This window comes from Pocillopora verrucosa, chromosome 13 (assembly GCF_036669915.1).
Source record: "Pocillopora verrucosa isolate sample1 chromosome 13, ASM3666991v2, whole genome shotgun sequence".
NCBI lineage: Eukaryota > Metazoa > Cnidaria > Anthozoa > Scleractinia > Pocilloporidae > Pocillopora > Pocillopora verrucosa.
This window is the reverse complement of record NC_089324.1, coordinates 4,777,714-4,849,316: the sequence shown is the minus strand read 5'-3', so window position 1 is coordinate 4,849,316 and position 71,603 is coordinate 4,777,714. Positions and strand designations below refer to the sequence as shown.

General features: G+C 38.0%; 4 protein-coding genes across 13 annotated transcripts in view; 1 reads left to right on the top strand and 3 right to left on the bottom strand.

Moving 5' to 3' along the window:
- Positions 1-11,110: 11,110 nt before the first annotated feature.
- LOC131776464 (catenin beta) lies at positions 11,111-22,963 on the bottom strand. Of its 2 annotated transcripts, none has more exons than XM_059092643.2 (13): positions 22,812-22,963; positions 21,578-21,623; positions 21,043-21,110; positions 18,745-18,994; positions 18,216-18,372; positions 18,026-18,091; positions 17,656-17,834; positions 17,313-17,533; positions 16,457-16,638; positions 15,177-15,491; positions 14,455-14,853; positions 13,337-13,606; positions 11,111-12,634 (listed from the first exon to the last, which is right to left on the bottom strand). In XM_059092643.2, exons 4-13 carry the CDS (start codon positions 18,984-18,986, stop codon positions 12,419-12,421), a joined length of 2,247 nt encoding a protein of 748 aa, XP_058948626.1. In that variant the 5' UTR covers positions 18,987-18,994; positions 21,043-21,110; positions 21,578-21,623; positions 22,812-22,963; the 3' UTR covers positions 11,111-12,418. The 2 variants fall into 2 exon arrangements, with proteins under 2 accessions (XP_058948626.1, XP_058948633.1); XM_059092650.2 differs by having other exon boundaries at positions 21,578-21,638; positions 22,812-22,911.
- A 2,971-nt stretch (positions 22,964-25,934) lies between these two features.
- Positions 25,935-44,955, bottom strand: LOC131776823 (N-acetylneuraminate 9-O-acetyltransferase). The gene is made up of 23 exons (XM_066160448.1): positions 44,720-44,955; positions 42,322-42,415; positions 40,893-41,016; positions 40,222-40,266; positions 39,316-39,378; positions 38,723-38,767; positions 38,369-38,414; positions 38,162-38,287; positions 37,995-38,085; positions 37,014-37,125; positions 36,636-36,760; positions 35,718-35,785; positions 34,983-35,115; positions 33,977-34,085; positions 33,618-33,707; positions 32,665-32,784; positions 32,028-32,184; positions 31,179-31,258; positions 30,600-30,704; positions 29,947-30,087; positions 29,049-29,126; positions 27,727-27,819; positions 25,935-26,776 (listed from the first exon to the last, which is right to left on the bottom strand). The coding sequence occupies exons 1-23, from the start codon at positions 44,919-44,921 to the stop codon at positions 26,504-26,506; spliced, it is 2,520 nt and encodes an 839-aa protein (XP_066016545.1). The 5' UTR covers positions 44,922-44,955; the 3' UTR covers positions 25,935-26,503.
- A 3,016-nt stretch (positions 44,956-47,971) lies between these two features.
- On the bottom strand, positions 47,972-66,331 carry LOC131776940 (uncharacterized). 8 transcript variants are annotated; one of them, XM_066160386.1, is made up of 10 exons: positions 66,289-66,331; positions 66,141-66,181; positions 62,960-64,139; positions 58,781-59,323; positions 54,448-54,744; positions 52,608-53,267; positions 51,885-52,097; positions 50,782-51,130; positions 50,457-50,563; positions 47,972-49,343 (listed from the first exon to the last, which is right to left on the bottom strand). In XM_066160386.1, exons 4-10 carry the CDS (start codon positions 59,097-59,099, stop codon positions 48,823-48,825), a joined length of 2,466 nt encoding a protein of 821 aa, XP_066016483.1. In that variant the 5' UTR covers positions 59,100-59,323; positions 62,960-64,139; positions 66,141-66,181; positions 66,289-66,331; the 3' UTR covers positions 47,972-48,822. The 8 variants fall into 8 exon arrangements, with proteins under 8 accessions (XP_066016483.1, XP_066016485.1, XP_066016484.1 ...); XM_066160388.1 differs by having other exon boundaries at positions 66,141-66,176; positions 66,289-66,315; XM_066160387.1 differs by having other exon boundaries at positions 62,960-63,130; positions 63,532-64,139; positions 66,141-66,311.
- A 3,580-nt stretch (positions 66,332-69,911) lies between these two features.
- The window catches only part of LOC131776930 (uncharacterized), a 5,500-nt gene continuing 3,808 nt past the window's right edge, over positions 69,912-71,603 (top strand). The window contains exons 1-3 of one of the 2 annotated variants that reach the window (XM_059093129.2): positions 69,912-70,033; positions 70,159-70,249; positions 71,600-71,603. The exon at positions 71,600-71,603 is cut by the window's right edge and continues 306 nt beyond it. In XM_059093129.2, the coding sequence (XP_058949112.2) occupies positions 70,226-70,249; positions 71,600-71,603 (28 nt within the window). In that variant the 5' untranslated portion in view covers positions 69,912-70,033; positions 70,159-70,225. The remainder of the gene's footprint in view (positions 70,034-70,158; positions 70,250-71,599) is intronic. The other variant, XM_066160399.1, reaches the window with a different exon arrangement.

The window sequence follows — 71,603 nt, the reverse complement described above, 5'->3', positions numbered from 1 at the left end:
ACCTAATCTAATGCGAGCGATTCATGAAATTGCACGGGAACTAACAATTCTCAATTCAATCGGTTACAAAACAAATTACTTACTTCTGTGGCGATATCCAATCAAACGTATTTCAATAACAGGTCAGCAAAACGGGTCAGCAGATCGAACAGTAATACTCTACAGGTTAGCGACGTTCAAAGTAAAGTCCGTAAGGTAGAAAACGCTTTGCATTACTTGAACGTGTCCTAACTGAACGATCAAGTTATTTAGCTATTACGCCATCGACTGTTAATCACGCGGCTAATCAGACAATCAAATGTCAATAAACGGATTAAATATCAATTAGCGAAACAATTATCTCGCACAGGAGGGTAATATACAAAGGGATTAAAAACAAAAACTGAGCGGCAGAAAAATTCCATTTGTTTAGCTTTTCTCTCATTTACCAAGCAATTGGTTTAATATCTCAGTCTCTTGCACGAGGTACTCTTTAATTAATTTTTTGAATTTGACAGGTAGCTTAATTAAAATTTTTTTCGGAGAAAGTTGCCGGGAAACTGCAAATTTGAAATTTTCCACTCTAATGACATGCCCCATTTAAACATTAGCCGTGCATTTAATAACTGGATCGGAAGCTTATTTTCCTCTTCGAGTTCTACAATTCGAGTACTGTAATTTTGTCCGAGAGAATTAGCTTATTTTCCTCTTCGATTACTGTAATTCGCACTTTTACAACTTCGATCGTTAATTTGTTAGTAATCATTTGACTGTCCTTATATTTTTCAATTTTTTCCATGAGGACTATTGTTTGGATTTTAGCTGTAATAATACTTGCCGATTACCTTATAATAAAACACCACCTGGACTCTAATTCGAGGAGACGTGCGTGCGGGATCATGTGAGTTGTCAGATATCAAACGTAAATGCAACAAGTTACTGACTGCAGCACATTTTTCATAATAACATCCAACTTATTCAGACGAGCTATCTGCATCAACAGTTTGGAACCTCGTGCGTGTTCCATCTCTGCTTGGGAAAATATGCTACAGCCAAACATGATTGTGATTCAAGACATTTTCAGCCTACTCTGTGTCATCGTACCGTTGATGACCATCTACTTCCTCATGAGCAGACCTGCGATGCAAAGGGAACCCGTGGAGAATGATGAACGTGCTGTGTTAGCCAACAGAACGATAACAAATGGGCAGAGGAGATGGGCAAGCGAGAATATAAGTCACAGTATCCATCCAAGCTATCCAAGCCGAAACTTTCCCACGGAACACGATGAACGGTACGACTAAGTAATGACGCCTTAAGCTACTGACTAGGAAGCTTTAAGTTACTTAAATTGATGATAGTGTAATATTTTAGCTAAAGCTTACTCTAGTACCGCCAATCTAGCTATTCTCTGTTAAATTATCTGTAAACACGTAAATTAGGCAAGAGTGGAAAGAATAAGAAATAAGGATGTTATTCATATTTTCAAGAGCACTGGCCTTAAGTTCTCTGTAGCTTAGAGTTGAGAATAGACATAGAATTTTTTCTTTCCCTCACGATTGCGACTTGTCGAAGAAGATCTTTCTTTACGTGTTAACTAAGAATTAGGTTTTTCTGGGCCTGTTTACAAGGTGAGGTAACCCGATTAGTTGGAGAAACCCGCCTGTCTGAATAATCTCTCATTTTATGTTTGCAAGACTGAGTTGGCTACTCCATAAATTTGCAATCAACCCTCATACGTATCCCCAAACCTTGATCTGCAAAATTGGCAAGCACTAATAATCAGACCTAGTTCTCAGATAAGTCGTGTGGTATTTGTGGAAATTCATTAGATTTTTCTTCCCGTTTGTTTCCTGTAGGTCTTGAAGAGTGGAAGGAATCGAGTTAATTATTGAGGGTTTTCTTACGCCGGGGAACGCGAAGCAGAACTGTGTTTTAAAGCTTAGTGCTAATTGTATGATCATAGGAATATGAAAACAAGCAATAACATATATTTAGTGAAGCATGTTTCGGTTACTATTCTCAGCTTAAGACGAAACGCGTTAAAGAAAACTCTGCACTTCTTGAAAGTCTTCTGATATATCAGTATAACGAGTTATTCATTTGGCAGTTCCTGCATGGTTTTGGCTCGCGTTTCTGAAGATTGTACAAGTTTCGAATCGGATCCAATCGTTATGCTTCATAAAGATATGGAATTTTATGTTTATTTTATGTCACGACTCGAGACATCAAAATCATATAATGAATAATTTTTAGCATAAGGAAAAATTCGGATCCAATCGTTTTGCATCATTAAGATATGTAATTTTATGTTTATTTTATGTCACGACTCGAGACATAAAAATCGTATAATGAGTAATTTTTAGCATAAGGAAAAATATAGTAGGGCAGAGCTTTTAGAACACACTGATTGTTCTTTCTCGTGACGAACAAGGTGAACAAAATATGTCAATTGTCATGCTAATTAGGGTTCGGTCAACATGCTAATGAGAAACTTTTTTTAAAAAAAATTGTTTCAATTCTTTTATGTTTGAGTTTTGAAGGCTTAAGCTATTCAAACCTTATGAAAATTTCAGAAAAACAAAATACAAAATTTTATTAAATTTAATCGGCGATCTGCAAGCAGTCGTTCCTTTTCGCCGAAGTTTGTGGCGCAGGTCGCAAAAAATTAGTGAAGAAAATCTTCATGTTAATGCCTCACTCTAAGAGCTTCTGGTCGCGTGCCAACAACTTGTTTTCTATTTTAAGCACCGATTTGTTTTTGACTCGCGCGACTTCCGCAGACAGTGTCACAAAAATTGGGTTGCAAGAAAATCCCATTTTTTTAGCTTTCCTCTTATGTACCAAGCAATTGGTTTAACATTTTCATTTTTTGCACGAGATACTCTCTGATTGACTTTTGACGAGAGATTTGAAAGGAAGCTTTATTAAAACTTTGTCGGAGAAAGTTGCCAGGGGAAACTCTAGGCAAATTTTTCCATACGTAAAGATAAAGTTTATTGACAATGCCTGAAATTTCAAGCGTCTTCTATCTCTCATTTTTATCAATATCGTTATCAAATTCAGTGCGCCCAAAATTCTTTTTCACGTAATGTTATAAGAATCACAATCAGAGCTACGTGCCAAAAACGTAACGAACTCAACGACAACTATGTTGTCGCTCTGAACTTTCTAAAATCTGTTAAGTTGTTTTAGTGCAATCCATTCGTGCCAAAATTCAGGATGCCAATTCTGAACTTTTTAACCATTTGCACCAAATTAATGCCCAAAAACTCGGCCAACTTATCGGTCCTCAAATTATTAGCGACTCATCGCCTGAAAACTTCAAAACTGTGGTTACCATTCCAGAAAATTTACTACTTTCCGATTCAGAAAAATCAGTTCTCGATAAGGGCTTAAATTTTGTTCCCATATCCTAAAAAACCGACGAATTTTTAATTAAGTGAGACTTTGAAACTTATTTCGCCGCGTTCAGTTGAAAGCCTTTTTTCATGAAAAAGGGGATGATTCTAACACCCCGAACAAAGATACTTTCGAAACACTTCAGTCTAAATGGACTCCGGTAACTGCAGAACACCTGCCACTTTGGTTCAGTCATTTACACGTGTCGGGAGGCTTTGAAGATCGAGACATAACACAATAGGCGCTATTTTTATTCAATGCGCTTTTCATTCAACTTATTTATCTTGTTTTCTCGTCACCATATTCCCACTTTCTGCATAAAAACCCACACACAACCCACAATTCTTCCAATCGCTCTGACGAAGGGCTAACGCTCGAAAAGTCAGCCTTTTTACTCTTTGCGGTGGCTAATTTACGTTTTCAACTCAGTTGTTAATACTAAATTACAGCTTTACTTTGTAATGTCAGACGAGTACAAGTCCTGAAGCGTTTCAGATACCATTCAAAGGAGCCTGAACGAATCGTGAATAAATCCATGAGATGATTGCGGTCGATGATTAATTTTAATGAACTTTTGATGAAACTTTTCTTTGAAATTTTACAAAAGTATAAATTTATGTTTAACCTAAATTGTTGAGTGGCCAGTGGAAAGAACCTGAACGAATTCAGGATCAAACAAGATTAATGTTTTCATAAACTCCTTGTTGGTAAAATGAATACCCTGGTTTGCTTTAATTATGAGTTTGAAGGGTTCTGATTTATCAGTCAAGCTAAAACAAGCAATTGATTGATCTCAGTTCTCACCTGGAATTCAGTAGCAATAATATTATATAGTACCATTTCTCCAATTTTAAATCATTCTAACTATCGTTTAATAAATCTGTATTAATCTTTTAGGCGACAAAACAGTGTGCTAGTGTAGTATTGGTTGATATTTTCGAGAAAAAAAGCCAAAAAAAGTCAAAGAACTAGTTTGTTTTGCAAGCTTCTGTTCGCACCGGAGAATGCCTTAAATATAATGATCCTAATGCGTGATGAAAGTAAATACTTTGAATAACGGTAGAAAATGTCCTTGAGCGACGTTAGTCGGGAATGCAAAGGTTCAAACTAAGAAAACATGCAATTTTTAAATTTACCTTGGTGGATAACTTTCAGTTCGTAAATCTTTTAAACCATTACCCGGAGCGGAAAGCGTAATTTGTTCTTTACAAGAAACACGTTTCTATGTATATACTAACAGTGGCACGAACTGTGTGGTATTACGAGAAATTGGCCATCAGACGTTTCAAGCATTAGGCCTTTTTCATTCGCTCCAATCTATTCTATGGTCAAATTCGTCCCTTTCGAAGATCTTTGGCAGTACCGATGTTTTTTTATTATTATTATTGTTATTATTATCATCATCATCATCATCATCATCATCATCATCATCATCATCATCATCATCATTATCATTGTTCATTTGATTTAAATTTCTTTCGTGCCTTAGTCTGAGCCGCTCTCCCTCTTTCTTATTGTATCTTTATATTTCAAGAATGAACAAATAAAGATTATTGTCGTAGTTGCACCAATAAACCAGATAATATTCAAAGATTTGTTTTCAGATTCCAAACTTCTACATATATCTCCAAATAGTTTATTCAAGACGAGACCTTTTTCTTGTAGTTTCTTTTCGGGATAAAGTAAGAAACTTTCACAGCAAGGAAAGCTGGTTGAAAAGTACAGGAAAAAATAATTGTTTTTATAAGGACCTGGAGGCAAATCTCATCTCCGAATATCGTGCGTCATGACTGAAAGTTTTAACTACATCCCCAGACCAAATTGTGAACTACAGTATGGTGATCACTAGACCCAAGCGAATACTTCTTAACCCTTTACACCCTAACATCAGTAGGCATATTCTCCATACTGTTCACCATACATGTACCATGGTTCTTACGAGAAGAATTTGGTTAACAATCAAGAGCTGCTTTGGTTGGTGATCATTTCCTTACTCTCGTGACCCTCAAGTGTGATTCAGGGGTGATTAGGGGTTCAGGGGTTAATTCAGTTTAAGCCACAAGACTCCATACGCTGACCATTAGTAAAAAAACCTTTCTGAGAGTTGAAAATGGATTCTTTGAACAATTTGACAAATATAAATTTTCGCAGAATGTTGTTCTGAATTTGGTATTATCCTCAACAGCTATAACACATCAAAAAGGATATATTTTTACCGTCAACCGTCAAAAAGGTAAATCCGGTAATATTATTCGTCAAAGGATTTAAAGAACTTCTCTATTTTAGCCGCTTTTTAACAACAATTTCAGACCTGGAAGAATCTTTTGAACGGTAGTCTCTAGCTTTAGATTTCCAAAAATCGGCCATTTTGTCATCATTTCTACTAGTTTTCGCACATAAAAATATTACGATATTCACCTTTACACTTTAATGTTGAAAAATTGCCCACTTCATTGATAACTTGCTCTTTACACGCCACTAAGAACTTATTCTAAAACTGCGCGAGATGATAACGTAGCAGTCGAATGAAGGAGAATTCTAAAAGTGCGCGAGATACTAACGAGGCTATCGAATGAAAGAAGCCCCAAAACTTGCGCGAAACACCAACATAACAATGCACTGAGATACTAACACAAAAATGCAATAAAATAGAATTCTAAAAGTGCGCGAGATACTAACGAGGCTATCGAATGAAAGAAGCCCCAAAACTTGCGCGAAACACCAACATAGCAATGCACTGAGATACTAACACAAAAATGCAATAAAATAGAATTCTAAAAGTGTGCGAGATGCTAACCGGCTTAACAATCGAATGAAAAGGAATTCTAAAGTGCGCGAGATGCTAACGTAACAGTCAAATGAAAAAGAATTCTAAAGAGCGAGAGATGCTGGCGTAAAAATCAAATGAAAAAGAATTCTAAAGAGCGCGATATACTAAAGTACCAATCAAATGAAAAAGAACTCTAAAGAGCCCGAGATGCTAACGTACCAATCAAATGAAAAATAATTCTAAAGTGCCCGAGATACTAGCGTAACAACAAAATGAAAAACAATTCTTAAGTGCACGAGATGCCAACTTAACAATCAAATGAAAAAGAATTCTAAAGTGTGCGAGATGCTAGCGTAACAATCAAATGAAAAAGAATTCTAAAGTGCGCCAAACGCTAACGTACCAATAAAATGCAAAAAGAATTCTAAAGTGCGCGATATGCAAACGTATCAATCAAATGAAAAATAATTCTAAAGAGCGCGAGATGCTAACGTACCAATCGAATGAAAAAGAATTCTAAAGTGCGCGATATGCGAACGTATCGATCAAATGAAAAAGAATTCTAAAGAGCGAGAGATGCTGGCGTAACAATCAAATGAAAAAGAATTCTAAAGTGCGTGATATGCGAACGTATCAATCAAATGAAAAAGAATTCTAAAGAGCGCGATATGCGAACGTATCAATCAAATGAAAAAGAATTCTAATGAGCGAGAGATGCTGGCGTAAAAATCAAATGAAAAAGAATTCTAAGGAGCGCGAGATGCTAGCGTAACAATCAAATGCAAAAAGAATTCTAAAGTGCGCGATATGCAAACGTATCAATCAAATGAAAAAGAATTCTAAAAAGTGCGCGAGATGCTAACATAACAATCAAATGAAAAAGAATTCTAAAGTACGCCTAACGCTAACGTACCAATCAAATGAAAAGGAATTCTAAATTGCACGATATGCTAGCGTATCGATCAAATGAAAAAGAATTCTAAAGTGCGCGATATGCGAACGTATCAATCAAATGAAAAAGAATTCTAAAGAGCGAGAGATGCTGGCGTAACAATCAAATGAAAAAGAATTCTAAAGTGCGCGATATGCGAACGTATCAATTATATGAAAAAGAATTCTAAAGTGGGCGAGATGCTAACGTAACAATCAAACGAAAAAGAATTCTAAAGTGTGCGAGATGCTAGCTTAACAACAAAATGAAAAAGAATTCTTAAGTGCACGAGATGCCAACTTAACAATCAAATGAAAAAGAATTCTAAAGTGTGCGAGATGCTAACTTAACAATCAAATGAAAAATGATTCTTAAGTGTACGAGATGCTAACTTAACAATCAAATGAAAAAGAATTATAAAAGTGTGCGAGATGCTAACATAACAATCAAATGAAAAATAATTCTAAAAGTGCGGGAGATGCTAACGAGACAATCAAATGAAAAATAATTCTAAAAGTGCGCGAGATGCTAGCGTGACAATCAAATGCAAAAATAATTCTTAAAAGTGCGCGAGATGCTAACGTAACAATCAAACAAAAAATAATTCTAAAAGTGCGCGAGATGCTAACATAACAATCAAATGAAAAAGAGTTCTAAAAAGTGCGCGAGATGCTAACATAACAATCAAATGAAAAAGAATTCTAAAGTACGCCAAACGCTAACGTACCAATCAAATGAAAAAGAATTCTAAAGTGCGCGATATGCGAACGTATCAATCAAATGAAAAAGAATTCTGAAGAGCGAGTGATGCTAACGTACCAATAAAATGAAAAAGAATTCTAAAAAGTGCGCGAGATGCTAACATAACAATCAAATGAAGAAGAATTCTAAAGTGCACGAGACGCTAGCGTACCAATCAAATGAAAATGAATTCTAAAGTGCGCGAGATACAAACGTAAAAATCCAATTAAAGAGAATTTCAAAGTGTGCAAGATTGTAACATAGCAGTCCAATGAGAGAAAATCCTAATATGCTCGAGATACTAACGTAACAATCCAATGAGGGAGAATCCCGGAGGTCGCGAGATACTAACATAGCAAACAAATGATAAAGAATCTTTAAAGTGCGCAAGATGATAACGTAACAACCCGGTTAAAAAGTATCTTAAAAAAAGTAAAGAATTATAACATAACAACTGAAAGTAAGACAATCCTAACAATGCACAAGATACTTACGTAAAAATCCAACTAAACACGAGAGAATTAAGTCTAAAGCGCGTGAGAAAGTAGTGTAACAATTAAATGAAAGAGATTCCTAAAGGTGCGCAAGATACTAACGTAACAATCCAATAAAAGTGATTCCTAAACGTGAGCTAGATACCAAAGTGGCAGTAGCATGAAAGAGAATCCCAAAAGTGCGCAAGATCGTGACATAACGATCACATGTACGTCAATCCTAAAATGCACGAGATACTAACATAACAATCCAGAGAAAGAGAATCTTAAAAGTGCACGAGATACCAACGTAACACTAGCTAGAAGAGAAAACTTAAGTGCGCAAGATAATAATGTAACAATCGAATTTCAGTCAATCTTGAAATGCACAAGATATTAACAAGACAATCCAATGAAAGAGAATCCTATCAGGGCACCAGATACCAACATAACAATCGAATGAAAGACAATCCTAACAATGCACGAGACACTGGCGTAACAGTCGAATTAAAGAGAATTCTAATGTGCGAGATCCGAGCGTAACAATCCAATGAAAGAGAATTCTAAAGGTGGTGCGCAAGATACTGACGTAACAATCCAATAAGGGATCTCTAAAAGTGCGCGAGATACTCGAGAGACGAAAGGATGAAAGAGAATCCTAACTGCGAGCGAGATACTGACGCAACAATCCAATGAAAGAGGATTCTAAAACTGCGCAAAACGCTGACGTAAAAATCGAATGTGAGTCAATCCTGAAATGCACGAGATACTGATGTAACTTTCGAATGAAGGAGTATCCTAAAAGTGCCCAAGATATTCGCGTAACAGTCAAATGAAAGAAAATCCTAACTGTGCGAGATACTAGCGTAACAATCTGATGAAAGAGAATCCTAAAAGTGCACGAGGTACTAAAGTAAAAATTATTTTTAATGTCTTCGTTAGTAAATACATAAGGGGAGCAGGGATGGTGTGATCCAGTTAGTATAGAAAATAAAGATATATAAATGATTGAAAAAAGAGATTGATACTCCATCAATACAATGAGAATCACTCGCTGTTGCCCTAAAAGTCACGTGCTTCCATAAAAACTGTCATGGCGACTGCTTTTTGTGATTCTTTTAACATTGTTTTGAGTAATATTCCTTTGCGCACTGAACTCTGCCATTTGACTTTGCTACGGGAACAACGGGAAACAACGGGAAACTCTGAATTTCTATCAAAAATAGCAATATTCAGGCTATTTACCTTACGAAAAGACGTGACAGTTTGTCATCCATTAATCCTTGACGTCGAATTTGAACTTCACGGTTAAGCAGCTTCGAAGAAACAGACACAGGCTGCTGCACGGAAGATGCCATATCCAAAGCAATTTGGCTTGAAGCAAAGTGTATACTGACATGGAGTGTCTGGCGAAGACGCTAAAGTTTCTCGCACTTCGTGAGCTCTTTCCACGTGCAAGAGTTAGAGTATAAATGAATATTAATGTTGAAATAAATATTTGAAATTCAAATGAATTTTCCAACTTTCAAAAGGGGAACGAAAACCACTTCGGTCATTTTCTCTCAATTGCAAAACGAAATGGGTTGACACTGATTTTCAACTTGTTCAAGTTCAAAAGTTCAATATAAATAAGGAGCAAATATTGTTGTACTGTTTGAAAATACAAACTCAAACTCAGGTGAGCTCAGACTATACGATGGTTTTTTTTTCTTTGTTTCCCTCTGACATTTGAAGCGAGCGGGGTTTTACTGCACTGAAATCTGTACCCGTGCAGGAGCAAGGGGCTCTAAACCCGTTTCGATGTACGGAAGGTGCAGACGAAAGAACGGCACGGCAGTGTTCGGACACTTTCCGACCGGATAACGGAAAGTGTTTTTTCTGACATCGATAGGAATTACCCCTAAGGCCTTATGAGTTGTTTTATGAAATATGTACGAAAGACTTTTCTCAACCTTTCTTCCTCTTACATCGTTCCCGGGGCCGTTTCCTGTTCCAGAGGCGGAAGAGAGAGATAATCTGGGGCCTGGGATGAGCCATTCTTAGACGAAGGAAAAACCGCCATCAACAACAACACTTAGAGGTGAACTGGGGCACGTTTACATTGAACCATGTCAGGTTGAGCATACATATTCTCTATACTATCCTCTTTACATTTCTTAAGGAACTGACAAGGAGAATTTGTCTTACAATCATGAGCTTCTCTAGTCAGTGATCATTTCCTTTATTATCGTGACCTAAATGTGTCATTCAGGGGTGATATTATGTGGAGAAATTAGATGCTAGTCTCTCTTAGAGGGTTAAAGGGATAAACGCAAGGTTGAGCCATCCAACGAGCCAGATGACTCACCCTGCCCAAGCTCACTGAGGTTTCAGTTGCATGAGCTACAAGTAAAAATTACAACTACCTTATGGACAGGAGGTGAGTAGGGGGTTATAACCCTTCCCTCCCCTCACTCCATCGTCATCCACTCCTCTCCTGGGTGGAGAGAGTCACTGTGGAGGTGTCTTCGTCAGCAACACACGGTGACACGGTTACGACTTCACTTTTTCCAGCATATTCTCTAAAATTTTCTCCATTTCCTAATGCGCTGACGAAAAGATCGTTTGTAAATCAAGAGCCACTTTAGTTGATGATCATTTCTTCTATTCTCGTGGCTGTAATGTGTGATTCAGGGGTGATATTGTAAGAAGAAATTGGATGACTGTCTTTCTCAAGGGTGTAAGGGTTAACCTGGTCATTTTCATCCGCTTTCCAGCGTACTGGACAGAAGATTCCTTCAAACCCCCTCATAAAACACATCAATACAAACAAGATTTGTACATGATTAGAAAATTTAATTGCACATAGCAGATCAATCACTGTTCATTTCCTCTCATATCAATCATCTTAATACCGATCTAGGCAAGACTGCCTAGTGAGACTAAAAATGGCTAAAATTAATTCACTGCAACAGCCCTCAGCCACATAACAATCTATACAAATACAATATTTCAAAGCGCAAGAAAAAAAAAAACCTAGTTTTTATTGTACATTTGTGTGAGGAAAGTGGAGAATATAATGAAAGCAAAGTGAGAGTCAGCTTTTCTGATCAAAATATAAATAAATTCATGAATAGAAATAGAAAGAACAAAAGACAGATAATATTTCAATTTCAGAAACCAGCCAAGACATATTATATGTTTTGTCAGCAAAACAATCATTGATTTATCAGAGTAATTGTTAATCAGGATTCATTATTTTTACTTAATGACGGCAACCCCGAGTTGCTCTACTCAATTTTCTGTATACACAAGCGACGTATCACTAAAGGAATCAGGTTGAAATCGAAAAAAAGGTTATGATGACAAAGAATTGTCATTCCCATCAAATAGCTGTAAGAAATAAAATACGACAGGTGAAGCAGGATAGGTGCCCCTTTAATTAATCTGTGTGAACTGAATCTCCAGTTCTCAGAACAGCTAGAGTGGTGTTTCTTTATCTGAAGCCCTCAGCTTGAAAGAAAAACTAACAAAGTGTCAAATCCTTTGCACTTTGTAGGTTCAAAAAGAAGTTTAATAAAAGACAAGTAAGAAGAAAAAAATTCCCATTTTGTGCAAACAAGCTTAACATTAGAAACTGTGCATAAAAACAATACATCTTGAAAATGTATTTGGTTAGCAAACGAAAGTAAACTACACAAAATACTTGTCAGCCACGACTTTCTAAATGCTGCTGTTTAGACTAGAAATTCAAGTGAAAAATGCTCTAGTAAACACTTCAACCAAGGGGATCGTGTTGTTGTTGTTGCTATTGTTTTCTTTTAAAGCATCACTCAAAAAGTTTTCCAACCTTACGTTAGTTAGCAAAGAACAAAAAAGTAAAACTGAAATGGCTCTACTATAAACAGCAAGCTTACATGACTATAACTAACACAATGCACGACACTATAAGTGGTAGCTGATTGTTGCCTTTGGACAACAGTTGCGTTGGACTTTGTTGTACCCAAACTATAATATGAGCTGCCCTACAAATGGGCAGCAGGGTTGCGTCCAAAGAAAAAGCATGGGAACCACAGCTGTCTAAGATAAAAAGTTCACAACCTATTGCACAAGGTTGAAATTCAAGTCATCAAACCAGTCTTCTTACAAGTCAGTGTCATACCATGTGCCGCCTCGAGGAGGTGGCCCTCCTGGGTGAGCAAGAGGTTGCATAGATGGATCACCATGGTGGAAATCGTAACCAGAACCAGGTTCGTGAGAATAGTCCATGGGCTGGTTGTAATCAAACCCATCATGGGGGTAACCATACCCTCCTGGTGGCATGTTGTAGTTTGGGTCTGGGAAGTCTCCATCCATTGGCTGGGGAAAAAAAAACACAGAAAGAGTGGTCAGCAATGGTTATCAAAAAACTCAGGGCTAGAAACTTTCTCAAACTGTAACATTTTACAGGTGAGCTCTATATATAGAGGGCTATCCCTGGTTGTTCAAAGAGTAGGTAACGCTATACACTAGAGAAATCCATTCCCAGTGGATAACGCAGTGCGTTCTACAAACATCACTTGACTGAATAGTGATTTATTTGCTGGATAGCATTATCCACGCTATGAACAACTGGGCCTTGATGGACAGAAAAACTTGCTGGTTACCCTGCAGAGTTTTGCTGTTAACTTTGATAATGAGATCAAAGTGGGAAAAACAGTGAAACCACAGGAAAACATGACACCCACTGAGTGGCATGAAACATTTCTGGGAGTTTTCTTCAGCAGGTTAGCAGTTTTTCTGTTTTACTCTGTATCTCAAAGTTACCAAATACTTCAGCATTTATTTTAAAAAAATCTTAACCATTTTCCTTCCATGCCTCACAATTCTTGTAATGTTAGTTCAGAGAATTTCGTATCAGATCAAGTAATAATCCCCTAACTGATATTTTTCTTTATTCTCATCACTTGTCTGTATGATATTGTTTTGATGGTGTAGGGAGAAATTCTGTCTTGGTCATTCATGGGGGGGTAAAAAAAATATTTAGAAAACATATACAGTACAATGAGAGTGGCTTCTCACCTCAGGCCAGGGAGCATCATCCCGGAAAAGAGAACTAGTCAGTTCAACTGATAATCTCTTCTTGTAATCTTGCGACTTATCCTCAGACATGCGGAAGAGTACAGCAGCGGCATAAGCGGCAATGCCCTCATTTCTGGAGTGTAACAGGTCAGTTAAGGGTGCTGTTGCATTTTCAGCCTCAATAGCCTCAGCACCTTCCTTGTCTTGTGCAAGTTCACAGAGTACTCCAGCTGCAACGCGCTGAATGTTCTCAATTGGGCAATAGAGGAGCTGAAGGGAAAAGATGAAGATGTTGTGATGGAACTGTCACAAAATCAAGAACTTTTTTGGACTAAGTACAAAATGTGTTTGTGTAATGTAGCTATGATTATAAATGAATGTATAATTGTTTGTTTCCAGATTAAGAATTAAGTGTCAATTGTAAAAGTCTAGCTCTATCAAAACATATAACTTCTTCCTGAAAACATCTATACATTATCTGGCAAACAGGTAACCAGAATACTCAAACTTATCACATACAAGAAGCTTTTTCCTTGATCTAATGCTAATTTCTCATAAATAATTTCAAAGGAAATGTGTAGCAGCTAGAGTGGAGGATTAACAGTAAGATCTAAAGAGGTAAAAAGGGTTAAGACTTTCTCCAGTAACTAAGGTGGCCTGTAAATGTCATTCCACCTAGATTAATGGCGTGAAGTGTTGCCTTATGATTCTGAGTGGAAAATATGAGGTTTAATAACTTGCAGGGCAGATGAAGAAAATGAGGTGAGTATGATATTTGTATATCACTGGGTTCAAATAGAGGGGGCAGTTCTAAATCAAACCTTCAACTCCCAAGATCTGATTATTGATTCTCCCCTCTAGCTGCTACATATATCCTTGTAAATTATTTATGAGAATTTGGCACAAGATCAAGACAAAAACTTCTATCTGATAAGTTTAAATATTCTCATGACCTGTTTGCTTGAGAGTGTCAGGATATAACAGGGAGAAGTTTCATGTTGATCACTTCTAGGCGTTTAAGGGTATTAAAAAAAAATTCCTAGAGAATTGACCAATCATAGTGCAAGTACTAACTGAGAGATTTATCAGGAAATAAGTATCATTGTTATTGGTGGTACCTGCACAAAAAGAGGAATGCAGTTGAGACTTCTTATGACAGCTCTGTTGTGTGCCTCCCTAGCCAAAATATGCAGGGCACCAACACAGCCATCAACAATGTCCTCCATTCTTACTCCGTCAATTACCACACTCTGTCCTGGTCTCCTCTGCATATCCTGATGGGCTCTCATCATCAGTTGAACGAGCTGAGGCAGACCTCCATGCTCACGGATTGGTGTGTGATTAAGGGGGCATAATGCCAGATTACGCATGAGACCAACAATTGCTTTGATGAGTGGCCAGCGAGAGGGTGGATACAGAAGTTTCACCAAGACTGGCAAGCCAAAGTGAACTCGCACTGCATTTTGGGCTTTCTCAGCATCTTCATGTCGACTCGTCAAGTGGCGCAAGGCACAGCACTGTAAAAGAATAAGTAAGGTTTAGGAAATTGCAATGGATGATTGAGTTGCTTACAAAAAGCTAAATCAATACATCAAAGTTACTTAGTCAAAAAATGTTTTAGGGCTGTGGTTTCCAATATTTGTAAATTATCAGTTTGATGACATCACCCTTGAATCACACATTAAGGTCATGAGAATAAAGGAACTGATCACCAATGAAAAACATCTTGATTGTTAAACAAATTCCCCTTATCAGCACCTTAGGAAATGTGGAGAGAACAGTATGGAGAATATGCATACTGATGTTAGGATGGAAAGGGTTAAGAAGCCAGACATCTTACCGCTGGCTCAGTGATCTCCTCCCTGTCTCCAGCCTGCATACATGTCCTCACCAGTGCCTCTATGCCACCAAACCTGTAAACAAGTTGTTTGTTGTTGGGGTTGTTACATGTCAGGTTTGACAAGACACCTGCCGCACATGTCACAACTTGAATATCATTGGATGACAGCAGCTGCACCAACATCTGCAGCAAGTTGTCAAGACCATCCTCCTTGGTTGCAGCATCTGACAGATTGCGCAGAGTCCAGAGGCAGTTCTGAACAAGTCTGTTGCTCTGGTGACCAAGATGCATAGCCAGTGCTTGCATACCTCCAGCCTATGAAAAAATTAGCAAGCTTAGTTTACAGATGGTTCACAAAATCTTAAGACATAGGATTCCCAATCAGTTCTCCCTTCAAACTGTCATATATTTCTTATAATTTTAGCTACAAGAATTGAATGTAAAATCTAAAAATACTCTGTCACTTGCAATCTGCTTTAATCTCCTTAATTCTTTGCTACCAATTTTACTCTTTGATTTAATTTTTGATTCTTTGGTGGTTTTGTTGAAATGATATTTTGTAATCTAGCTCAAATTGATGTAGCTCTCATTTCCCCAAAAAAAAGACTCTCAACACCACAACTATGCCAGCAGTTTCCATAATTTTTTCCAAAAGCAGTTTCTGACGGTGTACCATGCTACTCTGCCAGGAAAGGGGCAGTGGGGTGAAATTCAACCATAAGAGTCTGGGTACAAGCTAAACAGCTATACCCTTTTTCAGAAACAAATTTCAATGACTTTTTCAGGACCCAGATTGATTTTTTCCAGGGCTCCAAATTTCACCTTGAACACTGTCATTCTTAAGATTTCTAAATCAATTCTTGTTGCAGTCAACATACAATTCTTACAAGATAAATTCTGAAAACTTTAATACTTTAGTTAAACAGATTTCCAAGACTTTCTAGGACCCGCAGTCTTTTACTGGTGTTTTCTAGTCCTCAAAAATCTAAAAATAAAATTCCAGGACCCATATGAACCCTAGTTATGAGTAGTGCTAGACTTCCAGTAACCAGCTCTTAAAGAAACCTGTGACTAAACTCTTTTCAACCCTCCACAAACATCAATTCTCTGGTATGATCTTTCACATATTTTTGTGGAATTTGAGCTCTGAGTTTTGAGTAAAATAATGAAAAAAAGATTCCCCTTTGGTGCTTTCCCTTAGTCACTTCATTTTTCAGTTTGATCATTTACTCCAAGGAGTGAAAAGATTAACAGCATTGACAAGCAGTATTAACACTCACCTCCACAATCGCTTGCTTGTTGTCAGTGTCCACAGAGAGAACCTTCAGCACACGGCTTGTGGTAAAGAGAAGCTTCTCATATGTATAACTTCTCATGATGCGCACCAGCTCAGCAGGGCCTCCTGATGCTAGGATGATCAACTTGCTCTCTTTGTTACCATAAGCCAGCACATGAAGGCAATCTGCGACAACAATGAACATGGTGCAATATTTTGGTAAGAGACACAAAAAAGCCAGAAATGCTTACTCTCCACACCTTTGCTAAACAATTCAAAAACTCAGCATAAGAAGTTGTGGACTACCATTTAAAATGTAGAAGATAATTAAGAGATTCCTTAAAAATCCACCTTTCAAATAAGAATTTTCTAACTTATTGGAAGGTTGAAGATTTAGTTTCTATTGGCAACACTACATTCTTTTTCTCCAAATATGACTGTCATAAATAACATCTTCTTTTACTTAAATCACCAGGCTTAAAAATGGTGATTTTAATTCACCATCTTCATTCACATCATCATCGCACAGAAGCATCACATGTTGACATTCCTATCCTGGCACCCTGGATGTTGCTAAACAGCCTAGCTCACCCCAAGTCTCCTGTTGCTTAGAAGAAGAGCTTCTGAATTACTAATCTCAAGGTCATAGGTTTGACTTCTACTGGAAGCACCTGGAGTTCTTTTTTCCAAGAATGCTGTGTCATTTTCCGAACATACAAAATTTTGTCAAAATAATTTTGAAGAAGCATTGCTATTACTAATTTTGATTGATTTTGGTGTTTTCTCTCTTACCAAACAATACTTGGTTGTTTCCCCTCAAATTGTCAATAATTTCCTAGTCTGAAAATTCAAATTTATACCTGTAACAATCGCCAGGAACTTGACATTGGAACGCCCTAGGAGGGCCACCATCTTCTGCAGACCTCCTGCCAGTCTAACAGCCATCTTGGCACCTTCTTGGTGGAGCAGAAGATTGTGCAGGGTAGTGATGGCATAGAAAACTACTGCTTCCACAGGGGACCCAAGCAACCTGACTAGAGCTGGGATGCCACCAGATTTAAAGATGGAGAGCAAGCCTTGTCTGTAGCAACATAAAAAAATTATTAAAATAATAATCACTACAGATAAAGACATCTTGAAGATGGATGGTAAAATAGGCAAATATAGCATTCATATCTAACTTTTATTTTGTATATTACTCACCTGTGATGAGACAAATTGTGCAAAGTTCCTGCTGCACATCGGATGGTTTCTGGGTCATTAGAGCTGTTTAGAGCTTTCACAAGAGATGCCACCATTTGTGGTGAGTTCATAATGGCATGGCGACTTGCATCCTTCTTGGAAAGTTGATGCACCATCATTGATGCTTGTCGGATTACCACCTTAAAGATTGTTGATAATTGTGGATAAATGAAAAAGTACTTCTTACAGGCTTAGGTTGCAAATCTGTACTGTACGTTACAGACAAAGTATTTTATATGCTTTTGATCTTTGACAAACTCCTTCCAGAACTTAGTGATTCTTTTTAGAACCAAGGTTTGGCATGTTTCTCATTTTCTTTGTAAATACACACCTGATCTTCGTCATTCAACAGCTTGTTCAACTCAGGGATGGCACGTGTGGCCAGATCAGCATCGTCCTACAAGGTGGAAATAAAAAATAATCAGTAACAAGCCTTGGAACAAAATACCAAACCATAGAAGTATGATCTGACACCCTTCCCACAACAAATTTGCCACTGTATTGAAAGTGCACTGTTTTACCTGGTAGTTGATTAGATTGACAACAGCTTGCTTTAGCATAAGCGATGGTTCAGCCAAGCGCTGGACAGCTGTGTTAGCTGCTGAATCAAACTGTGTGGAAGGGATATGAGCACCTTCTTCCAGGGTCTCAGGAAACATGGCTTGACGGATGCGTTGACTGTGTAATGGTAAACACAAATTAGACTACTAATGCATTACACATGAAATGAAATCGGAAAGCTATTCAAGATCATGCTCAATTGATCAATACAACATAACGATACAGTGATACTAGTTTAGATATTTCAATTTACATGTTGTCTATTCGTGTGCCAAAATATCACAATAATTAATTCACATTCAGTTTGTACTTAGTTAATGACTTTTTTCATAAGCCCTCTTTGAGCTTTGCCCTATGATTTTGCCATACATGTATTAGCACAGGATAAAAAGACCATGCTGTGAGATCTGATTGGCAGCTGTAGGCCACTGCTTACTAGCTTTTATTGTAAAACCCAAACATTACCCCTCTCCTGATGATTCCACTCACCTCCTAGTTGAGACAAATTGCTGATTCATAGCGTGCATCTCCTGCTCGGAAAATCCGGGCTGCTCCCACTCAAATGCCATGTGTGTTTTCATGTAGTCATCATCATCATCACCCTTGATTGAATGTGCTGTAGTTGTAGCGCCTGACATAATACCAGAATCATGATACTGGTGATGCCACATTGCAGTCTGCTCATCTTTGCTCATTTCACCGTGGGGTAATCCAATTCTACTCGTCTCCATGGTGAAAACTATATCAAGAAGGTTAATGCACATGGTTAATACCAGTAATTCATTAAATTTATGGCCTGCAAAACCACCTAAAGTCAGTTGGAATTCTTGAAAATCCAACAATAGATTGCTCTACTGCTCTGAAAATTCATTTCACCCATCTTGCCTAAAATAGAGAAGGGCATGGCATGTCTAAGAGAATAAACAACCCAAATAACAAATTAGAATATGACAGAGGCAATTCCCTGAGCAGCTCTTTCTCAAAATCAGAGCCACAGGTTAGTTTTAGTGAAGGGAAGTAAACCTGAACCAGAAAGAACAACAACAAAAAATTAGAACAAGAAACAGAAACTTAAACCACAGTTGATGCCAAGTTCACGAATTTGAGCATTAGCCCTTTATCATTTACTCTAACAAAGGGCTAACTCTCAAGACGTCTGCTTTAGAAACTATTTACAAAGTAGTCAATTTTCATTATTAAAGTACCTAGTTGATGAAAGCAATTTATCTGTTAATAGCTCCCTCTGATGCAACATTGTGGTTTCTCAGAAATTATCCTCTATTCATTTGACAATATTGTGTTACCTTCACTAAAACACAAGACTGACAACTAAACAAATCTTGACACCAATAGATCACTACAGAGCTTCAAGTTTCATCATACAAAGAACTTCAGTCTTGATACATGACGAGAAAACTCAATTTTCTTTCCTGAATAAAGGTAACTAATCCCTTGCAACAATGCCCTCTTAAGTGAAATAAGGAAACTGAAGCACTGTAAAAACTAATCTACAAGAACATTGTAGAACAATTAACCATCTAATGGGTGATACTTACTAAAGAGCATATGCATGAAAACTACTCTTAAATACTTATTTTACGCAAAGACTTAACCTTCACTTAAATATGAAACAAACCAGTAATAACAATATCATTCTAGACGAACTTTGTTCCATGTAAAGCAAGCTTCAAGTTATAGAATTTGGTTTGAATCAACTGAGTTAATAACGTAAACAAGCCATTGCAAAGAGTTTTTCTAGAGATGAAATTTCGAGTGTTAGCCCTTCAATAGAAAACGAACACTTCCTTAACTGTTTTAAGCAGTGCCTTATACAAAATCCCTAGATATTAACTGTATGCGCCACTGAAGAGCTAAGAAACAACCTGGTTTTACCTGCAACTCTAAGGGAACGCGAAATGTTTCAAGCTACTTTGAGGATTCTATCAAATTATTTTCATACAAAATCATCCATGCCAGAACTTAAAATGTTTGGAGCAACTTCCTCAGCACACAACAAAATATTACGAAACACAACTCCACATCTTACAGTATTATAATAAGCAAAAAAAAAAGACAATGGTTAACAGGAATTTCCTTTGATATTCTGTGTGTTTCTTAAGAGGATTTGATATTTCTTTGGTAACCAAGGTTCAATTAGAGGAAACAATGCATTCGAATTTTCTAGACTGATTGGATATGAAAAAAAAAAAAACTCCTTAGATTGATGTTGCATCCAACAAAAGGTATAATACATATATGTTGTGCAAAATGTTACATTGTAAAGTAAACACTGTATCAAATTTTCTAATTGAAAAGAAGAAAGTGAAAAATTGTTTGATACAAGTTTCTGTTGATATGTTATCATAAGTGACCTTGGGCCAAAGTCTGTTAAGCACAATATATGACAAAGAGGAGTGTTGCGTCTGAAACTATATTTGATGTCTCCTAAACGTTTCAAGTGTTTATTTGCATATTGAATCCCAGAAAAATCACTTGTAATGCTAAAGGAATTTTAACTCATTGCTAATATCATCTGATTGAATTTCAAATCAAACACAAACTTGTCTTAGTCTCAAAACGGTTTTTGTACACCTACAAGTACCCATTTAGCACAAATAATAGCTATAAAAGAGATTTAGTACAACGGGCCTTGTGAAAACCGGCTAAATAGTTTCGTATGCGACTCTTTCAAAGAAAATCCTGTTTCACAGCATAACCACCCACGTTTATTATATAGTACGTTCATTATCACGGTAAACGCTCAATAAACGAGTACAAAATGCTTACCTCTACACCGCTTTGAGCCCAGCTACGCTGTATCAAACAAACTTCGTAATGTTACAATTTCTTAGTAGCTGCAAAGGAAAAGAAACACAATATTTACAAAAGCCAGACGGAACAGATCTTTACTTCAGTTTTTCTATTTTTAATAAGAGCAATATTACATGGTTTTTACGTTTCTTGCACACAGAACGTGACTTCCGACGGAAAGAAGAGCCCATACAGAATCAAAGACACTATTGTTAGCTAAGTAAACAACTAGAAGCTTACGGATATAAAGAAATTCATTCCCTCGCTCAAAAAAGCGTGACAAATTTTTCTGGTTCTCTGTGTGGAAATATGCCGCTCAATCTTAAGCAAGCGGAAATCTCTGAATTAAGAAGAAGAAAATACAATTACGAACCGAAAATAATATGGTGTGAAAACCGTTCTTCAGTTGGATCTATGTAACTCAACACGCATTGCAGCTTTTTTTTTTTACCGCCAAATAATATATTGTTTATATACAGTCTTGTTTAAAACTTTTCATTTGCACTCTTACCAATCTTTCGCTGGTTAGGGCATCGACTGAGGTGGAATTCGTACACCTGTAAAAGACAAAACTGATGAAAATGTGTTGTAAAAGCTATTTTGTAAGCGTACAGGATGAACGTAATCGCTCAACTAAAATATCTGCTGAAGAACGAGCGAACATCATATCGAGGAAGGCTAGAAAATCGTTGGCTTACAGAAACATTGATACAGAGGCAGCCTTGTTTAACTCAATTCCAATAAGGAAACTTCGGAAATTGCAGGGGAAAGGAAAACCACATTTCCTGACCGCCGCCGAATAAAGCTCGCAACTACGAATTCTAAGCGCCTCGCTAAGTATAAGCCGTGCTACTGACTGTCTACTTCGCTTTGACATAAACCTCAACCGTTAGTTTTCAGAGGTGCAAACTCTCCCAAAATGTAAAGTTCAAATAAAAATCCACACAATCGTGAAATAAGATATATTCCTAACGTTTAAGAGATTGCAGCAGTAAATTATAGAGCAGAAAAGCAGCTTTAGTGACCGCCTAACCCAGCAAGGTTGCTGTCAAACAAGGCAACTGGTCCAGATCGGCCCGAATATAAAGCTATACACGTTTTCAACCAAATGAAAATCACTATGGACTTTTAATTCATTCGAGTCAAGCATAAAGTACGGTGTCATCGCCCCATACTAGGTCCATTAATATCTTAGCAAATTCTTCGGTGAGGAATTTTAAGTAGAGCGCAGCGAAGGCAAACCAGCTTAAGATTTAATTTTTCAAGAAACAGAAATCATGGAAGATTTCCAGAGTTTCAGGTTTCTAAGGGACATTAAATAAATACAACAGCATCTAACGAGCAAAGAAAACTTTTGATTCAATGATAGTCCGCAAAGATAAATGCTTTTAACACGAGGGGCCATTCGAATTGAACGCAGAGCGACTTGCGGCCTAAATGCGACCTATTGTTCATCGAGAAATCCGACTTGTTCCCAAAATGATGACATTTAATCGAAAAACGAAATCACAAAATCTTCAACAATAGAACAAAGCTAAACTTTAACCGAAATTTAGCCGTCTGGCAGGTAGTTTCTCACTCAAAAAGACCGAATAACCCCCAAATCTCCCTGCTGGTAAACAACTATTACAACAATAGCAGATTTCAATATTACTACCAACTACGCGCGCTTCTATTCGGTTGCGAACACTTTTTTAAGTGACATATCAATCTCGAACACGTTTGCTCCGAACTCTAATGCTTACCGGTTGAAGTAGCCGCGTAGAAGAGTAACTAGTTTCAGCTACAGAAGTCCTTTATCGATGGAACGCTCGATCAAAAACTGAGCTGGCATTCAAAACAGTCCATCGAGGGTTTGGCAGTAAACCGAGCTAGCGTGGGCACCATTCGTTGCCTAAATTACCTGTCAATCATTCGCACAAAAATATGCAATCAACAGCAGAACGCATTTTTATCGGGATAAATGGATCTTGTGGTTTCAGCGAAGCGAAATTCAATTTTGGATAAATAAAAACAAAACAGATCATGTAAGTTTTCTGAAAAAGAATAAAAAAGTTATCATTTTCCTTACATCCTGGAGCGTTACGCTACATGGAAAAGCAAAGAAAATGCGACAAACTGCTCAGCGATCGAGTGTTCTAATAAGAGAAGAATTTGACAAGCATGCAATTTAAAACTCCCTAGGGACCCTTGAGGGCTCCTCCCAAATACTTAAACAATTCAGGAGGAACAAAGGAGCAAAATGAACGCATTTTCTGTCTGCTGAGTTGGCTGAGCAGAATGGAAAATACTTTTGTTTCCATTCTCGATTTTTTTCTCTGGTAATAAACGAACCTTTCCATTTCGATCGTTAGTAGTAAGTTATTATCATAAGACGTGGGAAGGTTCGATGAAGTAAAACGAGGAGGCATGGTGGGTGCCCGAGAATTTTCATGATGAGTTATCCGGTGGAGGAATAATGAGAAAAACCTTGCAAAAATAGGATACAATTCTGCGTTCTAGTCTTGCTTCTAAATAGCACATTCACTCTCATTAACTTAATTACCTGGTCCTCACAATCCACAGAAGACTACAAAATATCACAGCTGGTGGCTGAACACGTAACGACCTGCCTCCCCCTGCCACACAAATGAAGTTTAAGCTTTTAGAACGATATTGTGTCTACTGTCAGTCTCGCATCAAAATGCAATGAAAGCTTTTTACCTCTAAAAAACAAAATAACTTATACAAATTGGTTCTGCGATATTTTCGTCGAAGGTTTTTTTTGATTTGCTTGATTACACATCATCAAAATTAAAAGATCGAAAATAACTGTAACCCCCAATTAAAGGTATTTTTAAATAAAAGGTCGCTGGCCCGTCACACTCTTTCAGACATGTGCGTGAATTAAAAACACCTTTGAATTGTGGCAACACGAAAAATCGATGGAGTGTTATAAAACTTAGCTGTTACTTCCTAAAACCACAAAAATAAATCAGTACTTCAAAGCAGTAAAATTAAACATGACTAGTTTCGGAACGAGAACGATTAATCAGAAGGAAAAGGTAAAAAAAATTCCCTTCTCGATGTGCTTACAACGGCAAACATCAAATATTCACATGGAACTTTTCATATTTTCAAATGACAAGTTATTAGTTGACGATAGCTAATATTTTCAAAGCTTAGGAACAGCAAAAATCCGAGACGACGAATTAAAGAAAAAGGCTGAAGTATTGCTATTTATTCACGTGTATAATTATTTCATTTATTCTACCATTATCTAATCGATATATTTGTTTATTTTAATATTACCAGTTATCAAAACAGAAAAATACTTAGAGGCCCAGGTGTTGCGCTCGCGTCATTTCGAACTTTTTCTGAATTAACATAAAGCAAAAAAAAGACAAAAAAAATTGCCTGAAATATGCGCTGACGTCTTGTATATTTCAAGTTGTTCATGCATGAAGAATTTGCGTTTTATTATCGTGCCATATTACTCGCGACAAGCAAAAAAGCCCATATTAGCATAATTCTCTTCCCAGTCCTGTTTTGCCGTGCTCTTCCAGGACGATCGCTTCGCCTAGCTAACTTCAGTAACAGCGCGAGCTGGGCAGGATTGAGGATTTATTGCAATTGATAATTGAAAGAGACATAGTTTACAACTGCGAATAAAAAATGTTCAAAGACAATTGATTCTAGTCTCGTGCGTGATGAACAAAAGGAAAAGAGTAGGTTTTCCGTCCTTCAAGTACCTTCCGCCCCTTTTAAGTATCTCTAACTTTTCAGGTTCTGATGGAAAAAGAGGTTTTTTCAACAGAGCTTCAAAAGAACTTGGACTAATTTTTTTAATTAAATAAACGCCTGTGCGCATTGCCACTGTCTGAAAACTATGCGCTCTTCAATTTCATTTAATTGGAAGTTCGATCCAATGTATTAAAGAGTCTTGTGAGCCGCGTCTTCTGCATGACTTTATGGGTAAAATAACACTATGTTTCGCAGTTTTCTTAGCCGCATTAAGTGGACCTCCAACCTCTAGATCTAAGACTGCTTATCGCAACGATGGATGGAATGCCTGCAACAAGCAACCCCAGAACACACAAGGATCTACATCCAGCGTAAAACCGTTCAATATCGTTCCTTATTCATTCCCTGACCAGCCTTTTCCTTTAAAGAAAGATTACGGAGGATTTAAGAAGGTCGACAATCGAAGACCGGTACCAAGTAGATTTCAGCCAGTTGAAGAAGCGGAAGTGACGAAACCGGAAGTCGCCCAAGAATAGCGTCTGGTTAGCAGGGTATAAAACACGTATCGGAAACCCCATCCTGAGTTTGTGCACTGATAAAAAGTATTTTTAAGTTTGCTTTATGAAACCGGAAAATTCACCTCCCGAAACAAAAAGGACAATAAGAGCTAGTCTGTCTCGACCGGAATATCAGTTAGGAAATTGTAGTGGGTAATTTTCTTTACACTGTCGAATTAAAAAGTAAAATTTCGCTTGAAATGTTCCTCGTTTTTAGGTTCCGCACAAGTATCGTTATTTCAGTGAGGCTTCAAACGAATATCAATGTGCTCATCAACGATTTTTCACAAGTTGTCTTCGATTTTTTTTTCCTGTTCACCTCGATTTTAATTTGTAGAACATATAGTTCTGATTTTTTCAAACTAAGATTAATTGAGAATTACATATCGACATTTGGAAATTAAAAAAAAAAAGTTTCATATAATCGTAATTTCAATAACTTCTTTACTTGTCCCCAGGCTCTTATCTATTCCTGAAATCCCTTGAAAAAGAGGTTGACCAAAACCCGCCTTCTCTACTTCAAGATTAAAATTTTTAAGTAACTCAAATGAATTACTCTACAATTCAAAGTATAATATAAGTGAGACCTTGCACTATACACGTTTTTATTTTACATAATTTTGTTAATAATCGCAGTCCTTTCTATGGCTTTCTCCCGATTTCTGCTCCTGCAATTTTCTACCGCACACATGGAGCTACACGCATTGCAAGCGCGTTTCATTCCCACGCATTACGTGCACTTTGACGCGCATGTAGATGCTGTAGCACACTTGAACGATACTGAGTGTGGGCTTGAAAAATTGAATCAATATTACCTTGTAAACTTTTCGCGCAAAATAAATAATACAAGGAAAGGTTCGTTTCGTGGTTTGATTGTTCTGAATGGCTTTTCTTTTCTTTAATCAGACCATGCAGGAAACTTTTAAAGACGAATTTGTGGTTCCACAAGATTTTCCTGCAAAGTGTTTACCAGAATGCCTCGATTTCTGGAACCAAAGCCAGTCCAGGTCAGATTGCTTCGGCTTGGCCGACAACACAATCGGAGGTCTTCGGGTTCGAGAATCTTCGGAAGCGTCGTCGGACAGCGTCGTCGTCATTTCACCCATCAATGGATGCAATTATCGTGGCCAGTTCGCTACACTCGAGTATTCAGAGTATCACGTTAACACTGGCTTCGGGTCATGGTGAGTCTTATGCCACCAGATTATAATCAACATGAAGATGAAAAACAGCACTCTTCTTAACATTGTTTTGATGTCTTTGGTGATCAGAGCATTTGCCAACACACCGGAAACTTTATGAATTTCGTGGCTTATACAGACGAACACGTAGGTGGTGAGAATGACATTGAGTAAAGGCTGATCCGGAATAAGCACTAATACTCCTTTTGTGTCATGCGCCAGCCAAATGTGGTACTGTGCTATAAACAACTGAAACATCAACAGAAAGTCCATTGTAAGCTAGGTTGATCATAATCTCTCTGGCAATACCATACGAACTGGGGACTGGCACTAATAATGAGAGCCATTCTTTATCAGTACCAAACCCCTTGCAAACCTATCGCACACTTATTTTTTAAAGGAGTTTGGTTCCCTGCCCAGATGCAACACAGAGAGTTTTCGGCGAACAAAGAACAGCAAAATGTTTCAACGTAAGTTCTAGCCGTCTGCTTTCAGCAATCTGTACCCCAAAGCGAAAACGTTCACATTAACCCTTTAACTGCCAAGATCTAATTGTTAATTCTCCCTAGCTGCTTAACATTTCCTTGTAAATTAGTTATAACAACTTGGTGCTCGATCAAGATAGCAACTTGTACCTGACAAATTTGAACATTCTCATTACCAAAAGAAAGATGTTATTCGTCTTGTTACAAGCGTGAGATAAAGAAAAAATTCTGATTCCCCATGAGGAAACGAACCTAAGACCTTCGGATTCCACGCTCCGATGCTCTACCACTGAGCCACAGAGATTCCACGGTGAGCGAGGTCTATTACGAAGTTCATATGACACGCGTCCTGCATACTGCTAGGACCAGCAATGTCGATAGCGTCATGTTCGCAAATAGAATAAGAGAGATAGGAATTTTTTAGCTCAGTAAAGAAACAGAGAAAGAAGTTTTTCGCCTCGTCACGAGCGTGGGACAAAGGAAAAAAATTCTGAGTCCCCACAAGGACTGTTTTACTTGTGAGAAGTTTCATGTTAATCACTTCTGGCGGGTAAAGGGTTAACTATCAATTTTTTATTTTTCAACAGAGTTAAAACTGCCTAGGGATGGATCATAAAAATAAAAAAAAAAATTAAGAAATTCACTAGGACCAAATATGAATTCTACTATCGCAATTTAACAAAAAAAAAACGTGTGCGAACTACAGGCACTAACCTCGAGAGAAATATTTCCAACCCAGGAGAAAAATTTACTGAATTTTGACCGGAACGGACCGGGAACATTCCTAAGGAACACGAAGGCTATAATCTACAATAAAAAAAACCAAGGGAAAGAATGGAAGAGAATATTATTACATAAAAAGATTACTAACATTGAGTCCCTTATAAATACTTAACATACCTCGTTTTCTGCGTCCTTATTGTAAGTTACAGAACCTCGGTCCGTAATACGTACTTATTGAAGGAGAGGGCCGGACCGTAAAGTGTATGGCTCGAGGTCATGATGTACAGACCGAGCACAGCGAGGTTCGTACGTCATGAACGAGAGACAAATGTTTTCTTGTCCGGCCAGAATTAACCCAGTCAATAAGCATTTTATCAAATGACCACTGACTAAGTTTTGAAAAATTTAAAAAGTTTGTTTTAACTCAAATAGGACGCAATAGACTGGCGCGCGGGGGAAAACCACGTAAAATATTCTCCAACAAAAACTTTTCCTTTCTTTCTTTCGTTCTTTTTTTTTTCCGCAACAAAGGTGAACAAGTACACTAAGGCCGGACGGCTCTCTCCGAACCGGATCACGTAAACCGTTTGGCCCTTCACATGTCAGCTTTCAATATGGTTTTCTATGGGATTGGGCGAGCGGAGCCGGACGGGCCATATGGTAACTTACAGTAGGAACCTCGAACTCGGTTCGTGAGAGGCACTTATGTGAGATGAAGTAATGAACAGTCCACCGCTACAGATTCTCCCTTGCATATTAAAAGTTAAAAGCTGTGTGTAAGAAGGTGATAGGGCTAAGGAAAAAAGTAGTGGATGGTATTCAGAAAAATTTCAAGGGTGCAGGAGGCTGATGAAGCAAGGGATTCATAGATGAGGCGGGGACAAAAATAATTGAACAACGGGGGGGAGGAGAAGGGTTGAATATGCAGTGATCGTCTCCCTAAAATCAATCGAGAATAATCTGCGACTGCATTGACATTCCTAAACTACGCCCTGTGATTGGTCTAGAAAACTCGCGTCACCAACTTAACCAATCATATAAAAAACTAAAACCAAGCGCGACTTGGCCATTCGCATTTTCCCGCGCTTTCGGCAGATTGCTTGTTTTAACATTAAATTCTAATTGGCTTACTTGGTAGTGATTTTTTCTCTTTATTATGATTGGCCGATGTGCGTTTGGTTTTTCCTTTAAGACAATACTACTCGTTTCATTTTTCTTGTATAGAAACGCTTGCTGCGCCGGTTGAGGCACGGCTGGGATCAAACGGATGGAAAATTAAGAAGAATTAAAAGGAAACAATTACTTGTACTCACAGGTATAAATGACATTGTCGAATGAGTCTGATTGCAAGAAACTTTAGAAGGGCACGTTAATGCCTGAGTAGTATAAATCTGCAACCAAAAAAGTTGGTTAGTTACTTCATGTTCAAATCTTAAAAAGTTTCACGCATCACAAGTTACTTAAGGGATTTGAGAAAAAAAAAAACCTCGCTGTGCAAACGAGCATTTCATAGCTAGGAATAACCTATTGTTCGTAACCCTTCGCCAAGCCCGAGCGACGGTATTCCCGTTTCCTACAGGAGTCTATGAGTGTCTGGCCCCTAAAGGTGAAGTGTCTCAAGAGACGTGCTCCTTTTCTGGATGGCCAAAGATCCCTCGCAAGTAAGTGCGCTTGGGCAGGGGTTATAATCATGTTTTCTATAAGCGGCTGCCGATGATATAAAAGGTGGCTAAGACCGGAAAAGGGACCGTAATGCGGAATAAAACACGAGAGCTTACTCGCAAGCTAAACAGACCGCGATATGAGGTTTTACAGGCGGAGGTAACAGGCCTTCATTCAATCCCCTACATGATGGAGTAGCATTTAGATAGAATCTCTCGGCTCTGAATAGAAGTTACCGTTTCCCGCGCTTGGCCGGTGTTGCAATTCTTCCCGCGTTCGGGACGGATTACACTTTTCCCGCGCTGGGAAGCGACTGCGATTGTTCCCGCGCTTTGTGCTTTTTTCCGCCTTTTTGGTTGATCATACTTAACCTTGAGCTTCGCATCAGTTTCGATTTTTTCTCTCGCTTTGGGCGAATGGCACATTTTAGGCCGCCGAGTTGCACACAATCTATTTTCAGAATTTGTGCGGCCTTTTCTGCCCTTTCAGCGGATGCTTTCGGTTAGTTGCTGTGACTGGAAACACCAAACGGTTACATTTTATTCTTACCATTATCGCCACAACAGCAAATACTAGACACACAAAGCCTACAGGTCTGGAGAAGAGAGTTCTCTTGTTGTTATCGTCGAACATTTTAAGATATTTTCCAGAGCAGTAAAGAAATGCTACAACCATTCCAAAAAGTGTACCCTGAAAGAAAAGGGTGGAAAGGATTAAATCTAGTGCTATCACCCTCACCTAAACCAGTGTACTTTCACAACTCCAGTCAACCTATTCTTATTATTAACATAATTTTCTCGGATATTGAATTCTTTTGACTGGAAGCTTATTTATCAAAGCCTCTTACCACACGTAAAGCCACGTTTTAATTCGTTTTATGGGCCATCGAAGATCTAACGTGAAAGCTCCGACTTCCTCTTGCTAAAACTGTATTTGCCCGCGCTCATTATATCCCCGAAGTCAGAGAAACAATATGAATCAGTAGACAGTCTCGAAAACTCGCGGGAGAAGCTTCCGCTAATTTTTCATGTCGAACTGAGATCTGCCTATCCGTGCTCATAGTCTACTCGGAGGAAAAAGACTTCTATTCCGGCTACGACCGGTTCAGAAAGAGAGAATCACCCCGAAGAAGCTTCCGTTCATCCTTCGAGGAATTCTCGTAAACTACATAGAATCCGATCGACAGAGAGTTTGTTACTTACATATCTATCCAGCCATGACCGAAACCACCACTCGCGAACACTATCATTCTCATCGATGAATAATTCTTTAATGGCCCACTGGGAAAATATCCATTGGCATAACGTCTGGGAGGTACAAAGAGAGGTCATTCACATGCATGATAATAATAATAACTAACAATAATAATATTAGTAATAATAATAATATTAGTAATAATAATGACATTAACAAAATTAATATTTATACAGAGGGCGATCTCACAGTAAGTGGCTTCTAGGACTGCCCTGAAGAGAATATTATGATGTTAAACACGCGTTGAAATGATTTAACGACAACCGTACGGTCGATACTCTGACAACAAAGCGTGCCACTATTAGTTTCACTCTACTTCCGATTGCCTCGTGCGTCTCAAAAATGAGCCCGCGCTCCTTCCCCCGAAGAAAAGCTCCTTCTAGTTAGAATCGATGAGAACAAGAGAACAAATGTATACAAGCTGCATTCATCAAAGCTTCCTCAGTTCTTATACTCTCATGGCCTTAAGGCGTGCTAAAATGATAAGGAAGAAGTCTGTGTAGATGTACCACATTCAGTTAACTTACTGGTGAGCTCCAGATCGTGGAAATAACGCCAAACAGGAACAGGAACTTCACCAATACAACAACATAATGCTTCTGGTTATCTACCAAGAAAATTACCGGCGTTTAATATAAACGTAACCGTCAGAACTAGAAAATATCTCAAAATCAAGAAATCACCAAGAGCAATAACCGATCTGAAACATGAAACTCCATCTTGATGGCAAACTTTTACTGACTAATTGATTAACCCTTTACAACCAGAGATCAACATTTATCTTCTTTATTCTATTCTCCACATATTCTCAATGGCACTGACAAGGAGAATTTGTTTGACAATCAAGAGCTTCTTTGGTCGATGATCATTTCCTATATTCTTATAACCATGTTTGATAATGTAAGGAGATGTTAGATGTTAGTGACTCCTTGAGTTATGAGAGCAGATTTTGGAGCAGACCAGTGCCACGATGAAAACATTAATTAAGGGACATAGCCTGATAAAACCCTTTATTCTCAGAACTATCTCTCTACGAACTGTGCGGCAAACAGAACTGAACGAGAATTAAGGTTGAGATGTGGCAGAGAAAGAGTAGCCTGCAATGCAAGTGTCTTTTTAGGGCGAGTTAACGTTACAAGCTCGCAATCGTTTATTTAACCAGCCATGTTTGCCTCCCCTAACCCTAACCGTCACTCATCCCCTTGGTAGAAATTTCTTTCTTTCTCCAGCCTTCCGCTGCTGTTGGAATCAAAGATGGTAGCTAAATTTTCACCAAGAAAATACCTGCTCTGCAGGGCAGGGAAAGCGTTGATGCCAATTTAAAGAAGAAAGGAGAATTATTACAGGGAGAACCTGATCAGAAAAATCATACTCACCTTTAACACGAGCAGCAGTGACTCTGGGCCATAATGCCATCACAGCATAAACCACTACAAACCAGAAGGTTACTAAGGGAACAAAGTAGTAGAACTGATAGGGGCGACCCATGATTAAACAAAGAACAGCCACGAGAATATTCATGCGAGTAATAACCTGAAACGAGATCAAACAAGCCATTACAGTGCGTATTGCAAATTTCTGAAGCACTAAACCGCGAGCGATCGAGATATGTTTGGACGTGAGGTAAGAAACCTGGGTCGATTTCACCGATTCTAGGCTAGCTGGCGAACTTGACGTAAAAATGAATTAAATTCAGGAAATACCGTCTATTTCGAAAAAACTGTGGAATTCACCTAACGCCATTGCACGACTAGATTTATATATTTTTAAAAGAAAAAACGAGAGAAGATATTTTTCAATGTTTCCATTAGCTGTTTGCTTGATATTGTATTAATGTTCTAAATAGACAGTACGTCTTGGTTATTGCTAGATGCGAAAGGGTTAAATAACCCCACACGTGTTGCCTGTAGCTCAGTTGGTAAAGCACCCGAGAGCGAAATCGATAGCTGGTGTTCAACTTTTCACGGGGGATTCAGTATTTCTTCTTTGTTACAACGTAACTTAAGTTATTACCTGACAAAACCTGTAGAGGCCAAAATCTCCCTTATTCCAAAAGTACGAGAAATGCCCATACCCAGAGAGGAAAAGATATGAAGCTACGAGGAGTCTTATAAACACGTAAATTGGAAGCACCTGTAGTTAGAATGAAGGAAAATTAGAGAGGAGTAGAACTTGTATGGTAATTCGCTACAATACTGACACTGACTTCACAATGAACTCAGCTTGGATTTTTCGAGTGTTTGTTTGCAATCAGTGTCAATCTTCTCCATCCACACCAATATTTGTTTGTGTTGGCTTCACTCTTGTCATTTTGTTGTTTTCCTAGCTTACCAAATTGATATTTTATGGTTTCGCTCGCGTTAAGCGTGATTTTTTGCGCGTGGCAGAAGACAACTCCTATTTTTATGATATGACGCCTTTTAAAACGTGAAGCGAGGATTAACCTGTTTATCCGCATCCCGCATTCCGCATCTACAACCTCGACCCTTTCCAAGAGGGTTTAACAAGGAAGTCAGTTCAATCACTAGTTAAGTGGAACTAGAATGCATACGCCAGGAGAGACAGACATGAAGAGAGGTACGTCACTTTGCACCTTATAGAAGATCGTGAGACACACATGCAGTCGCAATAGAAACACATGCTAACACGAGAGACACGTGGCGAAAAGAACGTCACCTCACACTTTATCCATTGTGGTGGATTGCGAGATACACATGCATGTGTACGCGCACCTCGTAGTAGAGCAGGAGACAAGCATGTGTGCGCAAGAGACGCGTGGCGAAAGGCGCATATCACCGCGCACTTTAATGTAAAACGGAAGACATGCATAAATGCACGAGAGACTCGTGGTAAACTAGCCACAGGCACGTCATTTCGCACCCTATTGTGGAGAGTGTCCTTCGTTCATTTCAGAAAAAATAGTGTGTGAATCCATCGACTGAATCAGAACCGATCACTATCATTACCTTGCTTGCCCCAATGTAATGATACAAAAGTATAACTAATTGCATCCAGCCTCTCCACTCATTCGTCTGATCTCTGTTTAAAAACACGGTCTGAAAAAACAAATTTGGCAAAGCAAATTACTTAGCACTTATGATCAAATATAGCCTGAAAATTTTGTAAACATTCCCCGTTGACTCTTAAACTTCCAAGATAAAATTCATAATTCTCCCTTGACGCTGGTATCCATTTTCTTGTCAATTGGTCATTGATAATTCGGTCTAACATCGAGTCAACATCTTCCAACTGATCTGTATCTCTGTTCTCTATGTCTACTCGCTGGGTAATGTATGGAATTGAAAGAAGAACAGGCAAAACAAACCTGTTGAGCTGGTGACCAAGTCCAGGCTCCCAAGGCCAAGAAAACAAACAGCACCAAGATAAACACCAGATGACTATACTGCTTTTGTTCCTTGAAAAAAAAGTTTGTCCTGTAGATTCAACAGAAAAAAAAGGCAATTTTCAAACGAACAGCATGGAATTTTATCTGCATTAAAAAATTGAACTGAGCACTGGATGAGACAAGTAATTAGTAATAATAAATATAACGACGGAGTTCAGTCTATGGCGCCATATTAATAAGCTCATTACGATTTACAAGACTTTGCGGGGGACTTTGGCCAGACTGCATTGAGCAGTTAAAAATTTTTTGCAAGAAATTTTTGCAGATGCCCCTAATTTTGGAATCAAGGCCAGGCCACAACACCGTAAGCTGCGTTCCCGAGAAGTGCGTGGGTTCTTTAACGTCTCCTGCCAACCAGTAAAGAGAAGATGGATGAGACAGTGCCTATGCTTTATCGTTCATATCCGAGAAGTCTAGACCGTCTAACCTTTTTTGCAGATGTGATGACAAAAGTAGCACATTCTCCTCTGTTACTTTTTAAGACCCTGTGCGTTGGTCCGGTCTGGCCATTACATCAAAAACGATTAAGCCCTTTTGAACAGACTGTCGTGAGACCGAAAAAGGGAGCAGTCACTACGGCCAAGGAAGAAAAATCATCATGAGCCCGACGGAACTCAGAGAGATGGCACACACTCATATTGACAACAAGTTGACTTTTTTTTTCCATCGTGGGGGACTTGGCCCGAACGTAGTTGAGTTTTGACTGACACTGCACGTGAATGCCGTCATGCATGTCGCTTTTGAGAGGGTGTTTTTTCCTTAGAAAAGATGGGTGTAATTTAAAAAAAAAACCCGTGATTGTGACTTCCGGATACTAAACTTCTTTTGCCACGAAGGCCTTCCCGAAACCACTTATACCGGCAAAAGCCTGTTCTTACAGTTTGGCCAGACCTTATCCTGAATGAAAGCGCCCCATGACACTAACCTGTCACAGAGGTAGAAGTAAAACATTATGAGGCCCATTTTGAATAAACTCTTCATAACAGGATACATTCTGTCAGAGTAGACCCAGCGTAAGGAGAAACTTGCACGGCCCCCAGGTGTGGTTGGCTCAGCACCTGTGAGTGATAGATTACAAAGTAATTCAATCATTGAGTTCTACCAGAGCGTAGATCGATTGCGGGTCATGAAACAAAAACGAAAACAAATATGGAAGCGATTTTCGCAGTTATGGCAGCTATTTAAGAAGTGGTGAAAATAAGGCCTGAAAAAAATTTTGGCCCATACGAGACCTTTGCAATACCGGTGCAGTGCTCTACCAACTGAGCTAACAAGCCAACTAGGAGTTGGTCTTTACGTTAAATACGAATAAACCCTCGAAGTGGTGAATAAATGACTGTAAATATATGAAAATTATATATGTGAACTGCGGTTGAAGAAACGAATATGGAAGCGATCCTCGCAGTTATGAACACTTCATAAGTAGTAGTGAAAATAAGGCGTGAAAAAAATTCAGGCCCGTACGGGATTTGTACCCATGACTTCTGCGATACCGGTGTAGCGCCCAACAAACTGAGCTAACACGCCATGGAAGCGATCCTCGAAATTATGAACACTACTTAGATAGTAGAGAAAATAAGGCCTGAAAAATATTCAGGCCCGCACGGGCCTAAATTTTTTTCAGAGATGTGATTATGCAAGTACTTGATGTGACTCTTACCACCAGATCCCTTCGGTTCCGCAGGCCACAGATGCTGACAAACGAACATGATCAGAAACAGTACAATGCTGTAAATATAAGCATCCCGATGCACGAGTAAGAAACATGGTAGCGAGGGAGGAAAAAAAAAAAACGAAATTCCCCAAAGGAATCGAAACTAAGACCTTCGGATTCGGTGCTCCGATGCTCTGCCACTGAGCCTCAGATAATTCGTTTAGTTAACCCTTCAACTCCTAAAAGTGACTAGCATTTAATTTCTCTTTACAATATCAGCTCTGAATCAAACATTAAGGTCATGAGAATAAAGGAAATGATCACCAACGTAAGATATTCTTGATTGTTGAACAAATTCTCCTTGTCAGCACCTTAGGAAATGTATAGAGAACAGTATGGAGAATATGCAAACTGATGTTAGGGTGCAAAGGGATAAGGCAGGCCATTACAAGGTCTAGACGTTATCTTTATTTTTCAATATCTTCTTCAATAATTCTACTCAAAGGTACAGCCCCCCTGCACAGTTTAGTTAACAAAATTCAAGATTTATTTTTACTTTTTCCAAAACCACACAACACTAATTTCCCAGACTCAAAGTTGTAAATGTATTTATATAACCTTAGCGGAATAGCGGTTGTCAGACGTTTAAATTAAAAAAAATACTTAATGATCACGATGCTAAAAGGTTTTGTCTACGATCATTCATGTGAATTCAGCCGGCCAATTTCGCAAAATTTTACAGAGCAATGAAGCACTGGTTACTGCTTCAAAAAACCTCCAGATGCCTTTTCAAGTTGACTTGAAAAGATGCCTTTTCAAGTTGACTTGAAAAGATGCCTTTTCAAGTTGACTTGAAAGGATGCCTTTGACTTTCACGCTAGCGCAAAAAGCTTACTGATCGTTTATGAGAAATTATATTCTTACCATGTGATAAAAACAGCAAACGTATTTCGTTGCAAATGAGTCAGTCTTGGCGCTGGTAAGCAACAAGTAGCATCAGGAACTTGAAGATATTGATTGCAATAATAGTTTAAAATCAGATTCAGCTCCTGAAAAACAAGAAACCATAAATTCATGAGTCAATGCGCAGATAACAAGAACGAATGAAAACAATTCTGTAGTTAAGTACTTGAAACAACAAGGGAAGTAAGATTTTCATTATATCTGCGTTCCAATTGAGGGGGGAGATTTCAATTCAGAGAGACTTTTGAATTTAGCGGGGCGTTAAGTGAAATACGGCCCGCTAAATTGACCAGTCGTAGCGAAAGTTCTAACTGACACGTAACAAATAACATTATGTACCAGTGTTGTTATTGGCTGTCCATAATGAAGACCATCTGTTGATGACTCCGGTTTCCTCTTGGCGGCGTGAAATGACGACCACATTACAGTCACAGATGAATTTTCTTTCTGACTGCGGCAAAAGATAGAGTTAGATTTTGTAAAATAACTGTTGCAAAGACCATACTGAAATTTAGATTCAGAAAATTTCTAAAAGCGGAAGCGTTGTTAGAAACAAGCCGACAAAATTCAAGGGGGTGTTACCCACACTGACAAGTGGTTAAAATAAAGAGATTAAGAGCTTCCTAAATTTTATGATAACTTAACGTGGCCCCAAACAGGGCCACCAAACTCGTTTTGGGTTACAGCTCTTTAAAGAGAAATTCAACGGTGTTTCCACTCATTTTCACACAAGAGTATATCAGCTAGGAAGGTAAACTACAAGCCAAATCCTGAATTTTCAGTGTCTGAAGGCTGAATGAATCAAATTCGGATAGTTTTGGAGTGGTTTAGTTGGCGGAGTCATTTTATCATCAACACTGTTTACTTCTCATAGTTCCTTCGAAACGAAACTTCTATTGCATGTATTCCGGAAACGGGACGTTATCAAATCGTTTAAATAAGCTACTTAAACATTATCTTCTGTATATGTAAATATAAGCATCCCATAAAGGTTGTTTTAACCTTCAGGAATACAAATGCCTCGTACTTCACCAAGATAATTGGGTTCAATCAATTGAGTAGATAATGTAAATTGGCCACCATAAAGAGTTTCTAAAAATGACTTTCGAGCGTTACCCCTTCTTCATTCCCCCTGATGAAGGGCTAACGCTCAAAAAACCTCAGCTCTATAAACTCTTTACGTTGGCCGATTTAAATTATCAATCCAGTTGATAAAACCAAATTACCTTTCCCCACCAACGCAGCACCACAGTTTTTTTCGAAACTTACCCCTCTCATGTATTTAATATAGTCAGATATTAAACAAAAAAATCAACTTACAACATCTCTCCCACGATTGAATTAAAAAGTTCAATCTTCTCATTTGTGATCATTTTGCGCGCCTCATGAAGCTTCGCTTCCACAGCTGGTTCTGTAAACAGCAATAAAAAGTTGTCTGTAGTAACCTGAAACTATGATGTGAACACATCTCCACAACATCCTATTACCTTGTTGAACCCAGATAATAGCAGGAGAAGGTGGAAATGGACTCCATTTCTTGAGCAATGGCTGGCTTTCATTTCTTTTTTTTGCTATTAACGTCTCCATTGAACTTTTAACCTTTGTCAAATTAGCTGTAAAAAAATGTAACAATTAGATCAGTCCTCTAATCCAAAAAAAATATTCTCCAACAAATCTAAAAAAAGCAAACTTACACCCATAATTCATTGCGGCACCTAGTCCTTTGTATCTAATAGTCCACTGAAATTAAGAAATAACAAAAATTAAAATTAAATTGACTAATCAATTCTTTTTCCTTAATTATTTATCATTCATTTATTATGGAACTAATATCCCTATATATCATTAATGTTTGTGTGTGGCTCATCACATTTGATACCTACAACAAGCACAGGCCATATGGTACGTAATGTGACCAGTGAATAGTGAAAACTAAATAAGCGCAATTAAATTTTTGGACTGTTACTGACAACACTTGGGGTCTGCCGAGCAAACTGCACAAACAAGTCATGCTACACCATTGTATTTTACATTTCTTGTAAACTTACAGTTCCACTGCCTGTGATAATAAGATGAGGACTTTTTTGTGGATTCTGTGGGAAAATAAATGGAAGAAAAACATTACTTTTCACTCTCTGATTAGAGTAAAAGAAAAATTTATCATTTGACCAGCACTGCCCTATGCACACGCACACACACACACCAAACAACATTGTAAAAACTATTGCATGAGAGCTGTATGATTATTTACCACAAACAAAAGAAACTACAGGTACAAAAGCTTAATAATAAAGTAAATCTATTGAATACAACTGTCCAGTTACAAACAAGAAATCTTCACTACCCTAACAGACATATGATTATGTATCAATTTTGTTACAGTTTTCATTAAAACTTCAATGACATATTGTTTCATTAACCATTTAACTCCCAAGATCTGATTGTTACTTCTCCCCTCTAGCTGCTACACATTTCCTTGTAAATCAGTTAAGAGAATTTAGTGTTAGATCAAGATAACAACTTCTACCTGATAAGTTGGAGTTTTTTCACTATCTGTTTGCAGGATAATGTATGAATATTGTAGGGAGAATTTCTATGTTAATCACTTTGGGGAGCCAAAGGGTTAAACAAAATACTTTACCTTGATCCACCCATCATACAGTGCCTTCATAGACAAGTTAACTTCAGGTTGCCAGTGAAAGAACTACAAAATCAAATTGTTGCCCTTGTCAGAGTGGGCTTTAACACTTAAACTCCCAAGATCTGATTGTTAATTCTCCCCTCTAGCTGCTACATATTTCCTTGTAAATTAGCTGTGAGAATTTGTTGTTACATCAAAACAACATTTTCTACCTGATAACTTTGAGTATTCCCATTATCTGTTTGATGCATTTACTGATTTAATGAAGAATCCATTGACAGTTTTAATAACAACTTGATTTAACAAGCTTCTACAGTAAAAGGAAAACTAGGAGACAGTGGTTTGGAGAGTGAAAAATTCTTAAATAATATGAATAATTTTAAACCTAGAGATGTAACCATTTGCAGGGCTGCAAATAATTATATTGCTTGACAGGTCACTCTCTACCTCTGACCAAGTTTCTACTTTTGTCTGGCAAAACAGAAATATGGTCTGTTACCTTGGTTATTTATAAATTAAAGTGATTGAACTGAGCAGAGTGCAATTTGGTCTGAAATCATACATGTGATTTCAAAATTGAACAATTGGTTGGTCTATTAGTTACTTCAAAAGAAGCCCTGAAATCAGATAGGATGTTGTGTTTTACTAATCAAAAGCTTTCTCGTTGGCTGGAAAAAAGAAGCAATCTGGGACAAAAAATGGTGCAATTCCTGTATAATTCACACTGATGAGAGCCAATCAGATTGCAAGGATCATCAATGATTTCGACATGAATGTAACAAAGGAAAATCCCAACATTTTTCTCCTCTATCTTCATATAATTTGCATAACAAAGATGTGCTTGACTATAAAAAAATAATTAAAGTTTATTGAATCATAGAAAACACCTTGTTTATGAAAACATACCACACTTGTATTGCTCATCTTGTCAACGTAAGACAGATTACTATGCTGTCAAAATAAAATCACACAACAAAATTGTGTTATTGCATAATTGTATCATTAAACAACAGTTATGGAAAATGCACAAAGCTATGTACAACCCTTATCAAGTTTTATTTAGCCCTTTGGCTCCCATGAGTGACTGCAGTAGAATTTCTCCTTACAATATCAATACAATATCAAGCAGACAAGTGGTGAGAATGAAGAAAATATCAATAAGAGAACTATAAGTTGATCCAATACCAAATTCTCTGAACTTTATCATGAAAATTGTATGGCAGACAGTAAGGAGAATTACTAATGAGATCTTGGGAGATACTGCTGGACTCTGGGTCAAGAGGTCTTGGTTTGGTACAGAGCATGGTCATTGCGTTGTGTTCCTGGGAAACGCTCACAACAACTCTCTCCACTCACAATAATATAAATGGCTACTGGCAAACCTTCTGGGAAATGAGACAAAATGCTGGCAGGTAAAGGTAGTTAATTCTGTAGTAAATTTGCATTGCACACCCTTACTGTGCATAATTTTAGCCACCCACTCAGTTCAGATTATACATGTACATCTATTACACTTTCTAGTGACAATCCTGGTTTATTCATCACTGATTTTAAAACTCCATGTAAAAATGTCTTACCGCTTTTCCTGGATCTGTGACTGCATTTAACCTGACCATCTCCACCAGTTCATAGTACAAGCCTCTTGTTCTTGAATCTCCAATGAAAGCCACTGGGTGATTCTGTAAACAAGTCCTCACTTCACTTCAAGAATAAAAATATTGAATAAATACTGTTAGTATCATCTTGGAAGGTGTTATAAAGTAGAGACATGGTTTTACCATCAAAGACTTAAGGTTTAAATAACCTGATTCCTAAATAAACAGGAGCAAGAGTGATATACAAAAATGAAAAAAGAGGCTATATAAATAAATAAACACAAAAAAGGAAACAAAACTATTTAAACTAAAATCATGCAGATTCCAAGTTCACAGCATTTTACGAAATAGAGTTCTTTGCATGAAGTATTTTAATCACACTGAGTATTTTAATTGCAGTATACAACAAGATGTATGTAATGAAAATTGAGAAAAAAACTATGACATTGTGGGGCAGTGTTCTCCATTATTTTAAGCAAGACTAGTAAAAGAAAGTTTCAAACCAGGAGAGCAATCATTAAACTGGAATTTTGGAGAATTTCAAGTGATTTTACACAGTAAGAAGAGATACTACAGGCACTAAATTTTACCAGAAACAGCCTGAAAAGGGGAATAGTGTGGATCTCATGACTGGTGTGCAGGAATATCAGTCTTAACCCTTTAACCCTTAAGAGTGACTCATATCTAATTTCTCCCTACAATATCAACCTTGAGGCACACATTCAGGTCGCAAGAGTATAGGAAATGATCACCAACTGAAGAAGCTCTTGATTGTTCAACAAATTCTCCTTGTCAGAAAGTTAGGAAACATGTAGAGAACAGTATGGAGAATATGCATACTGATGTTAGGGTATGAAGGATTAAAAGTGTGCCTAGCAGCTTCTTAAAACATATATAAAATAATGACTTTCATGTTACTAATGTCAGTAAATTTATGTTAATATTGTAAATAATATAACAACTATGGCATTTCACTATAAGCAGCTCATTGTAAGTAGCAAGTCGTAGTAAGTGATGTATTGTGGGTAATGTGGTGTAATAGAGTTAATAAACTGTAAATAAAATATGTTGTTGTAAATAAAGACTTTAAGTGTATAATTCATTAAAAAAAATGAAAAAAATTATATCAATTATCTTTTAAGCAAACTGTAGGAATTACAAGGATGAACAAAATACTAAGTTAAGATTTCAAACTGAATCATATGCAGAAGTAAGTTATAATGTACAGTATTTCTGTCAAATTAAAGGAACTTTTAAACAAGCTTATATCAACATCAAGCTACATCCACAAGACGTATCCCTTTCAAACTGATCTATGATGTACATTGAGCTTGAAAGCAGCAGCCAAAATAAAGTGTACATACACATTTCAAGCTATCATGACTTCTGATCAGTAAACTTGCCAGCATACCTTGAAGTATAAGAATGCATCATACAACCACGAGGTTGCCAAAAGCTTCCTCTCCAGCGACCAGACTGAAACATAGCAGGGCAGGTACTAGAGCCTATTACAAAAAACCATATATTTTACTGATGTTTCAATAAGCCTTGACACCCTTATATCTGTACGCATATTCTACATATTGTTCCCTACAGCTGCAACATACTTCCTTGTTAACCCTTTCACTCCCACAAGTGACCAAGACAGAATTTCTCCTTACAATATCAATACAATATCAAGCAGGCAGGTGATGAGAATAGAGAAGAATATCAATCATGGGATTATTAGTTGATCCAATACCAAATTCTCTGAACTAACATCATAAGAATTGTATGGCAGATAGTAAGGAGAATTACTAATTAGACCTTGGGAGTGAAAGGGTTAATTAATTGCAAGAATTTGGTGCTAGATCAAGAAAACAACTTCTACATGATAAGTTGAAGTATTCTTATTACCTTTTTCTTGGATAATGTATGGATATTAAATAATGGTAATTGAACTGAGTGGAGTGCAATTTGGGCTGAAATCATACGTGTGATTTCAAAATCGAACGAGCGCACAGCGTGAGTTCGATTTGAAATCACAAGTATGATTTCAGACCAAAATTGTACGACACGAGGTTCAATTACCAGTTTATTACATCCATTTTGAAATCGCCCAAATACAGGACTCGGTCAGTTCAAATATGTTATTGATGCAGAACTGAACTAGTTTGAAATTAAATTCATCCATTTCTTTAGGGGGGAAAATCAAGAGTTTTGGAAACAAAGGTTGCAAAATTTGTCACATGTTACTCTTTGTCTTTCATTTTCCTGCAATTACATTGGTTACTTTAAAGAATCCTTGAAATCTGATGGGTTGTTTTGTTTTCAGTGTAGCCTCCTCATTGGCTGGAAAAATGATGCGATTTAAAGCAAAAAATGGTGCGATTCATGAATAAATCGCACCAATGAGAGCCAATCAGATTACAGGGACCACCAGTGATTTCAAATTGGGTGTAATAAAGGGAGAAGTTACATGTTAATCACTTCTGGGAGTTAAATGTTCTGCTAATATAATGCATCTAACAAGGTGCAAATGTGCAAATAAAATTTGTCTGCCCAGTTAATATATATGTGAGCAGTACTGTAAATAAAGAAATTAGATATTAGACTCTTTAATTGTGTTCTGTTTTAATTCACCTTGTACAGCTCTAAAAAATTTTTGAAGTATTTTAGCATTAACCCTTTAACTCCCATGAGTGACCAAGACAGAATTTCTCCTTACAATATCAATACAATATCAACCAGATAAGTGATGAGAATAAAGAAAAATATCAATTTGGAGATAATTAGTTGATATAATACTAAATTCTCTGAACTAACATTATAAGAATTGTATGGTTGAAAGTAAGGAGAATTACAAATTTGATCTGAGAGTTAAAGGGTTAATTTCCTGCTAGTATTTCCTTTAGTATTAGACCCTTTATGTGTTAATGTTGCTTAAAGTTTTTGTTCATGATTTTTTATAACCTTAAGTCTTAGGCACAAGATAGAAAATACTTTGCATTGATTTTCTAACCCTTGGATTAATTAACCCTTTGCCCCCTAGACATGACCAGCTTCTAATTTCTCCTAACAATATCAGCCTTCAATCAAATGTGAAGATAATGAGAATGAAGGAAATAATCACCAATGTAAGAAGCCCCTGATTGTGAAACAAATTCTCTTTGTCAGTACCAAGGGGGATGTATAGAGAATAGTATGGAGAATATTCATATTGATGCCAGGGTGTAAAGGAATGAATGTCGGCTCAAACTAGGCTTCTTTATTATGAATCATGACATTCTTCCTGAAGACAAGCTTCTACACACCGTTAGACCTGCTAAGGAAATAGATACCTGGACAAACTTTGAAAGAAGGGGATGCTGGATTGATTAATTTCATTTTTTGTTGCTTTAAAGATCAATGGCTTCCCTTAAAATACGAGTACGAACCTAGCTGGATTCCTTAAAAAATGTAGAAATTTTTTCGTACTTTTGTACTTTTAGTTTTGTATTTCTTCATTTAAAGTAGATATGAACGAAACGATGTAAAGATCTGACGAGTTAACAAAAGGAGAAACACAAACACAGCAGGTGTTTCGCAATTTTTCTTCACTCAGAATTCCAGCTGTAAAAATACTATGATTAGTACAAAAATGTTTTGTTTACACTTCTCGGCAGTGCAGTTGACACGTGTCAAGTAATCCCAACAATAAACAGGGCCAATAAAGAGGAAATCTTGCTAAAACCAGGTACGAAAATACCTGAACAAATTCGGTTTCGATATGTCATTGTGTCACGAAATATGTGATAACAATTTCCTCTAGAAAAAAAGTTATCGCTTACCTTCTCGCTGGACACGCGCGAAATGAACGCAGATCAAGCATACCACAATGAGAAAAGCCAAGGTTTTACAGCATATCTCGATCCTAGAGGTTCCTGTCTGCTGTTTTTTAGCTTCTTTTCCGCGTTCAGAGACTTCTTTGGGATTTCTTTCCACATCAGAAAGGTGTAGAGTAGCGCCAGAACGTTCTACGCTCACCGCCATCTTGAATAAGGAAACTTCTGCCCAACAGCCCTTGTCGTCCACGTCGGAACGAGAGGTATTGGGCCTAGGGAAAATTTTGAAGAGCTGCAGCTGACCGAAGCGATCCTTGGTAAAACAAAATAACAACGACGTGTATTTGCTGTCTCAATGCGTTCAGCCAGACAAGACGTTTGTTATCTCAAGCTACGGGATAAGACCCCCTCTAAGCTGAGGATTTCATTTTCAAGCATGTCGTCTCAAACTGGCATTCTGCCGCGGGTCGTGATCAGCACTACTACCACGAAATGGCCGATGGCGAGGGAGATGGGAGATTTTCCTTTCCCCCTTTCCTACTGTCGCCACGCTGATGATGTGGAAATAGATTCAAGTTTAGCGAAACTTGTGGTAGAACCAATTTACAAGCAGTTGAAACCATAAAATAAAAAAACGTTTTTCTTTCTATTCAAACTTACACAGATTTGAAGATAGTTGTCGCGACAACCTTGTAAGCGTATCGCGTGATACTTTACCCTCTAATTTATTGATTAAGCTTGGGGTTTCATGATAATTGGGTTACATAAGATTTAGGTGTATAATTGAGTGTAGCATGGTAATGGCAGACTTGTAGCAAGAATGTTCGGATTGCGCACGGCAGAAGTGATACAGAAAACCAATAATGGCCTGAAACAATTAGATGAGGAATTGTCTCCGGAAATTGTGCGTGCGCGTTTGGGTTGGAACATTCTGTGACGTTGCGTGATGGGCCATTCGTGTCGAAAATAGTGCGTGCGTGCGGGTGTAAATTACAGAAGTGTTGATCGGAGTATAATGTAAAACAGCTGTCAAAATCAATTCAACATTAAATGGCTTGGAATTTTAGTAAATTACGAAAAAGTAAAGTCAATCTTGGTTTTACATGAGTTTAGGAGTGTATTTCCATTGTAATAGCAGATAAATAGAATCACTATCTTGTGACAGAGGATCGAGATCGATTGAATGTGGAAAGTACGTATATTATATGGATTGTAAATAAACGCAAGAAATCGGAAAGATAAAGATCCTATTGATTGTCGAACCAGCGATCCGCAGAGATTTTCCTTAGCGCAGTTTAGAATTCTGCAACCCTATTATATTCTTTGGAAATCTAATTTCCATAACATGACTTAGCCGCACAACTGAAAAGTTTTTCATTATGAACGATTTATCATAATGATTTGAACACTATCCGTAGCGATGATCTGCGATTGGTCTAAATGCGTCAAGCGACCAGGTTATATTACGAATGTTAAATGATAAAATTACAATTATAGTTAATCTATAATATCGTAAGGGTTTTCTGTATTGGTGTTAGAAAGAAAAGGAATGGAAATATTATATTATTCTAAGTCATTTAATGTAAATTATAAAAAGGGCAGGTTGATTACTTCGTACGCCTTCTTGGTCGTCTTATCTTAAAGGTTGAGTTTAATCACGTTCTTCTTGTGAGTTTGGCCACGTTCACTTAGTGAGTTTAATCACGTTTTCTTCGTTGTGATCGTGAAGTTGACATGGAACTCGTGATGGGCCGTGTTCTTAAATAAGTTAATTTGTTAGTCCAGGAAGAGTAAATCTCCCTGGTTATAGGTCGCGTTCGACACCTTCGTGTTCCCAGAGGTAATTTAAGGGTAAACAGGTGATGTCCCTCATGTTTTCGCAACAAGAAGCAATTTGGGGGCGGTACTTGTGAGCGCCTTTCTTCTTTAACTCTTGTGACCAAGATGTTGTTATGTAACAATCTTTAAAGGTGATTTTCTCTTAAGATATACTTTTAGGTATAAATAACACTCTACACCAAGGTTATTTGTAATTTTTATATTGTCGATCTCGTTTCTGTTCTGGCCGATCTCAACCGTAAAGATATGAAAAGTAGGGAAGAAATTGATTTTGTAACTGCGTAGACAACCCTAAGGTGCTTGCTCAGTATGTGGGAACTATAATACGTAGTCAAGCGTGATTCGCTAGTTGAGATGGTACGATGACAGCACAAGAAGATTGACGGCTTAGAAATGTCATCCGCAGTGACACCTTTATAAGCGGAGACTCTAGTTTTCCCTGATATATTGAAGCTAGTCCCCATTGTAACAACTTGAGAAGAGAAGCAAATAAAGAAGGATCAACCAGACCACAAACGAGTGTTAGAGAAATCAATTCTAACACGAAGTAACTCAGTCTCAACGAAACATCCTCTGTTTTGCTTGAAAATGCGTTCAAAATTTTGACCTTCGACATCAACTATTCCTCGAGGATTAGTTTGCTTGTTCACTTCTCGGAGCAGATGATCTTCACGGAAACTTATCCGAGCGTAATTTCGTGCCAAATGAAGACTATTATTTATTCAGTACTGACGCTTTCTCCGACAAATGCTGCAATCCGATTGGTTACAATCACTATTTCAAAAAGGGGTAAGTTTCTCGAGAAACTGCGGTGCTGCGTCGGTGGGAGGGTATAGCAGGGTGATTTAATGTTATCAACGAGTTGATAACGTGAATTGGCCTCCGTAAAGGGTTAAAAAGTTGACTTTTCGAGCGCTAGCTCTTCGGCATTCGCTCTGACGATAGGCCAACGCTCGAAACGTCAGCTTTTAAACTCACTAACGTGCCAATTCACGTTATCAACTCGTTGATAAATTATCAAATTTATTTCATGTTGCCGTCCATGTTTTCAGTAATAGATCACAGATGACGTCAAAATGTGGTAAGAATAACCAAGTGGCACACGAGGCCGAGGCGCAGCCGAGTATGTTACAAGCGTTCTTATCATATTTTGACGCCTCCGTGATCAGTGATTACTAAACAGACGTACGACAGCATGGAAATCATTAGTTTTACATGATGAAAAAGCAAGATGTTGTTTATGATGACGTCATCTATGCGTCTGCCCTCCAATGCATTATGGGTAAGAACCAATCAAAATGATAGCGTAATTCAGCTTATCATATCATTAATAAATCTATCATGTTATTCATTCCACATCTGTATCCCTAGGATATCAAACAATTTCTACAAGTGATATTTCTACAAATCCATATTCCCTGTACATACTCGGGCGTCATTTATTTTAAGAGCAATTTTCTCTAAATAAATTATATTTATGTACAAAATGTACCATCACATTAGAGCAGTTTTTTAAATCACGACTTGTTTTCCCGTCATTCTCGGAAAATTACACGAGTAGGATCATTTGAACGCGGTTAAGTAACTTATGTTTCACCGCGTTCAACACTGCCAAGGGCTAATTTGTTTTGCTCCATTCAAGCCCCAATTCATTTCCTTTAAAAACGCATTTTTTGAGTGTTGCGAACTCAAAACGAAAGTTATCCCAGCAGTCCATAATAAAATGGTCGATGAGAATTCAAATTAATTTGACTAGAGGTATAAATATTTAACAGCGTGTTTTTACAGGACTTTTTTTTCTCTGCGGGAGCTTATTTTTACTATACATTGAATCGGAAAAAATTAAAATCTTGCAACATTTTCATGTCTATGTTCTCTGATCACAGTGCGTCATAAAAACAAATGCATTGCAGGGTTAAATTGGACACTCAATTGAAAATTTCGCTATTGGTACGCCATTTAAAAAGGAAATCATATGTCGTGTGGGGGGGGGAGGGGACTTTAAACTTGATATGACTTTGTAAGTTCATTTTACGTTCATTCAACAAACTCGCACGACACTGAAACTCTCCATTTTTTGTTGGAATAGTATTCCATTTATCCATCTGTTCCCTCTCATTGGAAATACACTACAACTCATGTTTTAAAGCCGATGGACCTGTGCTTTTCATGAAGATTAAGCCCGCGTAAAGGGTACAAAGCATAAAACTTTATTCCCTACATCATTCATTTTCCATTTGTTTAGCAACGAAAATCAGCCAAGCTCATTATTATAATTCGTGTATTTCCGGAGGAAAATAAAAATCTTCCAGATGATCCCACTGTAATTCAGAATCGTATCCCTGACCTGCAGCGAATCGCATTCGCTCATACGCAGATGTTTGAAACTGTTCACAACCAGGAGAGGTTCCATTTAAGGTGCACTCCACGTAATTGTTAATTTGTTTAGCCACGTAATCAAGGGGCGCAGGCCCCTGCGATAACAAGTAAAAGTGGAAGTCCCGTATGTCAAACTTTGACCCCAGTTTCTTCTGGGCGTTTTCTCGCATGTCTATAAAAGCCTGCTGGCCTATCATGTACGCAGTCGCTTGCCCAGGACCGCTCTGGTATCGTGTCACTTCCTTCAGAGCCACATCTGTGTCGTCCCAAGCGTAGTCGCTAAACAGCTGAATGGCTTGATCACGTGTCATGCCCATGAAATGTAGACCTGTGTCGACGATCAGACGCAAAGCCCGCCATACTTGCCATTTCAGCATTCCATATCGTCTCAGTGGATTGTCGTTGTAAACATCTGTGTGATAGTTAAGATCCAGCAATTTGGTAGAGTCTCAATAGAATTTACCCGACCCCCTCCCCTAAGGATCTGTAATATCCTTATGATCTGCCCACAGTGGCAGGTAATTGGCAGTCAATTTTCTATAGCCCCGCCTTATACTCTGTTGACGACGACTGATGTCCCCCCCTGTTCCCTCTGAAAACCATGTGATTCCCAAAACCTCCGATCGTCCTCCCCTCCCTCCCCTCCCAGGGGATAAATAGTAAATGGTCCCCAATAACATGTACTTTTTCAGTTCCTTTCACGACAACGATACTAGGGACCTTAAGCAAACCACGACGGCGACGTCAACGAGGACGAGGCAAAACAAAAGATCTAATGAGTTGAACAATAACGTAGCAGGTGCGTTTTCAAATTGTGTACATTTCTTAGCTGTCCTCTTTAAAATAACGACATGAAATCATCAAAATTTGCCTAGTGTAGGAAAGGAAACGCTGACAGCAAACTATTTAAGTTTCCATTTGGAACTCAACGCTGCTCTCATACGTTATGCTGAGGTTAACTTGCAGCGCCGCACGAGATGATAAACACATCCAGTCATTCGCGAAATTCCAACAAAAAATATATATTCATTTTTAAATCGACGTCTTCCTTAGCGTTGCCGTCCTAACTGCTAAAGGTCCCTAATAGTTATAAGTGCGTGAAGCACTAATTGAAACCAACAGTGATGTCTACATGATTTGACAGTCAGTTATGCCTCAAATTTCCAAGACTAGTATTGTAAGAAACAATATGAACGCGAAGGGACTTTCATTTATGGGCACGGGATGTGTTTCACGAGCCGTAGGAGAGTGCTATTCAAAAATATTTCAAAACATCCTATTCGAAATTAAATCATGAAATTCACAAACATTTTAATCGATTGTTATCCGTAAAGTTTTCAATGCCACTCAACAATGCCACTCTGTTTGTCTGCAGAGCATGATACTCGACAAACTCTTGAACAACGTTTTCTTTGAATTGAACTTTGAACGGATCTAAAACCAACTTGAACTATGATCAAGATAACTCAGAGTCGCTCTGAGGTACTCAGTCAGAGTATTAGGTTTAAAATGTATCAAATCTTACCCGTTTCCTTAGCAACAAGAGGATTCTCGGCATAAAGTGCCCACCCCTCAGAGTAAGCAATATATCTGCTCTTGATCAAGACACTTACTACTGGGCCGCACCAGTCCCTGCGCAGATAAAGCAAAGGTGACGTAACTTAGAAACATACATTGGAAAAGAATATGGCGCTTAGAATAACGCTTAACTTTATCTACGGGCTAGAAATGAAAAGAGAAAGGGGGCTCAGGACGCTCTTCTAGGAATATCAGTACATCTAAGGTTCCGTCGGCAATTTTACCCTTAACGTGTGGTAAATTGATGGACTTGGTTCACGAATGAAACTTACAGAAAATTTTCCACGTAACCTTGAGACTGTAGGTGGTGACCAGGCCTGGCTTCGTGAGCACTCGTCGTCCACTCGGAATACTTTGGGCCCATTCGGTCCAGAAAGAAAGGTATTCGGAAAAACGCCGGTTTCTTGCAGGTCCGATAACTTGTAGTGTAAGTCTGTGCCGAAGAAGTCGGCATAAAATTCACTGCGATGGCAACAGGGCAAACGGGCGTGGTCTTCCGGGGGCCTAGGGGCCAGTGAAACATCTGCAAGAGCTTGGGCTCAATTTGACTGAGAGTGCTGCGAGAAAACTTGAACCATCGTTGCATAGCGGCATAGCGCACTGGACAGAATTCCCGCGCAGCTGAAATTTGAAAGAATAAGCGCATCAACAATTATTAAAAGTTGTAGCGTCTTGCAGATGGCCCAGGTTCCAGAGGAGCCGTCTGAAGTTGAATATTGGATCAGACAGCCCGACAGTAAGCAATTGAAATTATGCGGTTTAAGCCTACGACGCTGTCATTTGTAAAGATTCAAAGGAAATACTAAGCAGCGCAGGTGGTGTTTTTTTGGTCACGCCTGTCATTATCAGTTCAGTCTACAGCCAATTGGTAGCGAGTTTAAGATTTTGAGTAGTCCGAATTGGCAGCACAACTCGTAATCTGAAACGGTTATTGAAGGCCCTTGAGGTGAACCAATGATTGAAGATACAACAAATAAGTCAGTTTCATTGGAGTATCGATAGTAATTCCGGACTGCTTTGGTTTTGTCTTATACCGATGAGTGATTGGTAAAAAAAAAAAAAAAAGAAAAAAAAACTCGCGCCGTCCTCGTTAAGATATTTTCAGATTCCTTAACGGTAACAAAGAATGTTCTAAAATTTGCCTCGCTCCCAAAATGAGGTTCGTAGCTTAGTTAGTGGTAGCCCTCAACTTGTATCTAGGAGGCCTGGGTTCGAATACCCTCATTTCTTAAATTGCAGCTCAACTGTGATGACCATTTCTTTACTTCTGTTGCCAGGTGAGTTGGTAAATCCCATGTTGAGATTGGAATCTTTACTCCACGTGAAAAAGGACCGAATGCCTCGTTAGAAATTGTTCTGGTTTAAGTCACACTACCTTTTTCACTGTTGCACTTCCTATGAGCTCTCTCGTCTGATTCGTTTTTGGGGAAAGGTTGCTCATTGAAGAACATTGATGGTGAATGGACTAACTTTCGAAATGACTCCACAGCTTTACTTTCGTTTGTGAATCCCGTGACAGACTTGGCTATGTCTAAAACTTGAGGATAAATAGACTCTAACAAGGACCAACCAAGTTTGTAAACAGATTCTGTGGAAGTGAAAAAATGACTGAAGATCAGGTTAAGTGATGATGTATTCAAGGGTGTACCCGAGAGGTCCTAAGGGTCTCCCCCATAAATTCCTCCCATTGTGGTGTAATTTTTTTCGTCAAATACTACACCACAGGTTTGCAAAAACGCGCAAATCCTAGGAATCTACATAGAATTAATTTTTCTAGGGCTAAGTACTTCACTTTCTCAGTCTCTTTCGCATAGTTTAATCGCGCTTTCATGCCGTGAAGCAAGTTGGAACAATGGTAACATCAACATTACAGCGTCTGCTAAATGACTTACGCGCTGTCAGTTCATAGTTGTATGAACGGACAGCACTGAAGTGACTTTCCCGCGCATATAACAGTCACGTGACAGCTGCACATGCTACATCAACTGCTATAATACACCTCATAACTTTTGCTGCAGCGGAATTCATTTGAGTTAAGAGGAAAAAAGTCAAGTGGTCAGAGGTATGAAAAATTATATAAGGAACTGCGTTCACTTACCAGCTGTGTGATTTGTTGTTGTAAAAAATCGCATAGTTCTCTCGTACCCAGCCTTCCCATCGATTATTTCACCGCTGGGCAGTTTTCTACTCGCGGGCTTAGAAACATCAGCAATCCCGTTATAGTACACATAATGCAACGGGCGATTAAACAGTCCGCTGGAAACGTTACTAGGCACACAATGCTTCATGTGATCCTCTTTAAGATATCGCATTAAATTCACCAAAGGAATGCCCATGTAACTAATCAAACTGTCCACCATCGAGTACTCTAAAGACACATTTTCTCTCCGTGACCACAGCCCTTCCACCTTCTGAAATCTTTGGTAAAACCTATACGTCAGAAATGGATCTGAGAATGATTCCATCATGATGTCTTCTTCCCGTAGACTGTCTCCAATTTTCGGATACATCTGGGTTAAACAATCCAGTCCCACTCGACACTCTTCGACAGAGCCTACCATTCCAGTTCTGACTCCACGTTCGATGTTCTCTCTGTACTGCTCAATTCCTCTTCCAAAGCCTTTTAGAACTTCAATGATGGTCTGCATATCTTCTATTGTTGATGGGGACAACTTTTTCAAGAACATACGAAAGTGATATGGTAGTCTGGCAATGACATCCACGTAACAAAATCTGTTTGGGCCGAGCATCCACTGACCTGGAAAAGTAGACAAACGTTTTCAAACACTAGAAATCCCCAAAATATTTTCCTTTTCTGACTTAGACTACAAACAGTCCTTCCTTCCTAATGTACACTCTGCGCGGAGTTCTCAGAGCCAGACGCTCGGAAAAAGGGGTCACCCCTAGACTTTCCCCAAGCGCGCTATCACCAATTTTAATTATTTTTGTTTACTTGAGGGAAAGACTTCGTTGAAAAGTAGGAACTGCTCGTAGTCTATTTCTGACCTGGATCAGTGAACTACAGGTAGAAGGTCAGGCAGTTTCGAACGTTCCAGAAGACGTTTTCGTTTCCTTTGAATCCTTTTCATTCTTAGTCACCCTTGCTGATACCTTACTGGGTTGAAATGAACGTAACTTCCTTCAAGCCGGAAGCAGTTTTAAAAGTTGTGCAAGAACTGTTACCTGTCACATGTCACGCAACACGCAAGTTAGGTTTCCATAGTGCATTCAGTATCAATTTTATTAACCATGTGCTCGAATAATCGGCCATGTAATAAGTAATAATTATCAACATGGCCGATCAGTCGAACAAGTGGTTAATACAATTAATACTGAAATGCACTATGGGAAACCTAACTTGCGTGTTGCGTGAAACGTGACAGGTAACAGAATCATACAGAACAACTTGACGCTAAGAACTTAATTTGAACTTAAAGCAAACTACAGAATACCGTTAACACTCAAGTAAGCCAACCCATTCCCCTAAAGAAAACTCCAAAGTAAAAATGAATAAAGGGACAAGTTTCTAAAGAAACTGTGGTGCTGCGTTGGTTTTCAAAGCTAAACTCTTTACGGTGGCCAATTTACGTTAACAACTCAGTTGATGATACTAAATAACCCTCAAAAGAAAAAACACAGGGTAAAACAACAATGCTATAGAAGACAATTGGTTTTGTTTTAATTTGCGCAGTGATTGGTCCAAAAAATTTGCATCACCTTCTCAACCAATCAGACGTAGAACTGAAATCGACAGCGTCTTCATCACGACGTTTTCCCGCGCTTCGTTCAGTTTAGTCTTGAATGTGATTTGTAAGGCAGTCACGCGAGTAGTCTTGATCAATCACAGAACGAAATAGAGCATAACTAAAGTAATCGTGGATTACTTTCCACACTCAATTGAAAATTGCTTTATAAAGACACAGTAACTAAGTCTGTACCTGAATAATAATCAAAATTATAAACATTGCCAAAATTATGCGCTAGGAAATGTTTCATCTCAGCCAGTGCTTTTGCTTCTCTCGTCTTCAGCAGCCCAATGTTAATATGTAGTTTACTGAGCTCTTGTAATAATGACCTTGATGTGTCCGTGATGTCCTTTATACTGGAAGGAATCGGATTAAATGCTTTGAAGTTCTTTCTGACTTCATCCGTCGATACTCGTGGCTTGTAAGGTACTTCATAAGGATGCAGCTTGTAAAACGTTTCTTTCAATTTGTTTACAAATTTTAGGAGGCCTGCAAAAACAACAGAAAGAAGTTTAGAATCTTTTCACACACAACGAATTTAAAACATTTAACAGTGTCTCTACTGGAGATAAATTTTCCCAGTTTTCGTCTACACCAACAATTTTGTTTTGCTTTGTTTTGCGTGACAATAATAAATCAGACTCGCTTTACTATCGTGCGATTAAATTAATCAGCCACAGAGAACATAAATTGAATGCTTTACCTGTTAACCCTCCACATCCTGATATCAGTATGTATATTCTCCATACTGTTCTTTATACATTTCTTTAGGTGCTAACAAGGAGATTCTTTTTTACGATCAAGAGTTTCTTTACTTAGTGATCATTTCCTTAATCGGTCGTCACCTTAATGATTGATTCAGGGGTGATATTGTAAGGAAAAATACGATGCTTGTCACTCTCAGGGATCAAAGAGCTAGAGAGTTGTGTATCTTATTCTGAGACGAAAACTGATCTTGTTTCTCTCTCACAACGAAAAAGGAGAATTGCAATAACGGGGAATTCCCTCGAGTGTAAATATTGCAATTTTAAGATAAATTCACGACCGTGTGGTTTTTTTTTTTTTTTTCAAGTGTCTCGAAGCATCTAGAATTACTTCGCAGACCTAATTATCATTTTAATTGTGGAAAGAGCGATGTGTGGCGGTGATAATATCTTCAGGCGTTGATTTGCCTTTAATAACCGATGTTGTTGTCATTTGTGAAAAAAGGGAATTGCGCAAGCAAAAAACAGGAACACGTTGACTGACAAATCTATTGCATTTCACTTCTCGCATGAAACACATGGAATCAAAAAAGATTTATCGTGTTAGTGTTATAAATGAGATACAAGGAATAAATTTGGTGCATGTCTTTTACGCTACAAATCGCTCATAGACTATTTTCAAAAACCCACGCTTTCTCTTTATTAAAAATCAACACCTACTCAATTTTTTAAATACCTTCTTAATAACCCAGGAGCGAAAATCCTAATAAATACAAAGTATTTCGAGGAACTTAAAAGATGTAATGTCGTGGGTTTTAGACAATTAAGATCAAAGCCATTGAGGAGTGCATGCATTCGTGGGCGATTGTCTGCGGGTGAAAATGTAGACTTGCTTAACTCTGTGTTGTCACTTTCGTGTACCATTCTTGACTGCTTTCATGAAGTACCGGGCGAAAGGTGATTCCGAAAAACGGCAGCAGCCAATCGGAAAAAAGTAAAATAGAAAATACCTTTTAAAGCTATTAGGAACTCTTTGTAAAAACAAGCAAACCGCCTCGGGTACGGAAAAACGCGAGCGTGATTGTTTTAAGATCTGCTTCTCCTCCACTCATGCTCAAAAAATTTAATTCCAGATCTCCTCAATTCTGAAATCAGCCTGAAAGAAAAATTGCTTTGTCTTGCTCAGCGTTTGTTGATTATGAAATCAATATTCACGCCCGTAGAGTCACATTTTCGAAAGAGGCACTTGAATATTAGCCTAGTTATACTACTCAACATCGGCCAATATAGGTCAATAACTAATTATATCGCTCGATTTTGTATGGCAACACGTGAATTCGTAAAGCTAAAAATTTTGTCCGTAATTCGACTCTGCTAATTCAGAGAGAAGAAATTTTAGTTACGGGAGACCTACTTCTCGTTTTCAAAAAGACAAATTAACTTTACATGTAGTTCTTGTACAAGCAGAATTGAATTTTTGCCATGTTCTCAGCCGATGTAGTTGCAGTTGTGTACAGCATAGTCTTAACAAGATATGAAATTATACCACAAAAGTTGAAAAAAAAAAAAAAAACAAAATAACGGAAACTTTCCTTGCATGCACGCGCAGAAAAAATCGTGCTCTGTTGCGTTTTGGGGCTTCATAGCTTGACCCGTCCACGCTTGTGGTAAATGGAGAGAGTGTCAATTAAGTCTCTAATTTTCCTTTCCCAGTGTGGCCCGTCATGCTGATATTTTACCCTTTCTATTTTTATCCTCTGTGTTTGTGTTATGGCCCTAAGTGTTGCTAAAATTATGTTTAGCTTTCAATATCTATGTACTCTCAACTTTTACTGAAAGGTCAAAATTGTCTGGGTACCCGCTCGACTTAATACGCCTCGACTTCTCACTGGAAAGTGTTGAAGAAATTGAGAGTAATGTTTCCGAACCTCAGCTTTCTGTCATGTAAAAATTTTGCTCCATATTTCTCTTCAGTTAAATTAAAAAAAAAATGACTAATTATTATGGTCGGTCAGAGTGCAGCGACAAGGTCTGTTCTGGTTCATAATGGTGTTAGTTAAAAGTAAATGTGGAATAAAAATTAAACACGAAAAGGATCATGGACAATATAGACTTAAAATTTTATAGCCGTATCATTCTTGCTTTTTTCTTAAATTTTTTTTCTTCGTTTTTTTTGGTACCAAACCAAGGCGAATATTAAAACGGAAGGAGACCCATTAAGAGGCAAATTAAAAACTTAGCTTCTAAACGATGATAGCGTTAGCATTGCGCAACTTCAATTTAAAGTTTCAGCTATGAAGTTTAGGTCACGAAAACGCTTCATTACGTGTCATTCGATTGAATTCCAAGAATCGCTTATTGGCACCATACAATCTACTCGTATTAATCGATTCCTGAAGTGCTGACGCCTGTGCGTCGCTTTGAAAGAATGGCTGTTTTTTTTTTTGTCTTGCGTTTTTTTGTTTCAAAATGTATGTGTTAGCAACAACTAATTTAGTCGCCATTAAATATATTTTACCAATGAGTTAATGCTTCTTTGCTCGACGATGTGTCCATTTTGTAGGAGTGACTAACGACTTTGGGTACGCTAAAAACAACAAAAAATAATTGGATTTCGAGGGAGAAAAATTCTGCTAGATGAATAACAGAACGGCGGCAATCAGTTGATAACTTACAGTCTATCGCACAATACCCAATCGATTACGACTATTTAGTAAATTATTACTCTCTCTCCAGTCAGCAATGTCATTTAGAGTTGTTTTGCCTTCGATTGTTCCTGATTGATAGCCGAACTGGTTAAAAACAGCTATAAAATTCTTCAGACGTAGAGCAGATACGGTCATTAATTTTCCTAACAAAAGAGAATTTGACAGACTAGCTCATTAGGACGGAAGAGCAAATCTGAACCTTTTCACTGGCATAACTTGGAAGTTTTATTGTCCTTCTTCGTTGTAGAATACAACAAAAATCTTTCCTCGTGATATTCCAATTATCCTCTATCTGAATATTAAATCATTTACGTTTTTTTTTCTGGTTTTTATCATTTTTAATCAAAGCAGTGACGACAAAAGAAAGTAATATCTAAGAGCTAAATAGGTAAAGAATTCGCCAGCAATGGCGAATCGAGTTCAGTCAAATTTAATTATAGAATTGTTGAACTTTGCGAACAAACTAATCATCACTTTGTTGACTTTTTGCCCTTCAGTATCATGACACTCTGACAACTAATTTGTAGCTTGAGGAAACAAGTTTGATGATATATGATTCAAGATGTTTGTGCGGAGGCCCGAAAGGGGAACATTTTCCACTTCCTTTTAGAAAAGTAAATTATATTATTTTCAACTCGCAACGATAAACGAACCAAAAAAAACGCTTCTTGAATACGATTCAAAACATGACTTTCAATTATTCATTTCACAAAAAGCATAAAAAGTTAAAAGAATATATACATGATGAAAGTCAGAAATTAATATGGTTGTGTTATTTTTAGATTGTAATATACAGAGGTCTGTTATAAACGTCGTAAGATTTCGAGATCTTATGCGAAACGAGCTTTTTATTCTTGTACAGTGACATTGCAAGTCTTGACAAACTCATTTTGGTTTGACCTCTGACATACTAATTGACCAAAAACTACTTTAGCTCTCTGTTTTCGAGTTATATCAGAAAACGATCCGTTAATTTGAATTGTAAAACAACTAATCAATGGTTCTCACTTTCAATGAAGGTAAATTTTGGTGGGTGGGTAGTAAATTGCTTCGCTCCTGCGTTAGAATAACTTTTAATGCAATAACACAAAACTAATGTAACTTTAAGTGTACCTGATTTCTTAAACTCTTCGGAATAACTGCAACTCTGCGTGAAATTCGTCGTTTTTGTTATGACGCTCGTCTCACATCCATTTGAGGCACAATTGTTGTCGGGCTTCGTAGAAATATGCTCATCGAGCCTGTTCATTCGAAGCAAAGCAATGCCGATGACCAGGCAAACAAATCCGGTAACTGCCACGGTGCAGGCAAACACCAAAATCTTTCGCGATATCTGCCGTTCCTTTCGTAGTGCTTGGACTTCTGAATTCTCCAAATCCCCTGAAAACTGGTTGTTCCGAAGAAACTGTAGTTCATGGTTCACTGATCCCATCTCGAGTTAAGCCTCTTGTAAAACTTCAATCCAGGGTCTACAATTTGTGTGACAAAGCTTTCTTGTTTGGTACTTCGTGGCCGGGCTCAATCACTTCTCGCCCTTGATAATTACGGCAATAATTTTAAAAGTTAAAAACTGCTAGCGTCCTATGAGTCGCCTCTTAAGGACTAAAACCTCTGCATCCCTCCAACGTGTTATCGAAGTCGCTTTGAGTTTTCTTCCTACAATGTAAATGAAAGTAAAGTTGAGGTTGAAAGGTATTCGTCAAGCAGGCAAATCCGAAGCAACAAGACAATTAACTTAATTACTTAATGGCCAGCTCAGAAAACACACACGCTGTGAGTCGAAGGTAAGGTCACCTTTCCTCAAAACAGCGGGCAAAGATCTTGCTGTGATGAAGTGGCAGTGATGAATTGACATCCAGATCTTGCAAGAACTAGCGCTGCAACAACTGCAACGAACCGTGCCGCGAGAAGGCATTCGGTCAATAACAAGTCTGGATAGTTGATCAACTATCTTGCGTAATAAAGTTGCGTTTTGGTCCGGTGAGTCTAATATAATTTTAAGCTACGAAGGGCAAAAATTTCTACTGATAAGTGAGGCAGACATATGGAATCACCCCTACATATTGGCTGAAATGTCCATGAAAATTTCTACCCTCAAAATTCAAAACCTGATTAAAAGGATTAATGATCCCTCGACGATAAAAAAAAAAACTTCCCTGTCACTGGAATATCGATTTGAATGAAATTCTTAAGTGGTAAAGAGTCTAAAAGGCAATTCTTCCCCCAAAAAATTACAAATATTCAATGAAAATTACTTACGCCGAGGAGCAAGTGAATTATTAGACTTTAAGTCTCCCTAGTGACGTTCATTTATGCGAATTTCAAGTCCTTAAAGGTTCATTCCATTTTAATTGCTTAAAGACAAAAGCCTGACACATGTAAATTTTTCTCCTTCAGGCTGGTCTTGATACAATTGCTTTTATTGAAAAAACATGCAAAAGCAAAGATAACATCTTCATGCGGGAAACAATTACTCCAAAGAGGTCGAGAACTCACGACAAAAGCCGTCGATTCGTCAACAAAGTCGACGTGTTTTCGCCTTTATCAAGGTTAGCGGCCTAAAACTCGAAGAAAATTTCAACTTCCCCCCTAACTTTGAAATTCCATAATGTTAGGAGGACGGAATGAAAAAAACAAACAATTAATAAACGACATGAAAGATATTTGACATTGGTGCGGTGTCCAAAAGGTTAGCACCTCACGTATACACCTCCGGGCTCTTCACGACGCATGCTCAGTTGATCAGCCCCAAGTCACACAGAGAAGAGTTGAGCGTTTTGACGGTAACTGAAAAGATTTTCGCCGCGCAAAACAGGAACTGTACAACGAAAATCATCGACACCACGCATAAAACGAATAAACCGTTCAATTGGTTTGCTGCTGATCTGAATGACGATATGGAAAAATGTAGATTTTGCCAAAAATTAAGTGTGTTAAAGAGACCGCAAAAGAAGGATATTGTATTTTCTCTTCAACTCGCGCTGTTATTCGAAGACTCCGGCAATTGTCTTGGCTTAGCGCCGAGTCTGCCCAAGAGACATCTTTAAAACCCCCTAAAAACTAAATATTGATAAAATTCATGTCAGATCAGGCTTAATTACCTCCTGTTTGCGAAGTTTATGTCAAAAGCTAATTTTTAAAAATTAATCGTAAGGCGGGTGCATACAAGTTTAGAAAACCAAAAAAATTTCATCGCATGTACTATGCCACTGTTATATTTTGCTCAATTTTTTTTTGTCTTTTTTCATTTTGGATCCCGGAACATTTCAAGACAAAAAGATCAAAACAACCGATTATTCACTGAAACTTATATTCGATTGTACCTAAATATAGCATGTCTTTATTTCTTGTCATTCATTTCCTCTGCAAAAAAAAAAACCGTGAAACAAAACATGTTTTTGATTTCGGCTCATGTTTTCCTTTTTTCATGGTTACGAAAGGAAATTAAAAGAAGAAATTACTTCCTCGTCCATACTGGTCCTCTTTGATTCCTCACCCTGCATAATACTTTTGACTTTTCCCCTTTGATCTTATGTTTGGATTTTGCTCACTTTCGGAGATGCGAAATCTGTAAGACTAACAATCTCGAGCCCAGTTTCTGTGCGGGTTTGAAATTTGAGATGATGGTGGACACAACGAAATAAAGGAAAACAAAAACAAACAAAGTAAAACGACACAACATAGAGACAAACAAAATAAACAGTTCTTCTATCATACAAGCGCTTAAAAACTAAAAACCAGTCCCATTGGTCGTATTGGATGAAAAAGAATTTACCTTGAATGGAAGGAAACATCTTAACCCTTTAACTCCCAAGATCTGATTGTTAATTCTCCCCTGTAGCTGCTACACATTTCCTTGTAAATTAGTTATGAGAACTTGGTGCTAGATCAAGATAGCAGCTTCTACCTGATAAGTTTGAATATTCTCATTACCTGTTTGCTGAAGAATGTATGAATATTGTAGGGAGAAGTTTTATGTTAATCACTTCTGGGAGTTAGAGGGTTAATAACAATTGGCTGAGTAGATTAACAGCTAATAAGAAAGGATAAACCAAAAAATTGAACAAGAATGACTAAGGATGATGAGGAGCAATGAGATTAGACAGCACGAGTTGTCCATCCTAAGGTGTTACATTTAGGTAGAGGGGGAAAGGGCTGGAAATATATGTTGGAAAGATAAAAAAATAACCATAAGTATCCCCCTCCAGGCCATGTAAATAGCTAGTGACCCTCCCTTCTTTATTCAATATTTATGCAATGACCCACCCCCCCTTCACCTCGTATATCTCCTTATATGCCTAGTAATTATTAAAATCCATGACACATACAACTGTAAGATGGTTACTTTGCACAACACCCACCTTGGGCAATGGACCACTCTTAAAATGTACCCCAAACTACAGCCCCCCCTCTAAACTTCTCAATAAAAAGTTTAGGTCCCACCCCCCCCCCCTTTTGCCAATCTGAAAAAGCTTTGACCCCCCCTCCTCTGCCTCTTCATAAATCAGCAGTCCCCAAAATCTGGCATAGCTTTCTCATCCCAGGTCTCTGTAATGCAACTCAACTACTGTCCACCCTGTGATTTGACCAGCTTCTCACTATTCATCTCTACCTGCCGTGCACAGTGGATACTACAAGCATTGTTATATAGGAAATTGTACAACCCTACCCGTAAAAAAAAGATCAGAGGTCTAATTTCAATAACTTTAGAGGGTTTTTTTGTTGTAAACATTAGTTCCTGCCATAGTCAGATTGACAAATAGATTGCATATTTAAGTTCATATTTTCTGTAATGTAATGCATCACAGATGACGTAAGAACAAAAATGTGGCACACAGGCACAGCCAAGTGTGTCACTAATGTTCTCGCCATATTTTTGACATCTTCTGTGCACTACATGTATTATTGCCAGTAAGGACTCATTGCAACATGGAATCTATTTGTTACATACACTAAAAAAAGAAAGGTGTTGTTGATGGTCACATCATCAATGAGTAATAATTCAGCTGATGATTATTTAACCCTTCAACTCCCAAGATCTAATTGTTCATTCTCCCTTCTGGCTGCTACATATTTCCTAATAAGTTACAGGAATTTGGTGTTAGATCAAGATAACAACTACCTGATACATTTGAATATTTTCATTACTTGTATACTGGATAGCAGTTAGATATTGTAAGGAGAAGTTACTTGTTAACCACTTCTGGAAGTTAAAGGGTTAAACATTACTACATAACTTTGTGTCATTCAATGTTGTGGAAAAAACAACTGTTATGCCAAAATGGTACTTACTCTATGATGTCATTGCATTGTTTGGTTACGGATGATTTTACTCCTAACTGTCACAGCCATGCTTGTTGGTCAATGTCATTTCAGCCATGTCTTTCGTCAACAACTCTTGACACACAGAGTGCACTTGTAAGCTCTCTGTCCAGTGCATTATAGCTGATGCCTTTGAAGATCCTGCTTATGACGAAAAGACTAGTCACAAAAAGAACAAGACAATGGTTTCACTGGCACCATGTTTTGCAAAGTGCCACCTCAGGTTTGACAGCTGAATAAATCCACGTCCAAAATGCCTCACTAGTGAGGTTCTTATCTGTAAGAGTTTTCTTGTGTCTTACTAGGTGCCCCCAATCTCTAAAGGCTTAATCACATGAAACACACATGACTTTTCACCAGTGTGTGTGTGATTATTGCATCTTGAGCTGGTATTGGAACATGTAGGTTTTCTTGCACTCTGCCCTTTCACAAAATGGACTTTGGTCTTATCGGTCAGTGGTGTAAAAGTGTTTGTAATGAAGATGACCAGTGGTTTGTGTTTGAAAAGTTTTTCCACATTGGTCACACACAGAAGGTCTCACCTTCCTGTGTATTCCCTGATGAGATTCCAAACCTCTTTAGTGTTTAAAGAGATCTCACAGCAGCCACAAATGTAACACCTTTCCATAGGCTTGATCCATTCTGGAAAGAGCTTGCCACATGAATTAATCAATGACTGTTTAGCCTCCATTTAATTTGAAAGTCAGTCCTTACCACAAGTATTACCATACCAAATTTTATTGGTATTGACCTTTGTTGCATGGTAGAGCTCTTGTGTATATGACCGTCTGTGGCTTAGAAACACTAAAACATTTTTTAAATATTTTGCCACACAAACACATAGTGGTAAGAGGTGAGAATTTCAATGCCTTGTCAGTGATATTTGCTTACCAAGTGTTCATTGCAGTACACATGTGTGTGCACTTTCACATTTGTCTTTTCACAAGCACCAGTATTTTTGCATTGTTCAAGCAGTGCTTCACCCTTAAAGACTTTTCACCCTCTCCGCATTCTTTAGAATACACAGTTTCAGCAAACCTTTATCTTTCCTCTTCCAATCTGTTCTCCACCTGATGCTCTTCCCCTTTTAGCAGTAAGGGCAGAATTGTCAATGTTATCCATGCGTGAATACTTGGTCTTCACATCAGGACTAGAACAAGAGAAAAAATTTTCAGACAGTCTGATTGTCTTGGAAAGATTTGATAGCTGGAGACCGAGTTCCCTACTAGTTAGCACCCTAGACTTCAGGACCTAGTAATTCAGAGGGCAGAAAAAGATATCAAACTTATGAATCATAACGAGTGTCAACAAGAGGTATGCCTTTAAGCCCAGTATGGCCATTGTGTTTGTTCTCAGGCCACACACTTTACACTCATGGTGCCCTTCTCCAGTCAATGGGCTAGATGTCTGTGAAGTGCCAAGGAGAGCTACTAAAATTCTGGGGGAGGGGAGGGAAAGAGGGGGAGAGGAGAGAAAAGGGCAACCTATGGTGGACCAACATCCAATCCACGCAAGGCAGCTTTACTTCTAGTACCCTTTTGTGTGGTCTTGCATGGTGACTAAGTTAACACTTTACCTCCCAGAAGTGATTAACATCTAACTTCTCCTTGCAATATTCATACATTATCCAGCAAACAGGTAATGAGAACACTCAAACATATCAAACAGAAGTTGTTGTCTTGATCTAACACCAAATTCTTGTAACCAATTTAAAAGAAAATATATTGTAGCTGGAGGGGAGAATTGACTATCAGATCCTGGAGTTAAAGGTTTAAGTTCCAGGGCTGGTGTGCCTAAGGCCACTGGACCTGAGGGTACACTTCATCATTTTCACACATGCAACTGTCAAAAGCAGAGTTGAAGTACCAAAGACTCTTCTTGAACAGGTGTGAGAATTCATAAGGTTCAGAAGATCATATCCTAAATTGTGACTGATGGTGTTTGATAAAATTTATTCGTTTCTGCTGATAGATGTGTGATATTAAATCAATGATTGACAGTAGCATGAAACAAGACTGAAACAAAAAAGAAAAGGAAACCATTGAGAGAGTTTATCTGGTATCAGACTACAAGCAGTCTTTTTTGGCAAGGTCTATTGTGCATGTCAACAAAATAAGCAAAAAAAAATTAATGATAGTGCCCACATTGAACTATGGGAGTTAGCTGCACAGAAGCAAGCTAACAGCATTCAATAGAACAAAGTGTAATTAAAATGGAAATCTGCCTTAAAGTATGGCACTCAAACAGTCCTCATCCAGTTATGAAAGAAACACCTGGAGGGCCAGGTTCTTTTAACATAAGTCTGCTGACTTAATATTCCACCACAATGCTGATGTGTGTGGAAATTACCAGGACACATTAATTGGGGTTCAACAAGAGTTTTGTTAAACAAAATATTTTGTATCTAATAAGGCTTTTTCTAAAGCCAGTTGGCAAAATATCAAGAATGTAATTTCCAGCAATAGATGCTTCATTGCCTCAGTCTGCTCTAGTTGCAGTGAAGGTATTGTGGGAAACTGACATAAACATTCCTGCTGCTCATTAACCCTTAAACTCCCATGAGTGACCAAGAGAGAATTTCTCTTGACAATATCAATACAATATCAACCAGATAAGTGATGAGAATAAAGAAAATTATCAATTTTGGGATAATTAGTTAATCCAATACTAAATTCTCTGAACTAACATTATAAGAATGGTATTGTTGACAGTAAGGAGAATTACAAACTTGATCTGGGAGTTAAAGGGTTACTTACAATTAAAATTGAGTGTTGACAACGCATGGACACGCATGATGGCCTATTGACAGATGTTCAGCTGATATCCTATAATATTTGTACATTGTAAGCACAAAACAAGGGTCAAACTCTCTGGTTTAAAAAATAAGGATTCGATTTAGCGCCCTCCTTCCAATAAGCGCTCCCTCTCTGAGAAGCGCCCCCCCTCAAATTTGTTTTTGTTACTGCAATCTTTGTTCGACAGCGAAGTCTTCCATTTCTTTGCTGAGTCGCTCGAGCAAGGTTTCTTTAGAACTGAGAGGGTGCTTTAGAATGTTCAAAAAGGTTATTTCTCACGTTTTTGATTTGAGTAGCATCGAATCTGTTGTCTTACTTACTAAACAAATACTTTGCCGGATAACAAACAAACTTACCTTCCAACCTTTGCGTTCTTCCGGTTGCCATGTACCCTAACCTTTCAAAATAGTAGAAAGATACTTCAACTGTTTTAGGTGACATATCTGAGCTTTCTTTCACTGTACAAAGGTAGATAAGTCTCCAAATCTCACATCAAGGACTTACGTAGTGGAGATCGATTGAAAATCCCGCCTAGCCAACCAATCATTGATAGATTACGTGACAAAAATCACGTGACAAAAATCACGTGACAAAATCGCGTGACAAATGACGTGACAAAATCACGTGGCAAAATCACATAGCAAAATCACGTGACATAGACATGCCGTCCAAGCAATCGATAAACTGATCTTAAAATACTTGTGGTAATATTTCAGCACGTAGGGAAAAACTTTCCTCACGGATTGCTTTCCCAAGTGACAAACCTTAACCACGCAAAAATTCCAGTAGAGCAGGGTCATAATGATCCTCTAAACTGGGAGAGAACTGAAAGAAGGTACACTGTGAAAATAATTAATTAGTGGAAGGATTATTAAATAAATAAACCCATTTCTGGCTTACTATTATGTTGGCTGATAATGTCCTTGGCTGAGAAATTGTCCTCAAAATTTCACATTTTCATTCGGCCAAATGTTCATTTTTCGGACAAATCCATCAACCGTTGACACTAATTGCCAGCCGACATACAAGTACCAGCCGACCTAAGAGGTTAATTTACTGCCTGTTGGATACCAATGTTAAACATATATGCAGATAATTTCTCTTAATATATAGAATATAACTTGATGCCTAAAAGTTTGACATTAAGCGTAATCGCAAGTTCCTTTCAAAATTGTACGACCGTATTGAGCATGAAAGCCGTTTGCGGACATGTACATATTTCGATGTTATGTAGCTAGTATACACGTATGTCAAATTGTCTAGTAACGCTGAAAGATATCAATGAAACTAAAAAATGTTCGGTAAAACAAAAAGATATTTAGAAAATCGAAAGGATTTGCCGTTTATCTGAAAGGTATTTAGATGAAAACGAAAGGATTTTCTTTTTTGCTAAAAGACGTGAGGTACATGACGGCATATGCGATGTAAAAGAGTACTGGAAGGAAGCGGAAGGCACGAAATTTCACTGGATGCCAGTACATGTATATTTATTTATTTATTTATTTGTATTTTTGTTCCCTCCGTTTGAGAAGCACACTGCTTCAGAAATGTGTCACTACCTGTGTTGTTAAATCATTTCCACTTCCTCATCTTTTATTTATTAACATTATTCATCTTCTTCATATCGCACGTACGGTCATGTAACTCACATCTCTTCCAAAAGGGCAAATCCGTTTGATTTTCCAAAAATTTTGCAATTTTGTTGACCGAATAGATCTCCCATAATTCATCCGTCTTCCTTCTCCTCCCCCAAATCATTAATACGTTTTCATGCAAGAATAGCTTTGTAGCGCTAAATCTAAGTTGATTCCTCAGTACTGCATTACGCATCCTTTGCTGCGCATAAAAACACGCATCGGGTAATCAGGCGAATAAGCGCGCGCACGGAACGTGGTATTGTTTTTCAATAAATGGAGGTAAAGAGGTGTGATGGTCTTAAGCTCGTGAACGAGCACGGTGACCTATATCATTTAAGTACATCTTTGTTATTTAGATTGTCACCTTTAAATTGGAGAAATTTTAAAAAATATATCGAAGAGAAAAAATGATATGGTTTAAAACGTGCACAAAGCCCGTTACTAGATGACGCAAATTATAACCCGGAAAGCGATGACTTTGAATGTTTTGAGTCGATTTCGTTTAAAAATTGCGTGACGTTTTCACAAATTATATATTAAATTGTTCCATACGCTCAAGACTTTCTATCTATCAAGTTTTTTTCAAATGTTATTTCAAACAGCCTTGTTTCCAGCTAACTCAAAATGTACCATGAACCGATGAAATGACGCACGTGATCAGTGCCAGAACAGGAGTAAGTGGAGTAGGTCTGACTCATCATATCTCTTAAATTTTATTTTTCGAAACAGGCATTAGTGGGAATCATCTTAAATAGACTTTGCAAGAGAGTCCGTCTAAAATATGAAAGCGATTCATGTGTTATTTATCAAGAAAAAATGACACAACATCAAATGGTGGACTTCCTTTGAAGCCTTTAGCGAGTTTTAATAAACGTGATAATACCCATTGTTACGTAAATTCAGTCAAGGACGCACTGACGCAAGTGTAATAAGGATGAAGAGTGGACTGCGGTTTCGTTAAGTAATTTGAAAAGCTCACGTACTCAACTTCTAGCTTTATAGATCTTGTAACTATGAAATAGTTTTTATTTCAGGTAGGGTTTTTTTTTTCATGTTTTAGACCATGGCTAATACACTTCTACAACGATATGGATTAAAACTCAATCATTTTTGAAGAATTAAGGGACAAATGCAGATTTCTAGGTGCTATTAATAACGTACTAAGGTTTAAAACACTCAAAAAAAAAAAACGTCAAACAACATTACGTACATGCTTTTCCCTCTCCACTCCATTACTAATGCCATTCCAGAATTTTTCCGAGATTATTTGCAATCCTACAAGCGGAGATCAATTGCGGTTCGAGATCATTTATGTTTAATTTTGGGATTATTCGTGGTTCGAAATCATATATGGTCTCATCATTAGCTGCACAGTTTAGCAGTTCAATGAAATTATTAAGAATGATAAAATCAGGAAATTGTTATGAATATATTAACTCGATAACAATCAAAATATTATGGTAAAAAAATTTAATGAAAATAAAACGGAAATACAAACTTCGATGAAAAAACTAAATAATTGCGATAAAAAAAAGGTTAAGGCAAGCTAGGGTATATTAAAGTTCACACGGCAACCAGGTGGACAATCAGAATTGGTTTGATGCTACTCTGGTTTACAGATTTAATGAATGTAACCGAAGAAGTTTCAATTCATAGACCCAACGTTTCGACGATCCTGTCTAGTGCCTTCACATCAGGGGTGATCTAAACGCTGCAAGAGGTCCTTTTATTTGATCACTAATTAGCTGCCCTTTTTCTGACGAGCTATAAATAGGAGTCAGGAAGCAAGCCGCCATTTTAACGATTTAAAGGAGCCTAGTGCCTTCATCAGGGGTGATCTAAACGCTGCAAGAGGTCCTTTTATTTGATCACTAATTAGTTGCCCTTTTTCTGACGAGGTATAAATAGGAGTCAGGAAGCAAGCCGCCATTTTAACGATTTAAAGGAGCGTGGGCGGAGTTAATATGCCAAGCCTCCAAACAAAGGCACTAACGGTAACGCCGATTAGTGGTGATAATTTTAGAATCATCCCACCCAGCTGTATAGTTAGTTAGGCATGTGTGCTCCGGTAAAGCTGAATTTTCCTTTTTGTAAAAGAAAACCGCTTTTTGATGCTCTTTGAAACGTGTACCAAACTCACGTTTAGTCTGTCCGATGTATTCGTTGTCACAGTCATTGCAAGAAATAGAATAAATGGCGTCGGTTCGTTGTTCTTTCGTGACAGGATCCTTAGGTTTGGCGAAAATATGCCCCAAACCCTGAGAAGGTTTTGAGTAACTTTAACGTTGTGGCTATTCAAAATTATCTTGATGGGTTCCGTAACGCCCTGAATGTAAGGAAAAACAGCAAAACAAGTCGCTAATTCCCTTTCAAGGGCCCCCTTTCCTGTCGTCCTGCAATGACGTAAATTGATTTCCGTGCTGGCTTCACAAATCTTTGAAATCTTGGAATCACGTCCAATAGATCTTCATAATGACACTCTCCTTGCGTCATTCGGGCACTTGAGAGGTATTTTATAAAAAGGTTGCCTCTTTCAAACTTGTCATATTCAGCGCTACCACTTCGGGACATACGACTTTGGCTTGCACTGAAAAAAAACAACAACGAGGCAGGTAATTATAGAAAGCATTTAAAACTGGCAGAGTTACCAACGTTAAAAACGACAATTAAACTGAATCGACTTTGTCAGTATTTTAAGGAAAGTATTAATATTCTTTCAAATGCTCTTGGTTTCCAGCCACTTATTACATTCCTAGTGAGTCAATTACTTTCTGACGGTACCTCAACTAAACAAAGTCAGTAAAATGTCTGGATGCAGAGAACGAAAGGTAAGACATCTTCTTTTCCACTTCTTACAATGTTTAGGCCGTGTTCAAGTTTCACCTTGAAAAACATTATTTGCATCTGGGCCTTGTTTACCAGAAAACGTTATATGCGTCTAGGCCTTGTTTAACAGAAACTTGGCTCATTTTGCCATAATTTTGATGACAGATGAAAATTTGTCAAATGACTCATGTGGCGTCGCGCACTCTTTTTAAAAAATAACATTTAAAGAAAAATCGCCGCATGAAGGCGAAACATGAAGGCGAGAGTAAGGCAACAAAGCCGGAGACGCGCGGCTTTGTGTTCGGTCCTACGAGATGTACAATGCAGAATAATAAAATAGATACAGCGCAGACTCTCAGGTGGCTGAGTTAGATATGTGCTGGGGTGGTTTGATAAGCAATCAAGAAGTTAGAATTGCACTCGGTTATTGCCTCGTGCAACTAACACAACGGTCAAATGACTGCAAATGCGCACCATGATGGATAATTTGCTTTTGAAAATATGGAGATTCAAATTAAGGCGTATTTTTTCGCAGTTTCTAAGGAAAGTTCGAAGTTTCTAAGGTCGAGACTTATACATATTGTTGTTCTGGACTTGACCCACCATGTATAAGTTTAAACTTTTGGATTTTTTTACACCTTACACGGCGGCGTGATGAAGTCGTCCGTAAACTTGGCCGTTTTGGCTGTAGTTATTCTTTGTTGTGTTCATGATGTAGTTGCCGGTAAACACCGAGAAAAATGTGTGAAAAAGGGAAGAACCACAGCCACACAAGATATTTCTGACTATAACGGGTCTATGTTTACAGCAGACAGCAGACTCTGCAGCAAGGGTAGAATAAAAGTTCTGTCATTTTCCTTTATCACCGAAACCAAGCGTCCGCAGTTGGGATAACTCACAACAAAATAAAGCCAAGATTTAATCTTTCTCAAAAATCTTTCTTTCATTTGTCTTACGCATTTCCTTACTTTACGCCAGTCCCTCTTATTGTTTTCGAACTCGTGTATGCGCAGTGTTTGACCGCTGTGTTCGCCCGACTTTACGCTATTACGCTTTGTGCTTAGCAACCTCCCGCGTGCACCATAACTTGACGATTGCACGCTGCACGCCAACCGTTTCTTAATTGGCGAGATCAAAGAAAGCTTTTTTTTATAATGATTATTCCACTTCATTTTTCATCATTTTTAATAATTTCTAAATATTTCGTTTTGTATGATGTTTGTAATTTGTTCGATTAATTATGTTGTTTACAAACTTTCGTATTTTGAACAAATTACAGCTCCTAGACGATACGTGTCTGAACAACGAATTGAATTGTATTGTATCTAAAATAATAATTTTCATTATTGCAGCTTT

Coding starts and splice junctions, on each gene's coding strand:
- LOC131776464 (XM_059092643.2), bottom strand. CDS start 18,986: ATGGAGACGAGTAGAATTGGATTACCCCACGGTGAAATGAGCAAAGAT. Junction 17,534..17,655: donor CACAATTTGTCTCATCACAG/GTGAGTAATATA, acceptor ATGTTGCTACAG/ACAAGGCTTGCTCTCCATCT. Junction 15,492..16,456: donor ACAAGCAAGCGATTGTGGAG/GTGAGTGTTAAT, acceptor ATTTTTTCATAG/GCTGGAGGTATGCAAGCACT.
- LOC131776940 (XM_066160386.1), bottom strand. CDS start 59,099: ATGGGATCAGTGAACCATGAACTACAGTTTCTTCGGAACAACCAGTTT. Junction 53,268..54,447: donor TAATTTTGATTATTATTCAG/GTACAGACTTAG, acceptor CTACTTTTCCAG/GTCAGTGGATGCTCGGCCCA. Junction 51,131..51,884: donor GAAGTGCAACAGTGAAAAAG/GTAGTGTGACTT, acceptor TTCAAATTTCAG/CTGCGCGGGAATTCTGTCCA.
- LOC131776823 (XM_066160448.1), bottom strand. CDS start 44,921: ATGGCGGTGAGCGTAGAACGTTCTGGCGCTACTCTACACCTTTCTGAT. Junction 41,017..42,321: donor ATGCATTCTTATACTTCAAG/GTATGCTGGCAA, acceptor TTATTCTTGAAG/TGAAGTGAGGACTTGTTTAC. Junction 35,116..35,717: donor GGAACCGAAGGGATCTGGTG/GTAAGAGTCACA, acceptor TATCACTCACAG/GTGCTGAGCCAACCACACCT.